This window comes from Nelumbo lutea, chromosome 1 (genome assembly GCF_056320005.1).
Source record: "Nelumbo lutea isolate HS-2025 chromosome 1, American lotus-T2T, whole genome shotgun sequence".
NCBI classification, from domain to species: domain Eukaryota; kingdom Viridiplantae; phylum Streptophyta; class Magnoliopsida; order Proteales; family Nelumbonaceae; genus Nelumbo; species Nelumbo lutea.
This window is the reverse complement of record NC_142684.1, coordinates 126,337,836-126,406,812: the sequence shown is the minus strand read 5'-3', so window position 1 is coordinate 126,406,812 and position 68,977 is coordinate 126,337,836. Positions and strand designations below refer to the sequence as shown.

Below are 68,977 nucleotides of genomic sequence, written 5' to 3'. Positions count from 1 at the left end.
CGATTGTAATCGTGGGAAAGGGCAATGATACCTACGATGTTACGGATGGAGTTCGGATGTAGCTAGTCTATGGCAATGTCAAAAAACTTAATGACTTTGATTATGAAAGGATGGAGTGGAAGGCATAGCCCGACAACGAGCTGCTCCTCGAAGACCACGATCTCATTATGACCGTGATCCCAAAGAAAGTTGCCTAAGGAAATACTATATACAAAATTATTGGGAAGTCTGCATCGAGTTACTAGAGATCGGAGCCTGTCCGCTGTCATGGTAGATGGACTGAAGTTGTCCGATAGGCGACCTCAGTGTGAGGTGGAGGCTGACTTCCCAGAAGCTTTTTGCTCTCGTCGAGGTGAGTCCGCCTCAGATGGATTGGGATCCACATCTTGTGCCGAAGTGCCCACCTCGGCAGGATGAGGCTCTGCAGTTTGTGCCGAGGTCCCCACCTCTGCCCCAGGGGACTCACCACTACCATCTAGAAGCCTATCTAAGCTAATACTAGACATTCTAATGGAAAGGACAATGGAATCAAAAGCAAGGGGAGACAAACTCACCAAAAGAAGATCGAATAAAGTAGGATGACCTCAGACCCAAGAATAGCTAACACTGAGCTGGGATACTTAAACGTGGCCTCAAGGACTCTAGATTCACGGTTTTGTGGCAAAGAAAATGGGCCCTTCAGCCCCAATTTATAACCAATATATCCAAGAATCAATGGCTGAGATCTGTATGATCCAACGGTTCCTAGGAAAATCGACTACATTAACTGATATATTACTCCCCGACTAAAGCGGAAACGGATCTCATCTACTCAGACCAAAGATCCCTATACCGTTTCGTGAGACCCACGACAACTCAACTATATAAGGGTGTCAACCCCTCTGGGTCCCAGGTACATGTGGTTGCTTACATTCAAGCTCTCTAGCACTCAAATTTCAGCTCGCAACCACAACAAAAATACTGACTTAAGCATCGGAGCAACCTCATTGGATCATCCACCCCAGTCTCTCTAATCCTTGTTTTGCAGTTTCATCCAGCTCGCCACGTGAGCACGCCCAGGCAACCTTCCAGCTAGGAGCTCCCAGATCGCGCATCATCAGAGGCAATACAAACCTCCTTTGGATCTAGATCTACTATTGCAATCTATGTTGGAGACACCACGATGAAGACCCCTTCATAGCCACATGGGTGCAAGATGGTATCACCAGTGAAAACCCCTTCACAACCACACCACGTCGAAAACCCCTTTAGAGTGCAACGCCTACTATTATTTCTCCTCTGCTCTCGTTGGAAGGGGATTCTTCTCAAGATGTTGTCACTTTGTTCTTCTAGATCTACAACTCCCAAATCTCCTCATCCTCAATAAAAGGATGAGGAGAGAGAAGGGTGAGAGAGGAGAGAGAGAGACTACAAGAAGACATTGAGGTTTTTTGTTTTTATTAAGGGTTTCCATCCTTGCAAGTGATTAGAGCTCACCTAGTGTTGATTCCTCTACATTGCTCACTAGACAAGGTTTTTCATTTTTATTGGACTCTCCTCCAGGAGCCGCAATCTACCAAGGCTCAACTAATTCCAGCACCAACGTTGTGGAGAGATAGTGAAAATGAGTAGGAGATACTAGGCTACTCATTCAATTGTGGAGTGAGTGGAAATCCAAAGACAACTGCTGGCTTGAAGGAGCCCACCTCCATTGAAAACTGTCAACTCAAAATGCAAATAGGAAAGTATGAAACACGAATATGTCATATTCATGTTTCATTGAAGTCACTAATGTGTTCTTCATTCATGGACATCGCAAGAGTCAGAGAAAACCCATCTTCATTTACCTCTGTTTTGACCTCGCTCTTCTTCCTCTCTCCAACCTCCCCCTTCATACATAGTCCCTTGGCTTGTTTTGCACAACATCTAAGGGAGCAAGAAAGAAAACAAAGATGCCACTCATGAGTTGTGAGAAGAATGCTGGTTGAAAATTTGTGGGGAGGGGGGAAGGATCGTCGGTGGTGAATCTTTTGAGATAAAGATTTCAAAGGGTGTTTTTGGAATTTTTGAAAAAAAATTGTCACATGATGTCATATGTGATCGAGTGTGATGGAAAATTAACAATAAGGGAGGATTTAGTCAATTGTCATAAATAGTTGAGTGCTTTAAGACAATATTGAAATGGTAGGGGTAGTGTTAGTCAATTTCCTAAACCTTAGGGGTAGTTTAAGAAATTTGGCCATAAATAAATAAAGGGTATATGTTAATTTAGCCACTCGTACTAAGGATTTGGTGACATTTAGGCCCCTAAACTTTGTTTTTATCCTGAACTTATGGATTTGATACTTTGTCCCTGTGAGCATTATATGATTAATTTCACGTAATATTTCTTTAAATATTCCTAAAAGCCAAGCTACCTATATTTTATGAGATGTTTGCCTTTTAATTTAGTTTTTTTTTATCATAATTATTGCATATTTCTCTCAAACTTTATTTCAACAAAGTTCATCTTGAGAATGATTGGAACATTGACACTTTGAGAAAGATTTGTGCTTGAAAATGCCTTTTTAACAAGTTCAAAAAATCAAGAGCATGAATAGGCATATTTGGTGTTTTGGATACTTAATAACTATTCAATTTTATTAGCTTGGTACTTAATAAATGTTTTTAGTTTTTTTTTTTTCAAAATTGCTTCAAGGGGTCGATTTTAGGCATGCATATCCCCCCTAAAAAGTGCTCAAGTATGAAACATCCCATTATTTGGGGTATTGAAGAGCTCCTAATATTTAGGGCATATCATATTGAAAATTTGAACCATACTTGAGAATGATCAATCCATCAACACCTTGAGAAAAATTTTAATTTAGGTTTTTTTTTTAAATCCTAATTCTTGCATACTTCTCTCAACTTTCTTTTAACAAAGTTTATCTTGAGAATGCATTGAAAATGATCAGTTCATCACCACCTTGAAACGGATTTGTGCTTTAGAATGGTTATATTCATCCATATGATAATTGTTGTTGTTAGCTCATTGAATCTTGAATGAATAATAATTTAATTTTCATCATCTATCGTTTTACGAGTCAATGGAAAAAGAGAAAAGTGTTGGAATCTAGAAGTTTGGAATAAACGGGTAAGACAGAAAGAAAAATGTTTAAGGGCTAACTAATACCACTCCTTAATTATAAGTGGTATGTTTATTTAGAAAGGGGCCTTTTAAGAAATTAAGAGGTATCCTCTTTTAGACCAAAAAAACTTGGTAACACAATTAGATTTACTTGAGACTTTCTAGAGCCAAAATTCCTTATTTTAACATAATCCACAGGACTAAAACATTGAAATCAACATCAACATCCAATCAAATATGGTCCATAGATTTAGGAAAGTATAACTTAGTTTATCACACCAACTTCCTTTCTAACAGACCCAATATATATGATATTCAAACTCCGACACCCCAAGATCAAAACCAAGACATCCATCACTTCAATAATATTATGACACAATCAATTAGCAAATCACACCAAACCAAGATTAACCAATTCTTTCTTAAATCAGAACCATCCACTTGATTCCTCACCATAATCTGTATCTACCCACCAAATTTTAGTTCAAAAATCCCTCATTTTCCCACCATCAAGCCTAGATCATGTTTCAACAAATCTCATTGATTAGAGCTTATCATCCATCATCCCAATTTCATTTGACCAATTTGACCTCACCATTGTGTTCAGAGACCAAAAAAACCTTGGCACATCAAATTTCATGATTAATTCTTTCATTTGACTGTTAAAAATGTGAAATTCCATTTCGATCCTTCTCGTTAACTAATAAACAATTGGCTAAAACCTAGACTCAAACTAAATCTATAAATCTACACCTCTGATCAAAGATCTATCACTTCCATCACATTCAAGACGTTCAAAAGTATTTGCCCACCAAATTTTGTTCCAAAATTCCCCTATTTGACCCTTCATTAAGCAAAGATTATATTTCAGTAAATCTCATTGATCCGAACTTTTCAATCATAGATGTCCATTATATAGACCCTATTTGACCAATCAAACCTCACCATTATGTCCAGAGACCCCAAAAAAAGAACCAATATATCAAATTTCATGACCTAATTCATCCATTTAACCATAGAATTAGAAATATACCTTTTTGATGCGCCAAATTAAATCGCCACATCATCTTTCCAACCTAAATCATCAAAGGGGTAATTGATGTTAGACCCATTCTTGATCTATTCAATCATTTAGACCAATGAAATTGAGCCTAATAGACCCAAAAATCCCAAGACCCAAAGATACCCCCCATTTAAAACTAAGAAAAGGCAAAATAGCATTTGTAAGTGGGTCAAATTTACATTTTATTCTATTGGTGGCCCCAAATACGAGAATGCCATGATAGAAGGACAACCCTTTCATCAACAAGGAAAGGTTGACCAACACCTTTTCTCTATAGAAAATCTATGCCATTTTCTTGTAAAAGCTCTCTTGAAGCCTAAGCTCTTTGATTGGACGAATTTCAGACCTCTTCCCCTCTTTTTTCTCTATAAACATGGCAGAAATCAAGCTCTAAAAATAGAACCTAGTGATGGATCTAAAAAGGGGAAAAATAGAGAAGAGACCTTAGAGGCATTTCCCAACCTCTGTAGAACTCTCTAAGCCTGGGAAAAGTATAAATACAAATATGTACAATACAATACAAAATACAAGGTTTTGCACTCTACATATCTTCATTTGTACTCCTTTCAAGTTGAGCCTAGGAAGAATACAAATAAGGGTAGAAGATCGAATTTGAATTGAATAAGGCAATATCTGAATTTGAATTCAACTAGAAGACTTTATATCCAAATTCGATTCGATATTTGGTGGATATTGAAAGTTAATATTCAAATTCAAATATTCATCTCGATTCATTTTGAATTTGAATGATTAACTATTTTAGGTAATTAATAAATATATAAAGTAACTATTTTATTTATATAAAGTATAGAAATATATAAATTATTTGTATAATTTAATTATTACATGTAAATTATATAAAAATATTTAAATGTTTTATATGTTATATATAAGTGTAATTACATGTAGTTTACCACCACTAGGATTACAATGAGGACGTCAAGGTAAAACCATATGGAGGAATCCCGACTGGGATGCCCTTGCAACGATACAAAACACTCTATCAAAATGATGAAAAGCTCATATACTTGCACACAAAAGCATTGCTCGAGACCCACGATGAGCATGAAATGTCATCCAAGATCCGCGATGAGCATGAAACGCCGTCCAAAACCTATGATGAATATAAAACACCTTTCCAGACCTGTGATAAGCAATCAACATTGCTTGAGACTTTTGATGGACACAAAAATGATATCGCAAGTCCGAGACATGCCCAGTGCACTATCAACACCTTGCGATGATCATGAAATGGCAACTCCTGTTGTAATGAACAGAGGATAGACCCCGAGGCCAGCAACACCCGTTTACGGGAGATTGGCATTCCTTTTGATGGTGCGCAATCTCGTCACTCCTAGCTGGCAGGGGGCCACACTCCAAACTGTCGACGGACGATACCTAGGAAGAAGAGGATGAAGGATTTGCTTGACAGGAACACTCTGATGCTTAAGTTTAAACTCTGAAAGAGCAAATTGCAGAGAAATGAAGAAAGCTAGAGTGCAGATAGTGTGAATGCAATTACCTCCGTCCCTTGGGGATCAGGGCCTTTTTATACTGATGCCCTGTCAATTCTGGCATAATCGCCACTGACTCTCTGTTGTAGCCGTTACTGCCAAACCTGAGGTAGTGGGTGCAGGTAACCGTTGCAGGGTATGACTCTGCCAAATAGGGGACGCTTGTCAGAGCCTGGCAGGCACGACGCTTGGAAGGCATGACGCCACCTGGCCAGAGACGTGGGTGTAGTCTCCAGATCTGGCAGGTATGGTTATTTGGCAATACATCGAGTTACCTAGTATTGAGCTATTGCTGACATATCGAGGTGCTTCTACCCGAAGTAAGTCTTTGAGGCAGTTACTTAGGTTTGGGCAGAAGCCTACTGGCGAGCTTACCTGGAGTGCCTTCACTTCGGGATGTTCCTTACCCAGGGATCTCAGATCGGGGTGCTTCCTTCATAAGGAGGAGCTCGGGGGATCCTCACTAAGGGGGAGCTCGAGGGCTCCTTACTTGGGAGGAGCTCGGGGCTCCTCATTGAGGGGGAGCTCGGGGGCTCCTTACTTGGGAGGAGCTCGGGGGCTCCTCACTGAGGGAAAGCTCGGAGGCTCCTTACTTGGGAGGAGCTCGGGGCTTCTCACTTGGAGGGACCTCGGGGCCCTCCCCTTTTGGTAGAGAGTTTGGGGTAACCTAAATACTACCTTGTAGCGAGTTGCTGCCCACACCGAGCTGTCAGGCTAGGCTCTTGCGAGCTCATCACGTTGAGTTGCGGCCGGGCTGTTATGCCGAGTTGTCACTTATGTCGAGTCATGTCCACGTGTCCCCCTATTATGGGGTCGGGCCAAATCACCCTCCATCAATTTTTCCCCACTCCCCGTGCTAGGGGTCTTGACCTAGCACGGGGAGTTCACGGTACGATGGGTGGATTTGGTTCGAAGTTCAGGCGTCCAGCTAGGCAGCTCGTTAGTTAGACTAGTTCGCTGCTCGGCTCAATCAAGGGTGACCCGGGACATATAGTACACGCGCGGATGTCACACGATTTATAGACTCCATGGACGTCAAAAAATGCGCTAAACCAATTTTTCACCTCGGGGGTTGCGTAGCCAGTTTTCTTAAGAGCCGTCAGATAATCTGGATCTTGATCGTTGATGCCCGAGCATAGTGACTAAAAATAGTGGGGGTCCTAGGTCATTTTTCCCTGCCATAAGTTCTTAGCATTTGCCTTGAGGTTGTGCAAAAAGTCCTTAGCTCGGGTTCTTCAGCTCGTCTAACTTTCCCAGTCCGGTTGCGTTTCCTTTGGTGAGTCTCCCTAGCACCTTCTTTCAGTTCGTTTCCAGTTTTTCAATTTTGTAGTTAGCTTCCTTTAGCCCCTTTCTCAGTCCGTAGCTATGTTTGACCATAGCTTCGACAGTCTCTTAGACGAACCTGAGGTGGGTGCCTTGGCTCCAATTGATGGTTTCTTAGATGAACCAAAGGTGAATACTCAGATCAAGTAGGTGCCTCCGAGGCACATTCCACTTATGAGGTGCAGAGGACCTCGGGTAACCCGACATCCACCTCTAATCGAGGTCGGGTACCAGACAAGTCTGGTCCTTCTACCATGACGGTAGATAGGCTTAGGGGCCTGATAGCTTGGTACAACCTTCTTAGGGAGTAAATTTACCACCTTCCTGTGGGTGACTTCCCTTGGGAACACGGTCATGATGAGATTGTGATTTTCGGGGAATAGCTTGCGGCTAGGCTCCGCCTTCCATTGCACCCTCTCATTGTTGAAGTGTTGAATCACTTTGATGTAACCATAGATCAGCTCCACCCGAACTCTGTCTGGAACGTGGTTGGTACAATTTCCATCTACTTCAACTACGCTCTTCCTCTTGACCTTGAGATTTTTTCTTCCATCTTGTCAATAAAGAAGAATGCATCTAGCATTCTCCCCGAGCACAGGCGGACCTACTACCTGTCCCCTCGCTCGGGCTTCAAGTTGTTACATAAGCTTCCTAGTAAAGTCTGGGCTTGGAAACAGGACTACTTTGTAGTTTGTAACACTGCAGGGTGGCCCTTCCCTACTCACTGGAGGGTGGCCATTCAAGACTCCAACATTAGGCTGGACAAGAAAACAAGTGAAGTATTTCAATCTTGGGTGGAGCTCGGCTTCGACTACAAGGACTACCTTGTCGAGAACAAGCTTATTGAGGCTGGTCTGAGTCCCGATAGGTTGCCTTGTCAAGAGTTAGTATTTTTTTTCCTTCGGTAGCCAGTTTTTACTTATTGGTAGTACTATTGACGTTGAACTCTATTGCAGGCCGCATGGAGAAATTCAGCGTAGAGAAACTCTTCGGCAAGATGAAGGGGAGAAAGAAGCGAGCTGTAAAGAGAGCTCATATTGAATCTCCACGAGCTTCTACTCCTGAGCCCGAGCGACTTGCTAATGCTCCTCCAGTGATTAACTTGGAGGAATCGGAGAACCCCTTACCTCGGGAGCCCGAGGAGATTGCGGTGCCCATTCCTGAGACAACTCCGGAGCCCGCTCCTGAGACCGCTGCCACTACTTCGGGAAGTGGGGGATCAGCCTGAGGACCAGCCCGGAGTATTCTGAACCCACAGTACAGCCTCTGGAAGAGCAAAGGGGTTGTGTGTGTCGAGGAGGTCTCTAGCTGGGCCGAGCTAACACTCGCTCAGCTTAGAGCTCGAGCGGCTACCCATTGCATGGTGGTAAGTCTTGTTGCACTTCGACTTTAATTTCTACAATTGTTGCTTTATTGGCAATCACTGGCACTCTTGGCAGGTGAACAATGCCGTGCATGCCCTGTCCTACCAATCTGAGAAGGATTTAAAGCGAGCTCTGGCTGCCGAAGACTCAACCCACGCAGCCCACTCCACTTTGAAACTAGCTCGCGGCCAAATCCATCGTCTGGAGGGCAAAGTGCTGGCTCAAAAAGAGCTAGTTACGTCGTTGATGTCAGAGAAGGAGGGGTGGCAGCGCGAGAAGGAGGAATGCTAGCGCGAGAAGGATGAGTTGCTGCGCAAGGTGGAGGGCCTTGAGACAGATAAGGCAGTTCTGAGGCACCAAGTACAGAACCTCGAAGTAGATGTCAAGGAGCGAATTCACATCCTTCTTGGCGCTATGGAGGAAGCCAAGGCTAAGGTTGTCCAAGACTATGTCAAGTCGGAGGAGTTAGTGATGGTGGATGCCTATCGCAAGGGCTTCAAGCTCAGTAGGTGGCTGATAAAGCGCGAGTTCCCACAGCTAGATGTAAGCGCTATCATTACCTCGCTGGTCACAGGAGAGGTAGCCCGCTTAGCCATCAAGGACCCGGACCCTGAGGAGGAGGAGGAATCTCGCTGGTCACAGGAGAGGTAGCCCGCTTAGCCATCAAGGACCCGGACCCTGAGGAGGAGGAGGAATTCACTAACATCGAGGAGGTTGTCGACCAAGTTGGCACTCCTGCGGAAACTTCTGCCAGAGATGACAAGTAGTTTCAGCCTTTGTATTTTGAGCCCATGAGCTCAGTTTTTCTTTTCTTTTTTTGTACCGAACTCATTGTAATGAAACTCTAGTAATGAAATATGTTTTTTCTAAGTGTTGTGCATTTGACCTTCTTGTGCAATTATTCTTTTTGATCGGAATAATGGGTGTAAGGGTTTCCCCGAACTATAAAGCTATCGAACTAAGTACCCGAAGCGGGGATTTCTCAACTGTTGTTACCCCGAACTGTCTCCCAGTACTTAGTAGGGGTAACTTCTGGATGTACACCGGGGTGAGCAACATAGTAGGGTATATACCCGAATTGTCTGCACCCGGGCTACTTAAGTTGACATCAATTGTCCCTAACGGGTTCAACCTGTTGTATGCCGGGGTGGGCTATGCATCATAGGGTTCACACCCTAGCTGCCCGTGCCTTGGCATTACGCGTACTTATCCCATGCCAATGAGGCGACTAGATCTTATGTGGTGCCGAGGTCTTTTGTTAGCTCGGCGCTTTAGCCCTTAGGTTGGGGGAGTGACTTATAGTCCGCTCTCCTAGAGTTCGCCCATGCCGAAGAGGCAACTGGGCGTCGAGGTTCTTAGCTCAGTGTTTTAGCCCTTAGGCTGGGGGTTGACTTAATTGTCCACTTAGCTCAGTAATTATAGGTAATATTGTCTTAAGTTGACAATATTCCATGCCTAAGGTATTTGTTTCCCTTCTAGGGTTTTGAGCTCGTACGTTCCTTCCTCGAGCACCCGCTTTACTCGGTAGGGTCCTTCCCAATTCAGCCTGAGTTTACCAACATTGGGCTCAGGTACCAAGACTTTATGAAGAATCATGTCTCTAACGTGGAGGTTCCACTTTTTGAGCCTAGTGTTATAGTACCAAACTACTCTCTGCTAGTAGGCTGTGGTTCTAATGTATTCGAGGTCCCGTACCTTGTCAAGTAGGTTGAGGTTGGCGCATAGCTCATCTTCATTTGCTTTGTCATCGTACACTCTAGACACAGCGTGGGAACCTCGATCTCAGTTGGGATGACTGCTTTGGTGCATACATGAAGTTGACGGGGGTCTCACCTATTGCGGTCTTCATTGTGGTCCGATAAGCCCATAGTACACTAGGTAGCTCGTCTACCCATAGCCCCTTAGCTCGATCAAGGCGTGCCTTCAGTCCGTGGAGAATGGCTCTGTTCGTGACCTCCGCTTGGCCGTTTGCTTGAGGATGTGCCACTGAGGTGAAATTTTGTTGAATTCCTATATCTTTGCACCAATTTTGGAATTTAATATCCTCAAACTGCTTACCATTATCAGAGATCAGTGCTCGCGGTAGTCCAAAATGACACACTATTCTTCCAGAAGAAGTTCTGCACATTCAAAGCTGTGATCGTTGTGAGAGGTTCAGCTTCTACCCACTTGGTAAAATAATCAATTGCCACCACTAAGAACCTCCTCTGCCCTATCGCTGGCGGAAATGGTCTGAGTATATCAATCCCCCACTATGCGAAAGGCCACGGGCTGGTGAGATACTTCAGGTCGGTGGTAGGCTGGTGGTGATTGTTGGCATGCTTCTGGCACTTGTCACATCTTCTAATGAGCTCGATTTGCTTCTACCTTCATCGTTGGCCAGTAGTATCCCTGTCGTAGCATTTTCTGGGCGAGAGCCCTGCCCCCCAAGTGTCTGCTGCACAGAACCTCATGAGTGTCGTGGAGCACGAGCTTGGCCTATGAAGTTTGCAAGTAGCGCAGATAAGGGAGCATGTAAGATCTTCGGTACAACCATTCGTCTATTATGACGTATTTAGCCGCTTGACGCTCTACCCTTCTAGCGGCATTGCGATCTGTAGGGAGGGTCTCGTGTAGCAGGAAGCTCGTGAGCGGATCAATCCAGCTCGACTCTGCTTGAACGATAGGAGCGACCTCCTCTGCGCCCCCCCCTCGAGAATGGTAGGTCGAGGCAAGTTCTCTATATACACGGTTCTCATGGTATTATCACTAGTGCGGGCTAACTGGGACAGGGTTGGCTAAGTAGGCGATCATGGTTGGCTCGCGAGCTTCATATTCACCTGTAACTTGATTGACCATGAGCTAAGAATCACTGCAGATGACGATGTGCTTGACTTTCACTTCGTTTGCTAGAGCCAGCCCAGCTATTAATGCCTTGTACTCCTTTTCATTGTTGGATGCTGTGAACTCAAAGCGTAACTCATTTTACCCCACTTGGCCCATATAGAACGATTCTAGCTTTGCTGCCCTATTGGTTGGACGAGCCATCCGCATGAAGGATGCAGGGTTCCTCATCCCAGGTCAAGTTCGATCTAACTAGGAGAGAAACCGCACTGGTTGCTACCTCACGGTGCTCAAGCTCAAATGGTTTGGGAACCTCGGGTTCATCCGACCTGGGGTCCTCGGGCTTGACCGGCCTAGGGACTTCGGTGCTGAAAGTGCATTTTGCAACAAAGTCAGTTAAGGCTTGGGTCTTGATAGCAGTTCATGGCTTGTACTGGAGGTCAAATTCGCTGAGCTCGATGTCCCACTTCGTCAACCTACCAGAGACCTCGGGCTTGATCAAGATTTGCCTCAAAGGCTTGTTGGTGAGGACAACGACAGTATGAGCTTGGAAGTATGGACGGAGCTTCCGAGCTGCAATGACTAGTGCATACGCCAACTTTTCGATCTCTGGATACCTCATCTCTACACCCTGCAACACTTTTCTAACATAGTAGATATATCGTTGGACCCGATCTACTTCTCTTATCAGTACCGAGCTGACCACCTTGTCACTTGCAGAGAGGTACAACTCCAAAACATCACCCTCCTCGGGTCAGGTTAAGACTGGGATACTGGCAAGGTACCTTTTGAGCTCGTCAAACGTGAGCTGGCATTCTTTGGTCCATTCAAAGCCTTTGCTTTTAATTGCCTTAAAGAAAGACTGGCAGTGATCTGCCAATTTGGACATGAAGCGGCTCAGAACGGCTATGCGGCCATTCTACTTTCTTGCTGATCAACGGCTCGAACAACTTATTTACATGTCTTTGGAAGGTAACCTCGCCATTTTTCAGTCCGAAGGGCATGACCTTGTAACAGTACAGGCCTAGCTCGGTTATAAAAGCTATTTTTTCTTCGTCGGTTGGGTCCATTCTTATCTAGTTATAGCCCGAGTAGGCGTCCAAGAAACTCAACAACTCATGACCTAAGCTCGCATCCACCAGGTGGTCAATCTTGGGGAGTGGGAAGCAATCCTTCGGACAAGCTCAGTTCAGGTCGGTATAATCGATGCACATGTGCCATTTACCGTTGGCCTTCTTTACCAGGAATGGGTTGGCTACCCATCTTGGGTAATGGATCTCTCTAATGATGTCGGCTACAAGGAGCTTCCCGACCTCCTCGTCAACTGCTCTCTAGCGTTCCGGGGCTAAGTTGCATTTCTTCTATCTAACGGGCCTAACTACAGGATCAATATTTAGCCTGTGAGTTATGATGCTAGGGTCTATGCCGGGCATTTCTGCCACAAATCATGCAAAAACATCTAAATTTTGAAGTAAGAAACTTACCAGTTGAGATCGCAGGGGCTCCTGGACTGAAGCGCCGATCTGGAGTGTCCGAGCTGGGTCCTCCGCCGAAGTGGGCACAGGAACAACCTCTTCTATAGGTGCAGTTCACTCTTCGCATTGCTCCGTAGGTCGCTCCAGCTTGAGGTCATCGGCCACTCTGGCTTTCCCTTTGAGGGTGGCGACGTAGCACTTGCAAGACTCAAGCTGATCACCTCACTCTACCCCACTGAAGTCTATGGGGAACTTCATCGCCAGATAATAGGTGGAGACCACTGCACGTAGAGTATGGGTGATGGGCCGACCTATTATGGCATTGTACGGGGAGGGAGTTGCGACCACTAGAAAGTTGTGGTTGAGTTTCACTAGGCTAGGCCATGTGCTGACCTCCGTAGGCACAGTGATTCTCCACAAGGGCCTGACTTCCTCTCCGCTGAAGCCTACCAAGGGAGTACTTGCGGGCTTGAGATCGCTCTCTTGGAGCTGAAGCTTGTTGAATGTTGCCTTGAAAAGAATGTATGCCGAGCTTCCGGAGTCGACGAGGACACGCTTGACTTTGAAGTCATTAATCCTTATCTTTACGATGAGCGTGTCATTGTGGGGGTAGTGGACCCCGCGCATGTCGTCCTTGGTGAAGAAGATCGGGTTTTCTATCCTTGGCCGCTTCGGGGGGTTCTGCTCTTCCCTTCTGACATTGCGAGCTGATGCCCGAGCCACAGCCGAGGTGCAGCCCGCAACGATCGAACCTTCGATGATCACGTGTATGGTGCCCCGAACTGGTCTCTTTTCGGGGGGCTGCCTCTGTGGCTGCTCGGCTTGCCAATTGTTGGATTCGGGAGCATCTCTAACTTGCTCCCCCTACCAACCTACTTTATTATTATTATTATTTTGTACAAAATTTCTTAAGTATCCGCAACAGATGAGCTCTTCTATCTTGTCATGGAGGTTCTTACAATTCTCGGTACTATGACCGTGATCTTTATGAAAACTAAAATACAGATTCTTATTTCTTACATTGGGGTCCCCTTTCAGCCGGGGTGGCCACTTCACATATGGGGCGTCTTTGATCGCCATAAGGATCTTGGCCCGCTTCGCGTTCGGGGGTGTGTAGTCAGTCCTTTCTGCTGGAGGAGCTCAGAAAGGCTGTCTTGGCCTTGCCCCTGAGTTGGGTCTTTTTTCTTCTTGTTGTTCCCTTGGATCGAGGACTCACCTTCCCTTTTCTTCTTCTTGGGCTCACTTTCATTTTTTTGGTTGATTTCCTCCTCTGTCCCTATGAATTGGTCTACGAGCTTGAGGAACTTGGTTACAGTCTTGGGTCGACTGACCACCACGTGCCACTTGAACTCTTTGTGCGTGATGCCTCTCTTGGCTACTATAAGCCACACTACGGGGTCTAAGTCGGGTATTTGCAAACAAGCATCATTGAACCGCTTGATGTAACTCCGGATGGACTCTCCTTCCCTCTAGACTATGCCGAGAAGGCTCTCCTGGGTTCTCGGGCACCGCTTGTTGGTGACAAAATGAGAGGTGAAGACTTGCACGAATTGCACCTAGCTTTTTATTGACCTGTGCGGGCTACCCCTTTGAAAGTGGTGGAGAAGGCCACACACATGCAGGACTCACTGGCCCTAGCCAAATGCATTTGCGACTGGAAGGCGTCAACATGGTCATTTGGATCGAATGATCCATCGTACTTGTCCAAGGGAGGAAGTTTGAAGTCCTTCGACATAGGGATGGCTAGAAGTTCTGGAGACAGGGGGGACGGAACTGGGAGGAGTGGAGTGGCTTTTACTTCGTCTGAGCTCACCTCTTCCTTACCCTTTAGCTTGGGCAGGTTGTGGGTGGCAGTTCGGCGAGCTCGGCGGTGTCTCTGCTGCTTTGTTGGCTCGACATTAGTACTGCTTGCTTCTGTGTTGCCGAGCTTGATGGGCCCAAGAAGGGGCTCGGATTGCTGCTGAAGATTGTGAACTGAAGGGCCTTGTCTACAGTCCGTGGCCAGGACCTCGAACTGGTTCTCAGCGAGTGGGTGCTTGAACTGTGAAGGCTGAGGCAACGCGGGTCTGACTGGATGAGAGGCCGCCGACCTGACTGTAGGCTGCGAGGTGGGTGGAGTAACTTGTATTTCCCTCCTGCCGTGGGAAGAGACCTGACTCCTGAGAGGGTTCTGAGTTCGGGAGGTCTCTCCTCGGTGGGGGAGACGCTCGCTGTGACAGCGGGGATGAGCCTTCTACACAGCGGGGTGTCGTGGTGGGACTTGCTGTTGATGCTGAGGCAGTGGTGGAAACTGCTGCTGGTACTGTTGTTGGTAGACGTGGTGGTGCATTTGCTGCTGGTACAACTGAAACTGATGGACCTGTTGCATTTGAGCTTGCATAGCTCGCATGCAGTGTACCAGATTTTCCAGTTGGTTCTGTCCGGCCATCGGGAGAACTGATGGTTTTGCAAAGGTCATCTCTACCGACGAGGGGAATGGAGCACTTATCAGCGCCATGACCTGAGGCGCGCTCAGGTTAGAGACTCCGTCCGTGGAGAGGGGGAGAGTGAACTGGCCAATGCAGATGGTAGGGAGATGAAGTCGTTCCCCAAAGGTATTTTGGTCGGCACTTCGTCCGACGTTGCTGGAGGATGCCATTGAAGTCTTACTGAAAGTTGCAGTGTTTGGTGTAGGAAGGCCTTTTGAAGTGGTTCCCACAAATGGCGGAAAATGATGGTGCGCAATCTGGTCACTCCTAGCTGGTAGGGGGCCGCACTCCAAGTTGGCGACGGACGGTACCTGAGAAGAAGGGGATGAAGGATTTTCAGGGAACTCGCCCGGAGGGAACACTCCGATGCTTAAGTTAGAACTTTGAGAGAGAAAATTGCAGAGAAGATGAAGAAAGCTAGAGTGCATATAGCGTGAATGCAATTACCTTCGTCCCTTGGGGACTGGGGCCTTTTTATATTGATGCCATGTCAATTCTAGCGTAATCGCCACTGACTCTCTGTTGTAGCCATTAATTGCTAGGGCTGAGGTGGTGGGCGCAGGTAACCGTTGTAGGGTATGTTCTTGCCAGACAGGGCACACTTGTTAGAGCCTGGCAGGCACGGCGCTGCCTGGCCAGAGACGTGGGTGCAGTCTCCAGATTTGGCAGGTACAGTTGTCAGGTGATACACCGAGTTACCTGGTACCGAGCTACTGCTGACATGCGAGAATCCTCAGAGGCGATTGAGAAAAACACCTGGGCACACCAGTTAGATACATGCCTCACCCTTGACACATGTCCACAAGGAAACCCGTAAGGGGACGTAATCTACATGCACCATGCGAGAATCCTTAGAAGAAAGGAAACTTTGTCCTTAAAGGACCTCATTGAACACATGTAGAAATCCCAGTGGTACTCCCTTAATAACCAACATAAAGATAAATATCCCATTTCCTAATAGGAAAGATCATCTTTTAGATCCTTCTCCTTATAGCCTTGGGTCCTCTTTATATTGAATGAGAACATATTCGAATTCGATTTGATTATATCGAATCTTGAATTTAAAATCAAATATTCAAATGCTATTGACACCCCTAAGTACACATACAAATATGCATAGTGTACATACTAGTTTAGAAATACAAAGTACAAGGCTTTGTAGTATACATATTTGTATTTGCAATCTTTTCAAATTTAGCCTAAAAAACAAACCAGGCATAATTCATGGAAGAGAAAATTAAACTCATATGAAGTAATTTTTGTAGAAATTTATGTGAACACCCCCGTTGGTTTGGGGCTCACTTCATGAGTGAAATTAAATGGATCCGCCACCCATTTACTGAAAAAAATGGGAGTGATGTACCTCCGGTGCACAAAAACACTAAGACCATCTTTGAGAGTGCTTAAAAATAAGTATTTATTTAGGTCGAGACCACACCATTAAGCACTTATTGGTGTTTAAGAAATAAGCCTGAAATAAGTGCTTATCTTAAAAATAATGACTTATTTTTTAAGCTTGAATTTCCAACTTTTTTTTTGTGCTTTAACACAAAGCACTTAATCCATTTTATTCTAAGAACACTGTCCTCATCATTCCAAGTTGGGAGGTTTGGGTTCCATTTCTTTCAGAAGCTCTATTTAACTGGCGCCCCTGCATCTAACCGGCATCTTTGTTGAACTCTGTTGCATCCAACCATCCCTGCATCCATCCAGCGTCCCTGTTGAACTTCGTTGCGTCCAACCGGCAGCAGAGAGAAGGGGATGCGTCTGAGTATCCCACCAGCATAAACAACGACCAACAAGAGTGTTGGGATGACTGCAGCTAGAAACTGGGTTAAAGTCTGAGTGTCCCACCGTTCTTACCATTGGATTGGAATGACTGCAGCCAAAAAGAGTGTTTAAACAACGAATCAAATAAACTCAATGACCACTGTTTTTGTTTCTGATAAAAAAGAGTGTTGGAACGATGGCCAAAAACGTCTGAGTATCGCGCCGTTTTTGCCGTTGGGTTGGAATGATTGCGGCCAAAAAGTTGCAGAGCTTGATTAGAGCCTCCATGGTGAGAGAAAACAATAGATAAGGAAAGAGAGATGACCTGTTTCAATATTTGAGGAGACAATTGGATCAGAGGGTCTAGCACCCACAGGGTATATTTTGAAAAATTGAAAAAAAAAAATGAAGGACAAAATAGTCAAATGCCCAAAAATTTGTGTATAATGCCAATCCCGTCAATAACTTAAGAAATCAAAAAATTATTCCACCTATTTCAAAAAAAAAACATATGAGAACTTTATCATTATGAGTGGCAATTCATTGGAAATTAGCCTTCTTAGTTCTTTTAGAATTTTCACTTAGAGCAAAGTGAGGTAGGGATCTTCCCTTCCTCTCTCTCTCTCTCTCTTTTTTTTATCCATGTGAGCCTTTTACAAGTAACACTTCTTTCGAAATTCCTAGTGGGAAGCAAAGTAATTAAGACATCTCTTCCCAATCCTTTTTTGTTCCCTTCTAGACTTCCTGCTCATATCTCTAGAGGACTGATTTCCAATCCTCATGCTTCATTAAAGAGCTCCCAACATGCATCGATTTGAATAGAAAAAAAGGCATTAACAGGCAAGGGGAAATAAGAAGACCATAGGTAGAAAACCTAGGGAATGAGCAAAGATGAGAGAAAATTACTATATCACAAAAGAGAATTATTCAAAATCAAAAGATAGAGAGATTAACTTAAACTAACTAAAATGAATGATATGCACATGAACGGGAATTATAGTGCTCAATGCCATAAAGAGAAATTATTTTCTATCATCCTATAGAAATTATTTAGCAAATTAAACTAGAATAACGGAAGAAGGTTAATCAGCCACCCGAGAAGAAAATATTTACTACCAATGCAAGAAGAGAATCAATTCCGCAATTAAAATGACATCAACTTAACCATTAACCAATTTCCACTATGTTTTTACCCATTAAGCATTGGAATTAATTAAATCCACACCTCTTAAAAATGTAGCAAGACAATCCAAGGAAACTCATCACATAAAAAATAATAAAAAAAATACATGTGATGTAAGTGGTTCGGCTGTATAAAACAAACAATCCCAATTAATCCACCGAATATGAATTTAAATGAAAGAAACTAACAGATTTCTAAAACAGTGAACTATGATGTTAATTTGTCTTTAATTACGGTAAAAAAGACAAGGCATAGAGAAAAAAAGGATATAAATAAAGATAAACAAACTGTTAGTAAGCTAACCAACGCACGTAAATGTTAGTTGAGTGTATAGATTAATAGAAAATAATGCAAAAGTAATGGAAACGCGATCTGCTACTCACACATGGGCGCCTCACAGTTACATTCACCGTGCATTGGAAACATCTCTCGTGCATTGAATAATAACTTATAAGTACCGGAGGTGTTCCAAATGCATGTAAGATGTGCGTGTGAGGCGCCCTATGTGAGGAGCAGATCCAGTCTCTCCACAGAATGGGATCTGTTCCTCACACATGGGCGCCTCACAGGCACATCTATTGTGCATTGGGAAATCTCCCGTGAATAATAGCTTCCTGTGTGAGGTGTTCCGAATGCATGATAGGATGTGTGTGAGGCGCGTTCTGTGTGAGGAGCAGATCCGGTCTCCAGTTCCACCTCCTACCTCCTGGTTCATTTGGCCGGGAGATTCAAAAGGAGAGGAAGGAGAGAGGGCAGCGGTATAATGGGATTACAAAATATATAAGAAGTTTCTGAAATTAATCTATGGTACATTTAAAGGTGTGTAGAAATAGTTTTTTTTGTAAAATTTACAAATCTCCCTTGAAGTTTCTGACAATCATAAAAACCTCTCTTATACTATCACTTTAGAAAAAACCTCCCCTCTATATTTAAAAAAAATAGATAAATACCTCCCTTCCATCAATGATTAAGACAGAAAACGTTAAACCCATGATCATTTTTTCAAAATAACCTATTTTACTCCTTTTATGAATTAATGTGCATCTATTGATGATCGTTTTTCTGTGTGAAAAGGAGCAACTCAAGAGGAATGAACCTAAGAAGACAAAACCAAGAGGGACGATGTTATGGGTCCGCGCGTAGGATCTCATCACGGGTCGGTCCACTGGGAGAGACTCCTGTCTTCCCTCGCCCTTGCCCTTGCGTACATACCCTATTGTGGCAATCGCGTGGGTGATTTGTCCAAGAGATCACCTGAGCTCTCCTAATTGGTGATTTGTCCAAGAGACCACTCGAACTCTCCTCACTCTCTTTCTTGATTGCAAAAACTGAATACTTTATTTCAACTCATAGCTCCTTAAATAGGAGATTACAGAAGGGAATTCCTTGTTGGATTCGACTAAGCTAGGGTAATCCAACTCAAACTAAAACTCCTAATTACCTACTCAACTAAAACTCATAACTCTTACTTAATAAGATAAGGATAAGATAAGATAAGGGATAAGGGATAAGGTAAGCTGGCGGTGAGTTGGTGGGCAGAGCTGATGTGGTAAGATAAGTGTGGGCTCAGCCTGATGAGCTATCATGTGGGCCCCACCCCTACTACTGCTGCCAGATGGTGCATGCTTCTCGCAGTGCTGTTACCGTGCGGTGCGTGCTGTCGTGCGGCGCTACCGGGCAGTGTGACCATAACATTACACCCCTCCTGGACAACGAGCTTGTCCTCAAGCTCGAATTCCGGATACGGGTCTTGGAACTCTGCCAATGGATCAAACGGCTGCATACTATCTCTTAGTTCCCCGACAACATGAACAACAGGGACTGCCCCGTAGCTCAGTGCATAAAGCTGGATTATTTGATGCAGACCCCAACCCCCTTCTTTAGTTTCCAGCTCCCAGGCGTAACCATGGCTTACAGTGACTACATGATTTGCTGCACTCAGGCCAGCCGCAAGGACATTGAAGTGTTCCCCACCTCTTGGGTCATATAGTTTGAAGTAGTTTTGTGGAAGATCCACATAACAAAAATCGCGTACTGGACCACGACCCCGGTGTGCTATGTTGTGGATCACAGGAACGCGCCGGGTATACTTACAGAAGAGAACCTCAAGAGCAGCCTTACAAAAGCGAACCATGCATTTTAAAATATCCCCTTGGCCTCCCCCATATATATTTTTCTCAATATTGTGGAACATAGGGCTGTCTATGAACACAAAATCCATGCCATCAGTATAAGCTTGAGAGAAAGTTACCTCCATATCCTGCCCATCCACCTTACATCTCTTGCATGCTCCTGTTTCTTGGATTTCTGCATAGTTACCATATTGTGGTGCCGCAACCATAACTCTATGTCCACGCCGAGCCAAGGCCTTCGGTAAAGCCTCGGCAACATTGCCAATCCCACCTGTCTTCGACAAAGGAGGGCATTCTGCAGGTACCAATATAATGCTCGTGACATTGTCCCCGGCCAAAGGAGGAGACTTAACAATTTCATCCTCCGTGCGCTGATCCTTGGGAATAACTGCAGCTATAGGGGCAGCGATCTGTTGTTCGCTGGATGCCTCTGCCCAGTCCGGACGATGACTGTTTGTGTTGGCGATTCCCTCATAACTCCCATCTTTGTTGGAGAGGAATGCTTCCAACAGGCGTCGCATCTCCCGGACATCTTCCTTGGCTTCACGAACCTCCATGCTGGTTTCTATTAGCCTGTGTTCCAATTCGTTGACCTTGAATGATAGCTGCTCCATATCGCCCATGATGTTTGGCTCTGATGCCAAATGTTATGTGTCCGCGCATAGGATCTCATCACGGGTAGGTCCACCGGGAGAGACTCTTGTCTTCCCTTGCCCTTGCCCTTGTGTACAGACCCTATTGTGGCAATCGCATGGGTGATTTGTCCAAGAGATCACCCGAACTCTCCTAATGGGTGATTTGTCCAAGAGACCACCCGAACTCTCCTCACTCTCTTTTTTTACTGCGAAAACTGAATACTTTATTTCAATTCATAGCTCCTTAAAACAGAATACTTTATTCCAAAATTGGTTTTCTCAATAATATCGCTAGAAAATGGATAGAATATTCTGGGAAGTGGAATATTCTGAGTAATATCGCCTCTACAACTGTTAGGGTTTGTGTTGTTCTATCAAGAGAATAGAGATTGTAAATTGCTTGATTAAGGGCAAATACGATATTTTGCAAATTGATTAGATGACGTCTAAGGGTCAAAATGCAATTATACACGTTTTCGGTCTTGGTCATTGATGGAAGGAAGGTATTTATTGATTTTTTTTTTTAAATAGAGGGAGCTTTTTGCTAAAGTGAAATTATAGGGGAGGTTTTTATAATTGTCAGAAACTTCAGGGTAGGTTTTTTGTATTTTACCTTTTTTTTCATAGATGTGCGTTGAAACAATTGAGAGAGTGATATTGTGGCTCGATGGACCCAAAGTGATTGTAATTGGTTCTCCACTTATCCTTTCCTCTTTGTCAAGTTCCAGAATGCAGTGAGGCCAACGACAATCCCCAAACTTGAGCGAAGGTTACTGATAATTATTTTTGGCCAATTATCAATATAAATATATTAAGCTGAAATGTGTACATAAGAAGGCTTGAGAATGAGGGAAATGGAATCTAACAGTATTTTTTGCATTTATTTCATAAAAATTACAAGAATGCCACTCTCTACCAACTCTCTCTTTTGCTTTTTTTTCTTTCAAATTACAAGAATGCCACTCTCTCCTACCAACTCTCTCTCTCTCTCTCTCCTTATAAATTACAAGAATGCCATTCTCTCTCCAACTGAGGGAGACCTCAACTCGACATCTCGATTGCTAGGGGACCTACAATAAAGGTAGTCGAGTTTGAGCTGAGCCGAGCTCGAACTTTTGAGCTTAAGCTCAAGTCTCTAATTCGAGTTGAGCTTGAGCTAGACGACACCTCGATCATTGAGGGAGACCTCGGCTCGACACCTTGATTACTGAGGGAGATCTCGGCTCAGCATCTCGACAACGAGGGAGACCTTAGCTCGGCACCTTGTTAACTAAGGGAGACCTTAGCTTGACACCTTGACTGTTAGGGAAACCTCAGCTCGACACTTCAATAGCTAAGGGAGACCTCGGTTTGGCACCTCGGCAATTGAGGGAGACCTCAGCTCTGCATCTCGACCGCTTGAGAGACCTGCAATCTGAGCTTTTGACTCAAGTCAAGCTCAAGTATCTAATTTGAATCGAGCTCGAGCTTGATAGTTTATGAGCGAAAGTCTCTATTTCAAACAGGGGATGGTATTTGTCCACCCCATCTCAACCGTGACCCCGAATCCGCCTAACTATATTATAAAACATTATATATCTATATCAATATAAATATATTAAGCTGAAATGTGTACATAAGAAGGCTCGAGGATGAGGGAAATGGAATCTAATAGTATTTTTGCCTTTTTTTATAAAAATTACAAGAATGCCACTCTCTACCAGCTCTCTCTCTCTTTTGCTTTTTTTTTTCTTTCAAATTACAAGAATGCCACTCTCTCTCTCTCTCTCTCTCTTTTTCTTACAAATTACAAGAATGCTATCTCTCTCTCTCTCTCTCTTTTATAAATTACAAGAATGCCACTCTCTCTCTCCAACTGAGGGAGACCTTAGCTCAGCATCTCAGCTACTAGGGGACTTGTAATCAAAAGTAGTCGAGTTCAAGCTGAGCCAAGCTCAAATTTCTAAGTTCAAGCTCAAGTCTCTAATTTGAATCGAGCTTAAGCTAGACAACACCTCGACCATTGAGGGAGACCTCAGCTCAGCACCTTGGTCACTGAGGGAGATCTCAGCTCAGCACCTCGACAATTGAGGGAAACCTCAACTCGACACCTTGTCAACTAAGGGAGACCTTAGCTCGACACCTTGCCTGCTAGGGAAACCTCAGCTCGACACTTCAGCAGCTGAAGGAGACCTCGATTTGGCACCTAGGCAATTGAGGGAGACCTCGGCTTGGCACCTCAACTACTTGAGAGACCTGTAAATATATTAAGCTGAAATGTGTATGTAAGGTATGAGGATGAGGAAAATGGAATCTAACAATATTTTTTGCCTTTTCTCATAGAAATTACAAGAATGCCACTCTCTACCAACTCTCTCTCTTTTGCTTTTTTTTCTTTTAAATTACAAGAATGCCACTCTCTACTACCAACTCTCTCTCTTGCTTTTTTTCTTTCAAATTACAAGAACGCTATTCTCTTTCCTATGAACTCTCTCTCTTTTTCTTGTAAATTACAAGAATACCATTTCTTTCTCTCTTGCCATCTCTCTCTCTCTCTCTTTATAAATTACAAGAATGCTACTCTCACTCCAACTAAGGGAGACCTTAGCTCGGCATCTCGGCTACTAAGGGACCTACAATCAAAGTAGTCGAGTTCAAACCGAGCCGAGCTCTAATATCTAAGCTCAAGCTCAAGTCTCTAATTCGAATAGAGCTCAAGCTAGACAACACCTTGACCACTGAGGGAGACCTCAGCTCCGCACCTCAGTCACTAAGGGAGATCCCAGATCAGCACCTCGACAATTAAGGGAGACCTCAGCTCGACACCTTGTCAACTAAGGGAGACCTTAGCTTGACATCTCGCCTGATAGGGAATCCTCAGCTTGACACTTCAGCAGCTGAGGGGGACCTCGATTTGGCACCTTGGCAATTGAGGGAGACATTGACTCAGCACCTCGGTTGCTTGACTACAATCAAAGGTAGCCGAGCTCGAACTTCTGAGCTTTTGACTCGAGCCGAGCTCAAGCTTAAGATCAAGTTTGTAATTCGAATCGAGCTTGAGCCTAATAGTTTATGAGCGAGCCCATGCAACGTAGGGCCCCCTCTGTTAGTAAATCTATTAAGCTGAAATGTGTACATAAGAATGCCACTCTCTACCAACTCCCTCTTTTGCTTTTTTTTTTCTTTCAAATTATAAGAATGCCACTCTCTTTTCTATCAACTCTCTCTTTTTCTTATAAATTATAAGAATGCCATCTCTCTCTCTCTCTCTCTCCTTATAAATTATAAGAATTCCACTCTCTCTCCATCTAAGGGAGACCTCAGCTTGCCATCTCGGCAGCTAGGGGACCTACAATCTTAGGTAGTCAAGTTCGAAACGAGCCGAGCTCAAACTTCTGAGCTCAAGCTCAAGTCTCTAATTTGAAGCGAGCTCTAGCTAGACAACACCTCGACCACTGAGGGAGACCTCAGCTCAGCACCTCAGTCACTGAGGGAGATCTCAGCTCAACACCTCGACAATTGAGGGAGACCTCAACTCGGGACCTTGTCAACTAAGGGAGACCATAGCTCAACACCTCGCCTACTAGGGAAACCTTGGCTCGACACTTAAGCAGTTAAGAGGGACCTCGATTTGGCACCTTGGCAATTAAGGGAGACCTTGACTTAGCACCTCAACTACTTGAAAGACCTACAATTAAAGGTAGCCGAGCTAAAGCTGAGCTCGAGCTTGAGCTTAAGTCTCTAATTCAAATTGAGCTCGAGCCTAATTGTTTATGAGCGAGCCCCTGCAACGCAGGGCCCCATCCGCTAGTAAATCTATTAAGCTGAAATGTGTACGTAAGAAGACATGAGGATGAGGGAAATGGAATCTAACAGTACTATTTTGCCTTTTTCCATCAAATTTACAAGAATGCCACTCTCTACCAACTCTCTCTCTTTTGTTTTTTTTTTCTTTAAATTACAAGAATGCCACTCTCTCCTACCAACTCTCTCTCTCTCTCTCTCTCTCGCTTTTTTCTTCTTTCAAATTACAAGAATGCTACTCTAGACACTCTCTCTCCTACCAACCCTCCCTCTCTCTCTTTCTTACAAATTACAAGAGTGCCATCTCTCTCTCTCCTTATAAATTACAAGAATGCCACTCTCTCTCCAACTAAGGGAGACCTCATCTTGGCATCTCGGCTGCTAGGGGACCTGCAATCAAAGGTAGTTGAGTTTAAGCCGAGCCGAGCTGAGCTCAAACTTCTGAGCTCAAGGTTAAGTCTCTAATTCGAATTGAGCTCGAGCTAGAAGACTCCTCAACCACTGAGGAAGACCTTGGCTCGACACCTCAGCCACTGAGGGAGATCTCCGTTCATCACCTCGACAACTAAGCGAGACCGCAGCTCGACACCTTGTCAACTAAGGGAGACCTTAGCTCGACACCTCGCCTGCTAGGAAAATCTCAACTCGACACTTCAGTAGCTGAGGGAGACCTTGATTTTCCACCTTGGAATTTGAGGAAGACCTCGGCTTAGAACCTCGACTACTTGAGAGACTTGCAATCAAAGGTAGTCGAGCTCAAACTTTCAAGCTTTTGACTAGAGCCGAGCTTGAGCTCGAGCTCAAGTCTCTAATTTGAATCGAACTTGAGCCTGATAGTTTATGAGTGAGCCCCTGCAATGCAGGGCCTCCTTTGCTAATTATTGATGTTAAGACAAAATCTTTGGCTCATCATCGTTGGTTCGAAGACAACATTGACAAGATCCAATATTTTGTTTTTGGTCATAAACAAAGCTATTCACTTGTAGGAGGTGTAAGGTTGGGGTAAAGAGCTCTCTTTGAAAGACAGAGGAAGGCCTATAAGAAAGAAAGAACAAGGTCCTTAGGTTGGGGTTTGCACGATAGGAGGGTTAGAGCATACTTGGGAATATTGGGTGAAAAATGCCTAGGATCGGATGAGTTCTAATGTGAGGAGGTCCCGAGATCCTAAAAGGTAGGAGATCAAGATATTCGCTCCGTATCGGGGAAGGGAATATTTGATTTTGTCAATTATTGGATGTGCTATTGGGGTATCGCCATGTGTCTCATAAGGATCTTCTCAAGGATTGTCTTTCCTTATCCTTGAGATCCCTCATTACTTGTGTTTGCTACTACATTTTTGTGTGTTATGACTATTCCTATGCGACAATAGTGATGTCACCGTTCGGCAGTCGGTACTTCGTCAATTCCACGTGGCGGTTTGCAAAGTCTTTTGCTGTCATGGATTCGTGTGTGTCTGGGCACACGTAGGCCTCGCTGTGGGCTCGACCTACTGTCCTTTCTAAATCGTCATCCAGAGTGGGCTCGTAGGTTGTGAGTTCATCGCACATCATAGCGGGTGTGGCTTCATTGCACACTTAGGTGTGCTTAGGTCTTCTTGGACAAGTCTTTCTGGGGTTTGTATAGGTTTGGGCGTTGACTGGGCTTGGTGGGCCGCAGGTTTATCGTGGTTTTGCTTAATGTGTTGTGGGTTCATCGCAAAGGTGGCGATGTACCGCAAGTTCATTGCAGTGTGGGGTTTGATTGTAAGCTACTCATAAGTGCTTCTGTGGTGGTACTCCTAGTGTCTGAGTGTTCTTTGAGGGTATGAGTGAGCTGTACATACCTACATCACTATCTCACTAGATCCAATTGAAGCTAAAAAAATAGTAGACCAAGCAAACTACCTGCTGCTCTTCATTTGCTCCTTGTAGACTTGTACACCCACTCGTTTGTCTAGAATAGATTTTGAGAGAGAGATGATTGGGCGAGAGATGGTTGTCTGTGGCAGAAAGAGAGGGCATTTTGACGTAGGCATTGCTTAGGTTCTTGCCTCATCTATGGAAATGGGGGTATAGATAAGCAACACCCGCACCCGCATCTGGAAACCTTTCTCCACTCATGATCAGGGTCTTGTCAGGTAAGCTGTTTAATCTTCAACTTGATTGGGAATTTTACTAGAGTCCGGAGATGGTTGTCTATGGCAGAAAGAGAGGGTCTGTTAACGTAGGTATTGCTTGGGTTCTTGGCTCGTCTTTGGAAATGGGGGCATAGATTAGCAACACCCGCACCCTCATCTGGAAACGTTGCTCAGCTCATGATTAGGGTCTTGTCAGGTAAGCCGTTTAACCTTCAGCTTGATTTCTTTTGTTTGTGGCATAGATATTTGGTAGTATGGATTGCTAATGTGAGGTATCCCACAGTCCCATGTTGGTAATATGGGATGCTAATGTGAGATATCCCATATAGGTATGCTGTTGTGGGGTATATATATGTTTGGGTTCTCTCCCTCTCTAACAGCTAGCTTTTAGGTGTGAGTTGTCCCAAGGCACATAACAAATGGTATTAGAGCCTGCACAATGCCTCTCAGTTGCAATTGCGCACGTGGTGACATTGGTATTGCAGTGTTCGACCGGGACTAGGTGGACTAATGCAAAGCCAGCTTGTGTGAATGCTGAGATTACAGAGCATGGTGGAGTATTACGATCCATTTGTCCTATGTTGATAGTATGGGATTCTAATGTGAGGTATCTCATATCGGTAGAATGTGATGCTGTTATGGGGTGTATATGTGTTTGGGTTCCCTCCCTCTAAGAGTTAGCTTTTAGGATTGAGTTCTCCTAAGTCACATAGCAAAATGGTTCATGTTCTTATTTCAGTTGATACTGTTCTAACTTCTCGTTTACCTTTGATTGTGGCAATACCTCTTTTGGTGAAATATGATAGGGGTATTAGCTGTGAAGGTCATTGATCTTTTGTTGTTGAACCTTGATTTGGGTTTATGCTGTTTTGGTTTTATTTGTAGTTCTTGGGTTTTAATTTAGTTTTAATTAAATTTATATTATTATCATTATTAATTGTGATTCAGAGGTAGGTTTATGATATCACATTTAGAAGCTAGCCTCATTTCGTTCATCCTTTTAATACGGCAAAGAGCAATATTCGTCGTTCAAGTGTTAAAAAGCAAAATAATCAGTCGGGGTTAGATATTCTGGAAACTTGATTGTTAAGATAGTCGGGTCCCTGAATCAGTTTGGAGGATCTTCTGTGGGTTTTCTTTTCTTTCCAGGCGAAAGAATTCGATGAAAGACAGGGTCCTGTTCTAGTATACAACATATTACCATGGTAAGCGTCTATAGATTTTTGAGTCTGGACGTTTGTTTACAGGCATAAAATAAGCTAAAAGGATTTATAATCAAGTTTGTATTGGATTTCATTGCTGTGCATTTTCATCTCTCTCTCTCTCTCATATTACTGGTTTCGTTATTATTATTATTATTATTATTATTATTATTATTATTTTTGTGAAGACAGGGTAATTGGTACATAAAATATACTTCTGTTCAAATTATATTGGATCAACATGGGTCATATTTTCTTAACTGCAGCATTATCTTGGAGGTAAAAGGTGAGAAAAATGAGGACGAGGAACAAACTAAGGAGACCGCCCACTTTGCATTTCAATGCAGGAAGCAGATGCTCATTATCTTTTGTAGTGTAGGGGAGATCCAGGTGTGACTGAATCCTCATCCACTAAGTCGAGAGTTGGAACAGGTGGAATAGGACAATAAACCCAAGAATTTCTTGACGGTTCTTCTCAATTCAGACACTTGTTCTTCCTTGACTAGAGAACTGCAATAAACCCAAGAAAGGAAATGGAGGACAGTCAGTATTTCTGTCCTGGGAGGATATGTCTGGACACAGATGGGAATCCAATTCAAGCCCATGGAGGAGGGATTTTGTATGTTGAGAGTTCAGGGGCATACTACTGGTATGGAGAGCACAAAGGCGGTCCCACTTACAATCCTCATGAAAATGGAGATGCATGGGTAAATTTTAAATTTGAATATATTTCATTTTTTGCAATCCAAAATTCACATTCTGTGTTAGGTACTGTTTAGCTTCAATTATATCACATGTTTTCCAGCTTTGAACTGACGGCCAAACTGTTTTCTTTTAACATGATATTGGGATTAAGGGGTTCATGACAATAGTACTGTATTGAATATTATGATTTATCCCCCTCCTTCCCTGCAAAAACAGACAACTAAGCATATAATGGCACTAGGAATATTTTCAGTTGTCATTATTACCAGTAATGAATTCCTCATAATCGACTCCAATGGTGTTGACTCTTAGAGAAACCTAGTGGTGTTGGCTCCATTAGGATCAATCCTTAGTTAATAACAAGTATTTTATTTATTGGTTGAATATTAGCCTACTGGATCACTTTGTTATTTTAAGATTTGTTATTCTTATTGCTTTATTTTTCTTCATTACTAAATCATTCCTTTAACCAGTGTTGCATGACTCTGCTAAATGCTTCAGAGTCCTGGATTCTTGAGAATACTTTTATGTAACATTTCCTTCTTACCTCCTAGCTTACTTCACATAAGTTAATAGCTAGTGTACAGTATGAATGTTCATTTTCATATCAAACATTGCTTAGTAACAAAGACAACATTTTATACCCCTTTCGATCAGTATATAATGTTAAAAAAGGCCATTACCCAATGTTGGTCCTAGACATCTGGGCTTGAGAGGGGTGGACTGGATACGGACCCAATCACCCAACCTTTGTCATTCTTTTTTTCACAAAGTGGTTGCTTTTAGACTTGAACCAACATTCTCACCCTTGTCAGCCCAAGATTTTACCATTACACCAAGCAATAGCCCCCAGGTATATAACATAAGAATTTGACAGAAAAAAGAAGAGGAACTATTTTTTGTAGTATATACTTTTCCATAGATGTGTCTGTGAGTCCATGTTTTACCATCTTGTTGAGTCAGACTCTTCTACATGCTTCAGATTCCAACTCCCATGTCCATGTCCATGCAACACCACCAGCAATAGGAATGATCTAGTTGTTGATTGCTTCGATTCCAGACAAGGTTCGATGTTGGTGGAAATGTCGGTCATCCAAATATAAGAAACATGTTGGAAATGTCCAAAATATCGTACGGAAATATTGTAAAAATTATAGATATGGGGGAAACATTGTAAAATGTGAAAAATATAGAATGTTATTTTATGAAATGATAAAAGAAGCATAGGCATACCTTTTTAAATTATTATCTTATTCTAAATCATTAAACAAAGCTAAGAGACTAAGTTTATAGATAAAATAATATATTCTAAAGTTGCCCTATAAACCTTAAGATTCGGAGCTTCATGATAGAATGTGTTAAAGCAAAATTTGAACTCATAGAAAATGTAAATGGTTGTAATAGATTAACCAAATAATCTATTACACAAACAAAAGCTAATATTTAACTTTATATTTGAAATGAATATTGAGTTAGCTCAAAGTGGTAATTATATAAGTTAGGTGGACAATAACTTGCTACTTCACATACCTACAATATTGTTACCAAATTATCTCTTGTACTCCACGTGGTATTGGTAGTGTTCAATGGGGAATATGTCAATTCCAGTAAAATTTCATGTTGTTACCCATGGAAGTGGAAATGGAAGTATGTCGTGGAAACTATCTCTTGCACTCCACATGGTGTTGGTAGTGTTCATTGGGGAAATGCCGATTCCAGTAAAATTTCATGTCGCTATCCATGGAAATGGAAATATGCCGTGGAAATATTAGGGAAACTAGGGACATTTTAAACCACGATTCCAGAATGGACAGGTACTTCAGAATAGTAGAATGAAGAAAAACCTGAACAATTGGGAGGTTGGAACCATGCAGAAAAGCTGATGAACTTCAACAAGGAGAAATCTTGTATAAATCAGAGTGATAGCAGGGTCTGGGTCTGGGGCAGCTTAGTATCCTTTTTCAGGAGATTTTATAATTCAAACAACTTTCTTAGCTCAAAAGTGACATCACATTTCCTAAATGGAGATAGCTTTGGTGTTTTGGTGTGGACAATAGTACTAGGAATGCCTAACAAGTGACACACTAAGCGTGAGAAGGATGGAGCTGGATTCTACACAGTGTCATTTTAGCAACAACAACAGAAATAGCAGATTACCTGTTTATTGACTGCACATTGGCTAGTATATTTTTGGTCAATCTCACTGTATCTTTGGAGTAAGGGATGCTTCTATCTGTGCTTGAGGCCCTCCTCCAAAGCTGGTATCTGAAAGGGTTGAGTAGAAAAGGGAAAGTTATAGGGATACTTCTTTATGTTTCTTCTGGGCGCCATCCTTTTTATTTGTGTGTGGCATGCTCCTTGGATTTATGAATTCACAGGGGGCTTCAAGCCCTACTTAGTGGTTGACAGATTCTTTTTCTTCTCTTTTGGTGATGGTGTTTCACTCTCAAGTTTCATTCACTTTTCCCTCAAGTTTCATTCACTTTTCAGTTGGTAGAGGAATGTTTTTAGATGGGTTTAACAAAATTGCTTATTAATGTTATTTTTCAAAATTTTCTGTTGAGCAATTTTTTTTTTAGTTTTAGTGTTTTACTAATACTTCTCGTCTTGAATATAGCATATTAAGTTTTTGGCTTCATATTACAGCATATATTTCTATTCTTCATTCTTTCTTCTTCTATCCACTGTCTACCTTATTTGCTGAAATCTTAAATTTCTGTTAACATGTTACTCTAGCTTATGGTTCTTGCTGTTATAGCTCACTTTTAGTCTTTTTAACCCTAATACCTCCTGTAGCAGATGTTTCCTCCTTTAGTACCAATCTACCTGCCTCTGGTTTCATATTACAGTCCCTATACAGTTATACCATACAACCCTGTCTCTGATTCATAAACATTATAGAACCTACATAGTCAACCTGTTTTTTTCCCTTAGTAGACAGTCCTTATTTTCCCTGATAATCACACCTTAGTAAAGTGAGGTATCACCCTTCTCTTTTGGAACATGCTACATCACCCCTCTGAAAGTGAGGTGCCATCCTTAGAGGAGTGAAGTAATACCCTTCTATTTCTGGGATATATGATGTACCCGCCCTTTCCCCTTCAAAGTTGCTTTCCTTTCCAGCTGTCTTTCACAAACAACACTTTTGTGGTTAATAATGGAAAAGCTACGTCTTACATTTTTATGTCTAAAATGATGAAGTTGGATAGTGATGCATATGATCATCTCCTTTCTACTGCTAATTCTCTACTAAGACTTAGTATTGCTTCTTACCTTTGTGGTATTGATTGGTGAGTAGATGACTTTCATACCAAGAAAGTATTACTGAATTATGGAGGAGTACTCTTTGCACCATTAATTGGAGCATTTTGAAAGAGTGGAGTAATCATATATTTGAGGGAAAAATTTATCCTTTGCGTTGCTAATAGAAATAAATTTTCTGCCCACCTAGTTGGGATGTCAAATTTTGTGGTAACAAGGCAGAATTTTGGTTTTCTTTATCTTTTCTTTAGATACTAAATGAATACCTGTTCCTGTACCCATATATGTGATAATGATGTCATATTTGGGTATCATAGGTAAGGAGTGGAGTTTTAAAAGGTCTAATTAGCACAAAATCTATTTGCAAACAAGGATGTGCATAATCACACGAACTATACCTGATATGCAGTTTAGTTTTACATGGTTATACTCTTTTCTTTTGGCTACAAAAATGGGCTATATGGTTCTGCAATTAAATAACCTTTTAGGATGTGTTTGGTTTGAAAGAAAAGTTAGGGAAAAGGAAGGGATATGTACGGAAACCTATACAAATATAGGACTGAAATAAGATGCAAAATGATACAACTACTTAACCAAATACTGCCTGGGGGAATGAGGTAGCCTTGGAAAGAGCTACTTAACCACTTATATAGGACTGAAATAAGATGCAAAATAAGACAACTACAACATAGGATCTATGCTACTGTGGTTCAAGAAAAAGTGCCAGTCTTGATGCTTGTATAAATTGTCAAATTTGGTCAACAGCAGAACATTTATATAAAAAGTGCCAGTCTTGATGCCTGTATAAATTGTCAAATTTGGTCAACAGAAGAACATTTATATAATATGAAATAAGGGATATTTTTATTTTCATACAACAAATACACATAAGCATAAATCCACAGTGTTGAACCAAAATTGGTAGGGTGCCAAAATCCAAATGTGTCCACTGTTCTTTCATCTAATAAAAGGCCATGGGATGTAATGTTGGATCCATTTCAAGAATCAAAGCTGACATATTGAGAGCATAATATCAACTCGTAATGTGAAGGTTCAAAATCTCTTCTTAGATTATGGAGTTTAAAGGTGTTATCATTTTTCTCTCCACAGCCTGCTCTTTCTGCATGCCTTTTTTATACCTTTCTCAAATACATACATATCATCAGTGGAAAAAGGAAAATGGAGAATATTCTAATACTATTTGGTTGTTACCATTTATCATAATATGTGAAGCTAATTTATTTCTCTACTAAGCATAATTTTGAAGTGTTAAATACTTTCCCACTTTGGCTAATAGGTTGACATGATTGGAGTGAGTTGCTACTCTTCCAAGGACCTTTGGACATGGAAAAATGCGGGTATTGTACTGACAGGAGAAGAAACAAATGAAACACATCATCTTTACAAATCAAATGTGCTTGAGAGGCCAAAGGTGATTTACAATGAAAAGACAGGAAAGTATGTAATGTGGATGCATGTAGATGATGCCAACTACACCAAAGCATCTGTGGTTGTTGCTGTCAGTAGCTCTCCTATTGGCCCTTCTGAGTACCTCTTCAGCAAGCAGCCCCGTGGTTATGACAGCAGGGACATGACTATCTTCAAAGATGATGATGATGCGGCCTATCTGATCTACTCATCAGAGGACAGTAGTGAACTTCACATTGGGATTGGGCGCCTCAGTGATGATTATCTTAATATCACCCATATGATGAGAAAGATCCTGGTGGGGAAGCACAGAGAAGCTCCTGCTATATTCAAACACCAAGGTGCTTACTACATGATTACATTGGGTTGCACAGGTTGGGCCCCAAACAGTGCACTTTCCCATGCAGCCAAGTCAATCTTGGGCGCCCCTGAGAGACATTAGGAAATCCTTGTGTAGGTGGGAATGAGGTATCAAGACACACAATTTTTTTTTGAACAAAGCACTTTTGTGTTGCCACTACCGGGGCTTCCAGTCTCATTTATTTTCATGGCTTATCGGTGGAACTCTGCTGAGTTAGGTGATTCAAGGTATGTATGGTTACCTCTGGCAGTTGGTGGAGGAGCTGACCAGCCATTGGAGAACAATTTTGGGTTTCCATTGTGGTCAAGAGTATCAATTTACTGGCACAAAAGATGGAGACTTCCAGATGGGTGGAAGGGCATGTAAAAGTTAACATTTTCTTTCTTATTTCTTTTTCCTAATGGTCCTGTATCAAAATTTAGGCCTCTATTTATTCTTTCACTGCTTCCTGATTTTGTCTCTGTTATCTATGCTTCTTCAAATATCACAATCCAGTAACTGCTATTCATTGTAGATTTTAGCCTTTAGGCATGGGTTCTGTCGATGATGTTATCATGTTTATAAGCTTTCAGAGAGGAGACTTGAGAGATCTAAAATCATTTAATAGAAACAACAGTGATTGAAGCAATATGGTACTCAAGCAATTGACCCATTTTCTGATGATTTTACTTCGAGGATCGACATTCTCACATTCAAAGTGACGAGGATGGTACAATTGATCAAAAGAAATTCCTTAATGCTACTTCTCTGCCCTTGATCGCCAAAAAAACAAGAAGAAAAAAGACAATGATCTTTGTCACCTTGGGCTCAGTTTGGAAGGAGTACAAATGCAAATATGTACAGTGTAAATACATACAAAATAATACAAAATATAAGATTTTGCACTCTATATATTTGCATTTGTACTCCTTCCAAACTCAGCCTTAGGCTTGGCAAAGTTAGTTATGACATAATATCCAAAATCATTACAAATAGGGTTGTAACATTGTTAAAAAAGACTATTTTCCCTTCTCATGGTGCTTTATTTTCATTAATATGAGCTTCGTGAAGTATAAATAAGGGGAAGAGATTCTTTTTTGTTAAAAATGAAAAATGTCGTTCAGGACTGGGTACTTAGCAGTGGTCTCATCTGTTTGGAAACCTCATTAACTTATGCATAGCTATAACTTCCATTTCAATCGTTACCAGCTAATGAATTGTAGTCTATTAAAGCTTGATGTAGGGTATCAAGCACTTGCATTATTTTAGCTTGCAGAGATGTATTATGCAAATCAGTTTGTAGGCTGTTGGGAATGGTAAAGAAATTTAAGAGGGATGTTCATCAGTACTAATGATTCTATTTTTAAAACAAATATATAATATTTTTGGGTTTTTGAATCTAAAAGAAGCATTAGAGTTTGGATGCATCTGTGGGTTCTTAGCTCACAAAGCTATAAACCCATTACAGATTACTCAAGTACTACTCAAATCTCAAAACTCATCATCTTGTTACAGAATTCATCATCTACCACCTTATGGCTTGGAATGAAACCAAAGCGTGAGGATGTTTGGACTCAATGGCAGATTTAGTCATTTTGCAAATTCACTTACAGATCTTTTCATCTCCATTGGAGGATTTGTTTTTAATTAGCACATATTCTTACTCCTGGGTCCTGGTCCAAGGCAACTTACTACCAAGTCTATTCCTAGATAAATCTTATTGCGGATGCAGGACTGTTAATGGAAGGATGTAACATTAATGGTCCTGTTGACAAGAAAATATGGGCTGTAAAATCCTTACATCCTATAATAGCATGTTCCTATGGCCTATGGAGATTAGGAGTGTAAATGGAACGAATTCGAATCAGATTAGGCAATATTCGAATTCGAATTCGATTAGAAAATTCGGTATCTGAATTCGATTCAATATCCGACGGATATTGAAAATTAATATCCAAATTCGAATCCGATTAAATATTCTAATATTCGATTCGATTCGAATTCAATTAATTAATTATTTTAGATAATTAATAAATATTTTATTGATATAAAGTATATAAATATATAAGTTATTTATATAACTTAATTATTATATATATTATATATAAGAATTAAATAATCGATCGAATTCGGATATTTATCGAATCAAATCAGGTTATATCCGAATTCAATTTGAGTATATTGAATATCGAATTCAAAATCGGATTTTCGAATACCATTAAAACCCCTAATGGAGATGCTTATCAGGTGCAATCTCAGTTCGGAGGAATCCGTATGTGCTCCTCAGAGTACAGCTCACAGCTCCATCCCACCATGTATTGGGAACATCTTCCCATGTATGGCTAGAACGCATTGTGAGGAGCAGATCCAGATTCAGTTAAGAGTATTCTAGCAAACAATTTCAGGAAAGTTGGACAAGGTGCCCGTTTGGGAGGGCCAAAGTGTAGAGGTGGCTTTCTAAGGTGGCCCCACAAGAACAACTAAATGATGTTTGATGAAAAATCCAGAGTCCAGAATCAGCTGTCCGTGGGTCATTTGAAGGGCTCTCTGCTTCAGCCTTCTTTGAATAGCTTATTGGAGCATTTGAAAGCAGCTGAACCAGCTTTGCTGAATCTTCAACTCTTCCTCCCAAACGGGTCCAAAGTCTGTCTCTTGTTTAACCTTGACAAGTTAGAAAATCTTACGTTTCAGTGTAGTGTGAGTTAGGTCCGGCTTCACTATATGAATCAAAGATCACCCCAACCTATAGAATTATGGCTTCGTCTTGGATCTCCATGTTCTATCTTAGGTTCTTAACTCTGCTTATAATTATAATTGATCAATCCTGATTCAATTAACTTGCTTCTTTCTAACCAACCAAACCCATCCTCATTGGAGAAGTCCTGATCCAGGTATTTTAGAATTAATGTCGATGGCTCTACTACTGATTCTATTTGAGTATATGTGGGATTTCCAAATGTTTGCTCTTGAAGCCGAAGCTCTAGCTTTCTAATAATGTCTCTCCATGGAATCACTAATATCATCATTGAAAGACAGTGGCTGAAGATTATTCAACTTCTGTTTGTGGAAAATCCTGATCCACCTTGATGTTTCTTTAACCCATCATTGGCGACTGTAAAAATCTCCGTTTCAAATTTTATAAGATGTCAGATATTCAAAAAGGCGTTTCAACAAGAAAAATAAATAAATAAATAACATAGGATACCACCACTACTCCACATAAATTCTTTCTGGCTTTTGGTAAGTGTGGAATGTGGTGGTCATTTCAGTTGTACTTAATATGTACAACATGAGGCTTTAAATCTCAGGATTCAGGAATCACTAGTTTCCGTATCAGCATTCAGCTGCAGAAGTGTATTCTTGACCAGCACACTTGTTGCAAGCAGGGTAATGTGAGATCGAGAAGATAGGTAAAAAATTGGTCGGCCACTCTGTAGATTCGAGACTGGATAAGGATTTTCTGGGACAATGAGAACTATCCTTATGCCACATATCCACTAATGTGAGAAAATATGCACTGGAGAATTGGGACGGTATGCTTAAAAGTTAAAAGCCTCCGTCAAGTACAAGACTGCAGGCAGCCCAACTCGAGCAGGAAAAGACGAATAGGGCCAACCTGAGCCTGGGATTTTACATCATGGATGGACTAGAACTAGAAGCACTTCCCAGACTTGGGTTGGTTCGTCAGAACCGGCTTCCAATTCTTTCCCTGCCAGATGCTATGTTTATTTCATCGTTTTTAATTAGAAGCTATTAGCAAGTTCATTATACTGTCCACCAGTGTGAGTTTGATGATTTGCACCAGTGCTCTACCACTGGTCTCAAGACCGGATAGTCTGGATGAAAGAAGTAGGGTGCATTAGGTTGCCATTCATCACTAAAACTTTTATCAAATTCTCATGGATCCTGATTTTTCTCTTCGTAAATTGAATGGAATAGTGAAACATTGACTCATGCATCTGATCCTATATATAATTGGGATAAGGCTTTAATTGGTAATGTCATAGATGTCAAGGCGACTGGGCGAGGCTAGGCGACACTTAGGCGATGGAATCTATTACATTTTCTCAACTATCACATTACACTAAGCATCATCAATAAAATCCTTCATGTAATTTTCTTATGAAAACATAAAATTTAAACATTTAAACTAATATCTCAATTATCAATAGAGGAAATAAGTAATAAAACAAGTGAGCAACTAGATAATATCATAATATGAATATTAGCCAAATCTAACTAACAGTAACAAGTCTAACATGACAAATACACTAAAAAAACTAATAATTTAGTTTTATAAAATCATACATTTTTAATGATTGAGTGTTGACCTTGAGTGTATTCTTATTTTTGCAACTTTGCTTTAACAAGAAAATAAATTAAAAGAATCATTAAGAATTCAACTTTGCCCTTAAGAAATGGAAGAAACACTATACCAATAAATAAAAAAATTTCATAAGAATTCAATATCAGTCCTTTAAGGATTCAAACACATATCTTGGTTGATGCTTGATAGTTTATGTAGGAAGTAGCCAATTATGAATCAATAAGATGAAAGTCATGAAACCATTACAAAAATAAGTTATAAAAATGGCAATACCAAATTATCAGCAACTAATATATTTGTCTAAATTAAAAAATAAAAAGCATAATACGATATAATGAAAAAGTATAAATATAAATCATCATCCATCTTAGTCCACAAAAAAATAAATATGAAATTTAAATGTATCATAAACAACCTTTAAGAAAACTCATTTTTCTCTAATTAATTGGAGTGTCTAAAAAATAATAACCACTAACACCTCCGCTGAATGCACAAACATCATTAACACTACAATCAACAACTTCATCCTTGTTATCGTCATTGTCATCTTCAACATCAATATCTACTACTTCATCTTCATTATCTTCCACATCTTTGTCCCACATTGAGTCTTCCTCTTCTTCTTGAGCAACATTTTTGTCTTTATCTTATCTACCAGAACCACCTCTCCCACGACTTCCTATACTTCCACCTCTATCTCTATTTCTATTTGTACCAATGTTTTCAACCCGCCATTGACCCGGCCAGTCGAACCGTTCGAACCATCACCAGGCCAAGATTTCAGGTTCTGTTCAATCAAGACCCGTCAAATGGTAAAAAACCATTGACTTGGTCAGAACTGTTTGACCCAGCTAGTTCAACTGTTGACCCATTCGACCCGGTCACCGGGTTGTGGGTTGCACACTCAATGTATGCAAACTTTCAGAGGCCATAACTTTACACTATGATGTTCGGTTGGGGTGATTTTTTTTTGGGTAACATTTTGAGGTCTATGCGTTCCAAGGAGTCGTAGGTGCTTTGCCCCGTTATTTTCACAAAAAACCCCTTTTTTGGCCTTAAATTATAATTTTTAATATTTTTTTATAAATAAAAAATTAAAAACTAAGTTAAAAAAATATAAGTTAAATATAAAAGTACATATAACATATCTAAAACATATTATACATTACTTATTGATAATATATATATATATATATATATATATATATATATTTATACATATCTAAAACATATTTATACATTATTTATTGATAAAATATAGTTAATACATATATATGATGATGTGGAATGGTATGAATATTTTGACCCGACTAGTTGAACCGATGACCCACGACCCATAGGCAAAAACGGTTCGACCTCCAAGTCGGTTTTTAAAACATTGATTTGTACCCCCACTTGCATTTCCACATCCATGCCCACTTCTCCTTGGCCTATTTCACCCTTTAAGGATTTCGGATGCTCCTAATGCTTTACCAACTTGAGTCCATGTAAGATTACATCCTTCATAAAGCAAGTCATTTGAGGGGTCTTTCTTAGTCAACCTTTCACTAATTGCATCTACATCATCAAAGCAAATAGGGTCAAATTGCTTTGGATTTGTGCGCCTTGTCATAAATCTCTCTTAGAGATGTTGATTGTATTGAACAAATGCAAGATCATTGAGTCTCCTTTGGTCAAGCCTATGTCTCTTTTTTTTTGTATGAATATGCATTCACAACAAAATAAGAAAAATTATAAAAATAAGTATTTTAATTTTAATAATTAATTTTAGCACAAAATCACCAATTACTTAGAACTTACATGCTTTAAAGTGTTCTAGTTGCGCTCACAAGCGGAAGAAGTGCATGTAAGACTTAATATGCGTAATGCAATATGCCTAAGGCCCATAGCTATGCCACCAATCGTTTTAGAAGACGAAACTGAAACTAGAGGTGACTTTGTTAACAAAAGACAAGGGTAATATTGGGTTTTAAAAGAATTTATACATCACAGTGTCACATGTAAATGGTTTGTGACGGAATACTAACGGTGGGGGAGAACTTAGTCTATTGTTAGAAAACTTAGGGGTACTTTTAGACAATATGTAAACAGTAGATGTAGAGTTAGTCAATTTCCTAAAGCTTAGGGGTACTTCAAGAAATTTGCCCTATATAAAATCTATGGTGTTTGGGCAAGGCAACCTTTGGAAACCGCTTTGTGACTGTTGCCTTGACAACTTAATGACGAGCACTGAGGTTGGGATCGAATCTTGCTTGCACCAAGGTTGAGGATGAGGAGGGTTTTGGGATGGACTACCCCATTGTGTAGCCTCATGGAGAAAAAAATCCCAATAAATTCAATCACATGCCTCTGCGAGATTCACAATACTAAACGCCCTCTAATTTTAAAATTTAGAAAAAATCATAAAAAAAACTTTGATTTGACAATCTCCTAAATACTTGGATTTGGATGTTAAAACTTGCATTCATCCATATAGTAATTGAATCGGATGTAGATCTGACTCCACTAGATCTGATAAAAATCTGAACCCAATTATAATTAATACAATCTTGCAAATATATGGAAATAACATATAATATTTTCTCGCTATATATGTATTTCACAATAATCTGATTATACTTATATTTCTTTATTTGAATGACAATAAGGTAGTAGAATTGGATTCCAATCCGAAATTCGAAATATCAAACTCAGATTGGATTTGGATATAGTAAAATCTAGTCTGAATGCCCCACTTGTGTTTTGACATTAATAAAAGTCTCCCTTATAGTTTTTTTTTCGCTTCATGCCTCCCTTATATATAATTTTGAACAAGGTGCAAACACCACTATTTGTTTTTTTGAAAGATTAAAGTAATTATATTATAACTCCAACATAGTCAAGACATCAGGAATCTCCTAGGGTTAATCCGATAAGTAAAGGTAATCCTGGGCAAGGATTTGGCCCTTTGACCTATCATATGGGCCAGAATATTGTACTTTGTATTTACATGAATTATAGAAAAAAGAGTTGAAACTTTTCAGTAAACCCTTTGTCTTCTGCAAAAAGCCAAAGACAAGACTAAGGGAGAGAAGATGCCGATTGGATCCCTTTCACCGTGGGCGACGAATCCGAACATAAGTAGATTGCTTGGAAAGTGCCTGTGTTAGGAGATACTGTGCCTCCATCCACAAAAATAATCAAATCCGTATTCGATTTCAGCACTAAAGAAAATTTGCTTTGATAATTTATCATGGGTTGAAGGGAAGTGTGAGAGATGTCTTCTCCCTGAGATTGTATGAACTGAAACATGTTCGTTTTAGTAATAACTATCTCTATTGGTATTTGTTTGTCTCTGAAACACTTCTCATCCCTTGCCCACAAGATATAATACAAAGCAATGACATACCAGTTACGAACTAGATGAAGCATCATACGATCAGGCAACAAATTCATGAGAGCAAGCATGCAATTAAACCAAGACCCTTGATACAAGTTTTGCAAGTTTATGTTCCACGGGGCAGTGAGCAGGATGGCTTGAGAAAATTGACATTCCAAAAAAGGATAGTTGATTGTTTCAGGGGCTTCATTGCAAAGCTGAGAAGTCTGGTCTTGATCATTAGAGAAGATATGCTGCTTAACTACGATGAACCCATTAACAATTCTCCAAAAAATCAATTGGAATCTTGGGACAAGGAGTTTCCAAAGTCACTTAAAACATTTTTTTCTTGTTAGCAAAGATGGGGATTACTCAAGTATCAATAGATTTGGGTATAAGCATGCTTCGTTGAGAATTCCCCGAGCGATGGGGTGTCCAAATCTGGGAGATGGAGGTATCTTCCGGAAATATAGGGGTGTCGTTGAAGTGATGCTAGATCAACCTCTGGTTCCAACTGTTATTCTACTATATCATATTTGCTATTGGGCTGTGTCTAAGGGCAGGAGGTCTAGGTTGGGCTGGTACCCTAAAAGAGTTGTTTGACTTGATCCAGGGGACCAAGTTTATGTTCTCAGAGGAGTTAGCCTTTACTGGAAAACCTATTTCCTGAGACAAATCTCTCAGAAGAGGGGCAGTTGATTTCCAGAATAAGGAATCCCTACAATACTAATGTGATGTATTAATTTTTTTAAAATACTAGATTTACCCTTGATCATTTTCATCCAGATGTACATTACAAAAATACCTCAAAAAGAACAAATTCATTTCTCTTTATTTCATTTCAGCCTTTTTATCTTATTTGTTCAAAGAAGAATGGAGAGAATTACTAGAAAAGTTGAAAGTCAAATAGTAAAGGCTAAAATTGGAATTTTAATTTGTGTGCATTAATGACTTAATGGTAATGTGGGCATGCATTTGATAACTCCAACATCTCAATTATTGAAAATCTAATAGAAGTTTTTTTTTCATAATTTTATGTACAGTGCAAATACATATAAAATAATATAAAATATAAGGTTTTACACTTTATATATTTGTAATTGTACTTTTCAAAACTAAACCCAAAAAGAGCACAAAAACGGTGTGGTCATATCAAATTAAATTATTCCTAATGTGCCTGATTCATTTATATTTTAAAAGTCAAATCATTTTTATGACATTTTTCATGGAATTATATCATCATAATGGAAAGTAAAATCAATGGGCAAAATAAAATTAAAATTATTTACTATCACAATTAATAATAATAATAATCATTATTATCATACCATCCTGTATATGGTCTGGTAGATTACTTATTCAATTTATGGTAGACCATTAGAGTGAGAGGTAGGACAGTAAAAATTTTGTTTATTATGGTCAGTATGCAAGATTGTTTGTGTTCTCTTACTCAAACTTTAGAATTTAGAAAATTATTTTGCTTTTGGTTTCAATCTCAACAAGCCTCTCACACTTCTTATTCAACCCTTATTTGGTAGAACTATTAATGTAATACTTTTTAGGGAAGACTTCGATAATAAATTGTCAATAAAGTAATAACTTGGATAAAATTTTTCTAGATTACTAGTTTGATAGAAAGCATGGATGTAATAAAGCTTCTCTTTGATTTGTGAGTGCCCAAGATTTTCACATATATAATAAATTTCGTTTCATGAACACCCGATACCATTATTGCCGTTGTAACAGTTGGATTTTATAGCATTTAAAAGAATAAAATAAAAAAAAAACAGTGAAAAGAATTATATTTAAACAAAACTTGTTTTTAATATATATAGACATAGATTTGAGATTTAATGGTACAAAGGAAGATGTTAACATTGGGGAGGGAGAGAAAAAGAATAATCTTTTATTAGAAAGTAAACTGATTTCTAATCTGTTCATTTACCAAAAAAGTTGCTCAGAGCTGATTTTGAGGCTTGGAGCTATATTTTTGTGTGGGCCTCCCCGAATCCACTGGACGATCTGCATGTATCAGATCCCACTGACCTAGGAGAAGGCCTGAGAGATATTTTGAAGGTGGCATCCGTCCATTATGTGTGCTTCTTAAGGCTGGTTGTATTGCCAAATATGCAACGGCTCAATCGTTGATCAACTTATGTGTCCTCTCTACATGCTTTGAGCTTTCAAATCATCACGTGGTGAACTTGGACTGGACCAGGCCTAAGTTGGTCCAAGTCCAACTGCTATTAATATGACCCTGTAAAGGGTTTGTTCGTTCCATGTCCAAGTACCACCCATCTCAAGTCTCAATTCATGAGAAGCTTTCAATCGGTGGGTTATGTCAACTACTCAACAAAGACCACAACCACGTCCCTGATGTAGTCCAGTCAAAAAGACTTGTCAAAAAATTAAATAAAAAAAAACAAACCACATTGAAAATGATTAAGGCTGCATTTGGGAATAACCGGAGTTTTGTGCTTTTCATATTGATCGAGAAAGCTAAAAGCAGGTTATTGTTTGGTGAAAAAAGTTCATTTGAAAAAGCAGAGGAACTAAAAAAAAAAGACTCCATATATATTTGCAAGAAGCTATTTTGAACCATAAAAAGCCAATGGCTCTTCAAACACACACAGTCACACACTAATTAAGGTGCTTTATCAAAAAGCCCATTTAAAAAGTCCATTTGCAAAAGCTTGTTTAGACCAAAATGCACTCCCAAATGCAGCCTAAGGATTCTGGTTCTGGAAATGGCTAAGCATGAAGCCATGAACCAATCAAAGAAACACTTACTAGTTACTATAAAAGAAATAGAAAAATAAATTAAAAAAAATAAAAAAAAAACTTTGGGAAGACTTATTATTATGTGTTAAGCTTTTAACGGGTGTTGTTTAATAGTTTAATCTTGTATTTTAAATCAAGGAACCAAGTACTTAAAAGAACAGCCAATCCCAGTTATTGTGGAGTTTCAACAAAGAAACTTGATGGAACTTCCTTTTTGACTTGGGTATCAAAGTTCTTTCATCTCTATATCATTTTAGTCGAGCTTGTGAAAGTTGTTTGTTGATTTTCACTATACTATTCCTTTTGCTTCCTTTTTCCCTTTTGCTCTATTTTGTGCAGGCTTTAGACTTTGGAGTATTGGTACAACCCGTACCGCAGCCATCAGAAAGCTGTTATATTATTTGAATGTACTTACAACTATTACAGCCCTTAATTTAATTCTCGCATAATAATCATCACTACATAACAATGAAACAAAAACCTAATCAATTTGGCTTGGCCCCTTTGATAAAACGTTTCTGGTGTACTCTGCTGAGAGCAGAAAATAGTTGTTTTTCTGTTCCAAAAGTACCAGAAATGCTCCAAAGCTGCCGAAACACCCCCTAAGGCTGTGTTTGGTTGGAAGGAATAGGTAGGGAAAGTATAGGTTTCCCCATCTTTTCCTTCCTTTCCCTACCTTTTCCTTCAAAACAAACACAGCCTTAAGTGTTTAATGAAGCAAAATACATACTAATTGCTCCTATCCTATGTCCTATCTTATATTAGTCCATTATATTAGAGATCCATGGCCCTTCCTAGAATGAAATAGGAGAACAGGAGTCATGTATCTGACCTTACATAGTTGTGAATTAGCTATCGAATTTCTGCCGTATCAACAGATGGTCATAGCAGAGAAGAAAAACGAACTCAATGAAGTTGAATGGTAGATAGTAAAAACTAAAAACAGTGCCATTTGAAGTTATTGAGTGGGTCATTTTATCTGGACCATTACACAATTAATGTAGGCCCAGGTAATTATCCGGGTCTTGGGTCAGGTATAATGGATATGAACTTAACTATCCGGACAATTTATAGATAGGAGATCCTCAAAATTGGGCATTTTGTTCGCCTCCAAAGCCACATTGAAAGAAGGATATTACTATTGAAATTTAAATACCTCCTCAAGAATGGATCGATTTGCAGGCTTTCATTCTGAAATCCGCCCATGACCAATAGATTGTCAATAGAAGAGTATTTATAATTATAATGATCCCTCAATTACATGCCATGTGAAAGATTCCCGGGTCATTTATGGGACTTCTACCCAAATCTTCTTGTTTAGTAGATTTGAAGCCTGGAAATCCCTTAGTTGTGTTTGGTTTGAAGGAAAAGGTAGGAAAGGGAATTCAAAACAAACACAGCCTTAACTTGAGATCCTCTATGATCGCCACAAAGGGCTAGGTTCCTGCCCTATCAACATTGATCCACAAGATGAAAAGGTTTCTAGTCCAACCATTTTAGCCTAAGAAACAGCTTGAAAATGTCGACTTAAGAGAGAGAGAGAGGGGGATGTGCAGATAATAGATAAGATAGACAGGTACACGCATGACATGGACAACATCAGGTAAGCCGTGAAGGAACAAATCCTCTCATAGGCCAAAGCTAGTAGAGAAGAGATAGGGGAACGAGTAGTCTCATCAAAAGGAGTTCCCACTACGTTCACGTGTGGGGCTAAACTAATTGCCTAAAGAGCCATCTCTCAAGGTTGGAATGAGAGAGAGAGAGAGGCAATTGAATTGAATTGGTGGAGGTACCTAAAAAGGCAATAAGGACTCTTCCCCTTTGGAGAATGGGATTAGATTGACAAAAAGGCAAAACCCACCCACATCAACAAAAGCGTGCACCCCACTAATGACTAACCCTTTTTTGTTAGATTCCCAAAACATAACCCAGGCCCAGCTCGTGGCCGTCCCAAGATTCGATGGCTCCCCACTCCCCACTATATACTGACCCCTTTTTTTAGACGTTCAAAGTTGTTGATCTTTAAAAATATTCATGTACTCTCCTACTTTTAGTTTATGTTTCTGTTTCACCCTTAATTCTTTTTTTTTTTTTTGTTAATCAGCAATAACTTTCCCCCTTTTTCCAAAGTGCTGGTTGTGGGATTTGATTCCCCTTAAAACTGGGATAACTCAACTAGCACACCAATGAATCAGCCCTCAATTGATTTGTTTCACCCTTAATTCACACTTAACGAGTAACGCCTAAGGTAACTTTGGCTGTTGGGTGCCAACAACTTATGTTGTTGAAAGCAATTTTTGGATTATACACGTTCACCTATTCACACCCATATTTTTCCTTTTTTTTATCAAAATAAAATAAGAGGTAATTATTAATTTATCCACTTTCATGATAACGTGGCATTCCTGCTGGCCCCCAACAGCCAAAGTGCCACCCCCTTGGAGGGGACGATGCTAATGTGGGGTCCATGATTATGCAGCTGACGTGGTGTATTATAATTGACTTGATATTATGGGTAAAACTGTAAATGATTGCAAGACCACAATCAAAAGTGATTAGTGTTTCAAATGGATCGATTGCATATACCTTGAATATTTGGATTTGAACCAAATCTTATCTAACTATTCATTTTAAACTGAATTTGGATATTGAATACACAATTAAATAAAAATATGTAAATATTATATACTATTAATAAAATAGTTTAGGGAGTGTTCGGCAACATTGTCAACAAAAACATGTTGTGGAACACTCCATTAAATTTTATTTATGTATTTAGGGGGCGTTCTATTTTTGGATTTTGAGAAGGGGGAAAATTGGTTAATGGGATTTTGATTTTCATTGGCCAAGAAATCCATATTGTTGGTTAATGGGTAGTTAAACAACTTTTCCACTTAGGAGAAAGTTACTAACATTTGAATGAGATAAATATGCCTCTTTTAATAATAAATTTTTATGGCTAAAATGGTCATTGCCTTTACCTGGGATATAAAAGAAGATGGGTAAATACACTTATCCGAATAAGTGTGTAGGAAATACTTAATACCTGGATAAATGCATTTACGTGAATAAATAACTTATCGAAAAGTGAACAAGGCCTTATATGATGATATTTGGTATTGTAGCGTTGTACGCCCATTGCAATGCAACAATTGTTTATTCCATGCATAAGCACGCGCTACATACACAAAATGGTATAATACCACCATATGAAACACCCTACGTAAGTGATAAAACGGATACTTATCCAAATGCCATGCATCATGTATGGTTAAATAAAATAAATTCAAGATATATAACTCATATTAGACTTCAACGTATATATATTTTGAATACCAGAAAAACGTATATGTTTAAATATTTTCAAATAGGATCATATAAAACTGGATAGGACTGGATCCATGTTATGTTAGATACAGTATAAACAAATGGAATCTGAATCATCCATAAACTGAACCGAGTTAGAAGAGTATAGCCTTTGCAGCATCATAAGTGGTTGAGACTCATTTTCAACCATTTGAGGTATGCACTTGCACTTGGACTCCCGTCCCCTCTCCATACCCATCACCACTACATGAGTACCCTATCTCCCAAACCTCATCCAACCCTACCCACCCCACCCTGACTAAGTAGCGTTTGGATCTAAGGTCTCTACTACCACTAACAATAAACTCTTCCATTTGAACAAGCTGAAAGCTTCCATCTGATTAAATATAAGACATGGATTGGAAAATGGAAATGGTTCAGGGTAAGTTAGGAGTGGCCACCCTGAATTAGGTTATAGTGGGATTTTCCAACTTTTGGCACCGACGTGCGGTGAATGATCAGGGCATACCCACAACTCTCTCTCTGAAAACTAGGTTGAGCTGTCGAGTCCACCCTCTGCTCGGACAAAACTAGAGCTTAGACTGGGATTTCGCTAGACAAAACAGACCCAGAATTGGCCTGGTTGACAGTTACAGTGAAGAATAATTGTCATAATGTTTTTGTGGCTCGTAGACTTAATTTGATCGTGATTTGAAGCATTCCCAATAAACTATCTAAAGAGGCTGAAGCAGATGCCGCTAAAAATGATTCTTTAGATTTTTCACTAAAGATAGCTTAAAGGCCGTTTACTAAGAACCCACCTCGGAAAGCCAGAAAGTGGTATTTAGGCTGATCAGGCAATGAACAAAGTGTTGTGAGTAGTATTGTGTTTGGCATTGGCATTGTTACCTAAAACATTTAAATGAAGTGTTTATAATCAATGTGATATCACCCTACTATACTGACTCTCCAACAATGGTTCAAGAAGCATAGAACCAAGAAAAATAGCCTTCACTTTCACTTTGGAGATAGAGTTCATGAGTATTTGATGGTAACTATCCATCTTGATTCACTAAAATATATCTACATTACCACATATATAAAAGGCCAAACCATACATCACCATAGCTTATGTGGTCGTGTGATTTACAACTTTAGCTGAACCACCTGAATGGCTTGGCTGCAAGAGACATTGTATAAGCTCTAAACTCTGATATTTCTGCTGGTATTAATTAATGAATTGTTAGTTTAGATTTCAAAAAAAAAAAAAAAAGAATTTCAAATACCGGGAGAATAAAATAGACACTTTTTTCCCCTAGAAGTCTCCATTATTCTTCATTACAAAACTTAAAATACCGAAATTAATTGTGACCGTCACGCTAGCTAAGTAGCTAAGCCAAGTCAGAGGAGAAAACTTCGGATGGAGAAATGACCCTTTTGCCACGTGGCATAGAAAAAACTTGGCAAAGTACAAATAACAATACCACAATTAAGACATGAACCCATAATGGCTGCCAACTCAGCTGCCACGTTTCGCATCTTTGCATAAGTACATTTAAAACCACTGTGCATTCCCTAGGACTAGCAAGAAGCGCAGAGCCTTCTGCACATTCTCGTCTTTTTTTCTCTTTCTTTTTTCCTCTCAAGGCAAACTGCACCACATAAATCTGAGCTCTCCAAATATGATAATTAATAGCAATCACAAAATAATAATAATAATAAAAGCGTAAATGGTTCTTTTCTACCCAACCGAAAACCAGTTCCAATCCAACTCCACACTCTCCCATTCTTCCAGTTTTAACTTTATCAAAACAGTTCCATTCCATTTCCATGCACGTGTGAACTCAGCATCATCCATGCACGCGCGTCGTGTGGACGTCGCTGTTATCCTGTTAAGGCTTCCAAGCAGAAGCCCATACGACCGGCTGCTCTTTCCATGCCAAGAAAATTCCGGCATCGGATCCAGGTATCATCGACCAACCTTCTCTATACCTCCTTAGAAGCGCACGCACATCATCAGACACGTCATCACTAAACGCGAAAGGGCTGAATCCAGCCGCGTGCAGACGCTGTGACCAGCGAGCTGCTGACTCGCGTCGCTCGCTTGACTCGGCAGGGGAACAGGCCAAGAGATCGACCAGTGAACGCCCGGCTGCACGTTCGAGCATCAAACACTCGTTGCTGGTGCGCGGGAAGCTCTCGTCTAGAGACTCAAAGTACACCCTGAACCATCTCAAGCTCTCCTGAAACCCTTTGACAAAGTCAAATCCGTCGGCACCGACGTCAAGATCGGCTTCATCCTCCACGACGGTAACAATCTTCGGCCGCAGCCTCCGAAACGTGGATATGATGATGTCACGGCGGTTATCAACTGTGGTTACTGAATGTAATGTGCCGATACAGTTGACAGCCAGTGCTTCATCGTCTCTAATGTCCAATTCAGCTAAGTTCAGATCGGATAAGTCGCCTACGTGGTGCACTACATTGAATTTGAAAGGCACACCCATGAGCCGGGCGAACTTCTCCATTCGATTTCCAATCTCTTTCATTACTTTTTTCCCAGCCGCTATGCCACCGGAGCTTGAGGAGGGTCTGTTGGCCATCACGGTGGTGAGACGTAGGTGCGGCGTCTCGTCGGTGCGCGTGGCTAAGGCTTCCAGCAGAGTAGGCCACTGGGTGCAGTACGTGTTGCTTATGTCCACTATGTGTAATTTGCTTTCCCCATCAAAGGCCTCCAAGATTGCACCGTTGCTAGCTACATGTCCAAAAGTAGCCCATGGGCTTACCTCTTGGAACTTCAGTACCATTTTCCTGGTGGAATCGAAGGAACACGTCTTCTCCGACGCTGATGCTAAGGTCCGGTAGCATCGCTCGCCGGAGTCGGTCATCCGGCTGAACAAGGCCTGGAGGAAGTATGAAGCAAGCTTCTGATCGGTGTCACCATACGGGGAGCTGAGTTCGTTGAGCATCCACATTAGCTGTTGGGTCCGGGAACTGTTGTTATCCGCGATTGCTCTAGCAGTCTCGAGAAGGAGGTTTGATGCCCATTTACCGGACGTCGTAGAGGCGAATTCGAAGTTGAGGTCAGGACAAGGGGAGCTGAAAGCAAACTCATGAGAGGGTTCAAATCCATGAGTGGTGGTAGTACTGGTGTTAGTAGTGGTGGTAGGGGTTGAGGTCGTGGCGGTGGATGGATAGTGGTACTGTTGGTAAGGGAAAAATTGTTTTGAGGAAGAAGAGAAATCGTCTTCATCCATGAAAAAGTTGCCGCATTCTTCTTCTTGTTGGTGGTACGGATGGTTTTGTCTAGAGGATCTGGAGCTGCTAGAGGTTCTACTGGAATTGATAGACTGATCAGATTGAAGACTTACTAGCCTAAACAAGGTATCCATTTAACCAGAGACCCACATCAATAAACTCTCTATAGAATCCTTGTATGGCTCTTTTCGCTCTGTACAGGGAGAGGAGGAGAAACGGGTGTTTTGTGTTTTAAAGAAGGAAGAAATAGGAGACGGAGCGTTCAAACTTCAAAGGAGGAGCTTGATGCTTGAGGCTGGGTATCAATCGGACTTTTTACTCTTGTAGCACACATGTACATACATACATATACGCAGCACAGACCAGAGAGAGAGATAGACAGAGAGAGAGAGAGAAAGAGGAGTCGGGAATCTGAAGAATTTATTGTTATTTTTATTTTTGGTGTAATCGATGAGGAATAAGTGGCGTTTCTTTTCTAGTAATTCTTTCGGAGTTCTTTTTATATTTATGAGGGATTGACTGATGTGGGTCTTTCTGTTAAAACCATGGAGTACTGGTTTTAGAAGTGTATCTGACAAGGAGTGAGGAAAGTTAACAAGGTCGAGGTCAAGAAAATGGGTTAGTGGGTTAGCTTTACATTGATTGAGAGAGAGAGAGAGAGAACAGGCGTGCCTACCAGAGGTTGGGAGGAGGAGGGAGGGGGAGGGGGAGGAGGAGAGAGAGTGCGTCAGAAAAGCTGCCGGCGTGCATCATCATCATCAAACCCACCACCACCCTGGCACAAACCTTCACATTCCTTGCCTCCTAATCCCTCTCCAAACTCTGCCAAAATTCGCCACTTTTTTACTTTATATACTACATGAGCCATACATATGTATACATATAATAATGTTTATAACTTTTGAATACAAATACCTAAGCGTACTTTGTACCATTTTCCAAAATCAAGGGCATGCTCTACTCTATAAATATAAACAAATTCTACTAATCAATCCAACACAATCAATCACTACAAAGCTAGGGTATTCCTCTAGGATCTAGGCTCTTCTCCACGATCAACACCCCCCTCCCTCTCCCCTAAGGTCCACAAGGATTGAGCTTTGAGCATGAATCTCACCTCTATTTGATGGTTCCCAGATTCCTTTCTGCAACAAGAGCTGCATGCTTAATTGCTTTTTGTTTAAGTGTTGATGCTCCCCAGTTAGCTTAGATAATTGATTTGGCGGTTTATTTTGATGTGGATAATTATTATTGGAAATTTAGAATATCAGAATAGTACTTAAGCTTAGCTACAGTATGAAATAGTATATGTATCATGGGGAGGAAGAGGCATCGGGTTTTTCTTATTGTTGGTTTCTTCTTCAATCATTAGTGTTTCATATTCCGATTCATTGTCTCTTGGTCTGAATCTTCTGATAATTGGGTACTGGGTATTGATCCTTGAATGCCATCATATATGTTTGTCAGGTGAAGGGTTTTGCCCCTTCCTGCAATTCAATTCAAAGTAGACCCCACAATGATCCCCTTCGTTTGAGACATTTTGGTCAGTGAAACTCTGAAACAACATTGTGAATACTGCCCTCTGCTTCTTTGGCTTGTCCCGTCTCTCTTTTGTTATACTTTGGATATGCAAAAAAACCGTGCATCTAGGGTTTTCAACAAATGATGCTTTTCTTCTGTAAGTTTGATAATTTATAACCAAATAAATTATTATTATTATTATTATTTATTCATAGGACTACACAATGGGGCATAGCCCATTTTTCATGAATTCGGATTTGTTCCTCACAGAACAGGCCTCCACTGACTTCACAGCATGCTACAGTCGTGCATCTGGAATATCTCCCCTTGAATAAACATTTACAATTAGAAAGATGTTCTAAAAGCACAGCTGAAACATGTAGTGATGTTGGTGTGAAACACGCTTTGTGAGGAAGAAATCAAAATTCAATTTCCCATACTCATAAGTCATAACCCCAAACTCTGATTAATTGCAACAATCCCAAGTGTCTACTACAATTAGCTAGAGAACTTATCAGCCGAACTGCCAACAGTTGCTAGGATGGGCAATAATGTTTGAACCTATTAAAAATCCCTAATTCACCGTATTTAGTGTTTTGATGAACCTGAAAATCGAGACATATTATATGTATCAATACTTTGAACCATACATCAGTCTCTTCCAACTCCATGCTTCCATCACCATCTCTCCTTAGGGGTGGACATTTGGTTAAAATTCGAACAGGATAAAGTCAAAATTTTTTAACCAAAATTAAAAGATTGAACCGAAACCGAAATAACTGAAATTGGCAACTTTTTTAAAACCGAATTTCATTCATATTAAACACATCTATACAATATAATAATATTATATATAATAAAATTAGGTTAATTCGAAGTTTTTTATCGTCATCTTATAATACTCACCCCTATGACCCTACCCTCCTCTACCAGAGAATTAAGAATTATGTGGGGAGATATTCCCTAATATGACCAAACCCACTGACATTAATTATTCATATTCTGTTTCTTTTTATTTCAATAAGCAATGTCTCGGACACTCGGCGAACAACTACAACTAAGTCTAAAACATTTCAGCGCTTAAATTAGGGGATGCTAGGAGGATTTGTGGGGGCAAGCCTTCACTTTATTACGTAAATGATTATGGAGTCATAATTAGCCTGTAGATGAGACAAAAGGAAAATAAGGAATTATGTTTTGGATTAGGACAACTAATTATAATTTTCAAAGCTGATAGAGTTTATGGAAGTAAGTTACCTTGGATTAACTCGAGAAAAGAAATGTGGTATGTTATGTAAATGTAATGATGGTTTTGGAATGCATAGACAAATGTGCTCCCCCATGGAATAATTTTTCTTTTTTTATTCCCTTGATGCCCTGTTGGAACAAGGCATTTGATTTGAGGTCTCCATCGGTTATTACTTTCCCTACCCCATGCCTGATTTGAATATTATATTCATATTCCTCTCCTCTCCTTTTATAAGTACAAAGGATAAAGGATTATATTTTTAAAATTCAAGGTGATAGTGTTTACAAAATGACCTATTAGTGGGGGTTGTTAACCTGAATAATTTGCAATCTAATGAGGTAGTGAGGTTAGAGAGGTCCTTTTGCACCAAATCTGGCCGGGCACGTCCCACAAGTACAATGGCAAGTAAAGACTCTGGACCTACAGTTCCAAGTAATGGGCCCGGCCTTATTCCCTACCCAGGCTGCAGCCCATCAACGAGGTGGGCCCGGTACATGCCGGATGGAGGCACATCTTTTGTGTGCTGTAAAGCTTCCTCATCCTTAGGCCTTTAGCTGGGGCCTGGGGGGGGTTGATGAGGAATCCGCACTTTTCGGGATGTAAAAGTTGAACCAAGAAAGCAGCGACGGATGCATCATTTTAGAAAAGAAAGGATAGAAAAAAAATAAATAAAAAAGAGAAAGGCTGAAACCAGCTTGCTACCAAACAAGATTGTCGAGATCCCGAAAAAGAAAATCGAATCCAATTACCCAGAAACAAAACCATGGCTGATCCGCCGGATTATGGGGGCCACAATGACCGTACCGTACGGTTGAATTCCAACAAACACGACAATGTACAGTGGATGCCCGATGCCTGCCTTTTATAAAGTTGAGGAAAATTAAAATTCTTGTAATTCTTTTTACTAACTTTTCCTTATTTTTTCTGTTTTTCCCTTATTTTACCAAAAGAACAGCCTTGCAACGAGAACATCTGACCTGAGAATTATGCATCCGTTCAATAAATCCCTCATTAGGAGTACAATTTGGGCGGCCCAGGTTGGGCTTTTGTTAAAATTTGGATGGACCCCGTCCAAAGTCCTAAAGTCTTAACACTAAAACAGTGTAAAATGATTACTCGGGTCGATACCTTTTCTTTCTTTTTTTTTAGGCTGTGTTTGGAAATGATGTAAATGTAAATTTATAGATGTAAATTCACATTATACCGATCTCAAGTTTGATTTCCTCTCTTCTCGTTTGGCAATAATAATAGTGAATAAAACGACCAGTTCACTTTTGCCCACATTTGGAAACTTATAATGATGCAAAAAAAAAAAAAAAGGATGGAATGATTCCCCAAAACTATTTTTCAATAAAATAACACTATTTTTTAGGCTGTGTTTGGAAATGATGTAAATGGAAATTTGAGCTAATCAAATTATTTAAAATTAAATTAAATAACACTAATTTTCAATAAAATGACCTGACCTTCAGATTAAGCATCATGAGAAATAACAGAAGGAACATTTAACATATTACAGTTTTGAATCAAACTTGGGATCCAACTTCATAAATTGATATAAGAATCCCACCTGATAACAAGGCCATAACAAGTTAAAAGTTGTTATAATACTCCGTAAACTCATAAGTCAATATATAAAAAAGAGACAGCTTTGTGTCTTCATTTTGGTTGATGTCAAACTTTTACATGTTCACAAACACAATATCCCTATTATTCATACAATCCTCAATTATATCCTAATCCACTATTTCTTCTCTCTCCTCTAAGCGACTTTTTACACATGCATCAGCAAGCATGTGCGAGTCTATTAAAGGCTTTGTGCTTGTCTTATTCTATATAGAGTCATGCATTCTGATCGCTGCAATTCTTAAAGCCTACAGTTATACAGTTCATGGATCCTAACATAACAAATCTACTGTTGAGTTGAACCCTAGATTTAATCCCTGCTCCCCTCAGATTTTATCAACTAGCAAATTAGTTCTCTCGGTTAATTAATATTTTGTTGTTTTCCACAGTCTCATTACTTTGAGGGGAAATCAGCTTCTCCTAAGCTAAAACCATGAAATCACAGCCTTGGATGCATTATTATGGCCCCACCCATTTCATCCAATTCAAGGTAGAGCCACATCAATACCCGATAAGGTTGTGACCTACATAACCCGCCATGCAACCACCATGCAATCCGATAATCCTAAGGATTAGCCTCTAGGCTCTTATCTCTTATCTTCCTCTAATTCCTATCCAGATGATTTGTATCCCTAATCTATTCGCTCAAGTATATATACCAGCTCGTACATCAATGAAATATATTAATTTCCTATTATTCAAATTATCTTTATTCACCCAGGTCAATCTGGTTTTTCATTCTCTTCTAACAAATGTAAGGTCCTTTAGTCCTTAGTCTTTCAATTTTTTATTTTTTTTTTAAACGGGGTTACCCTTTCTCCCCACATGAAAGACGTTTAGTGCTCTTAGGCTGCATTTGACATTCCTTATTTTAGGGATTTATCTCCTTTTTTGTAGTTAAAAATCCATTGTTTATGGGGACACTTTTACTTCAAAAAAGGAGATAAATCCTTAAAATAAGGAATGCCAAATGCAGCCTTAGTCTTTTCTTCGGTAACAACCGTTCATTGCATTAATGAGCAACACGGTTAAGGTCTCTGTTTACATACAACCTACAACCAAAAACCAAATCAAACCAAAACTGGAAACTTCAACCAAAATGTCTTCGATTAACAATAAAACTCTCCATCAGATCTGCCGATGCAGCACTATTCAATGAACAATCAAATAGGAAAAGTATAGGAGCTCCACACTGAGATCCAAATTCAAGCTTCACAGCCATTCCTTGGAATGATAGAATTTCAATATCATCCATTCATCTTTTTGGCTATCAAATAGGCAGTTTTGACGGTGAGCACTCCATTTTTACCTATGGACCAGCCCATCCTATCTACACTCCCTATTAGGAATGTAAATCTTTGTAATTTCTTTAATAACCCAAGAGGGAAATAAACATCTACTTGTATTTAAGTTCTATCTCCTAGTTTGGTCATCAGTTAAGTCTAAGACTCTAGACACAACGCAACCATTGAACTTATTCATAGGAATTTTTAATCCTGGGATCGTCGAAATCTAAATGTTAGACCAAATATACATGGATCCACCATTCCCCAATCTCCAAATACCTACTTTCAAGAGAATTTCCTTCCTTGTACAAACATTGTGCAAACCCCAAGAGCAACCATTTTTAAATTGTGCTTTTAATAAGCTTGAGTAATTGATGAAATACCTTGTCTTAATACACCTTAGACAACAAAGATTCAGGGTTTCTCATGATTCTCCACACTTGCTTCACTAACAAAGCTCTGTTTAAGATTAAAGGGTCTCTATAAACCCAAGCCCACCCGCACGGCTGCACCCTTTTTTGACACAAAGCAATTCACTTGAACCAATGGGTCCTTCCATCAACCTCACAAAAAAGCATGTTGTCATTTGGAGATAGTGTCAAGTCATTTAGTAAACAAGTAAACCTCCTTACCTGCTTGAGTAAGAAATTGCATGTTCCATGCTTGGATACTTTTAGAAACTTCCTTAATAGCAAACTTGAAAGTTTTTTTCTTGCCTTTATGGATTTCTAATGGGAGGCCTAAATAGATACTTGGACTGTTTGTCCTCCTCATGCCTAGGGTCCGAGTTATCGATCTTTGAAATCCATCGTGAGAATTTTTACTAAACTAAACTTCAGAATAACAAAGACTGACCTTTTGGCCAGAAGCATTTTCAACCTCTAAAACCTATCGTGAGAATTTTAACTACAGCCATACAAGTGCTCTTAATCTTTTTTGTACATGGAAAAAGGGTTTGGCAAAATCAATTACGGCATCATTTTTTGCTGACATGGCAGTTGGTTGTCCAACACCCCTAATAAATATGGAAATAATAAAGAAGGAAACTAAACAAAAAAATCACAAAAATACAAACTGAATGTACCGCTGCTCTTTGAAAACAAGGTATATTTGCAGCCCAAAATAGGGGAAGAAGAATGATAATAGGACTTCATTCCATTCATGTAACGCAGCAATTCACGTCTGATAGAAACAAAGCCACCTTTCCATTCATTTAACATAACAAATCACATTAGTAAAATATGCTAAATCACCTAATTGATCTGGGCTGAAGAGGAGAGAGAGAAAGAGAGATCCATGTCTCCCTTAATGCATGGATTCAAGGAAAGAAAGAAGAGGTGCAATATGTGGTACAGTGGTAGAGGTGGAGATGCAATATATTCTAAATTGTTTGTTATGTGCCTTAGGAGAATTCACCCCTAAAAGCTAGCTGTTAGAGGGAGGGAATTCAAGCACATATATACTCCACAACACCATCCCATATTACCGATGTGGGATATCTCACATTAGCATCCCATACTACCAACATGGGATAAATGGATCATAACATTCCATTACCCCTGCAGTCCCCACTCTCACACAGGTTGGCCTTGTCCTCCCCCTTGAAATTGACCTTGTCCTCAAGGTCAAAACTTCCTAGAAATATTATCGTTTTCATCTCTTCCTTCATTGACAAAGTTAGATCTAAAGAGGCCATCCTATGATATCTAATATATATAATTAAAGAAATGATTTCAAGCTAAAACCCCCTACAATCAGACATGTGGCTCATTTACATTCAGACACATGTCATTCCAAAGATTTAAACAAAATGAACACGTGTAGAATTCTGATTAGTGGTACTTCAAGTAAAGAACCCACTAACATGGAGAGTGGAGCCTACCACCTTGTAGAGTTGTGGGAGGTGGGAAGCTCCCACTTTCAATCCTTTCCTAAATTAAAAAAGGGAAATTGTGTTACTAATTAACGTTAACTACTAAACTAATTCATTAATTTCAGCTATTGATTACAAATATTAATTACTGTTAACTACTTCTAATTAATTAATTATAACTATTAATTACTAATAATAATTATTGTTAATTACGAATTAATTACTTTTAACTATTTCAAATTAATTAATTCCAGGTATTAATTATAAATAATAATTATTCACTGATAATAATTAATTACTGAAAATTATTTCTTATAATAATTATAGCTAATACTTAATTAATGATAATTTATTACTCATAATATTTCTCATTAAAAATTCGAAATGATGATTAATTAATGATAATAAATAAATATTTTCATAACGGTAATTAATAATTAGAAAATAATCATTTTATATTTATTTTAACTCATATTAATTATTTTGAAAATAAATATTTACTTTTAATTATTTATATTATAATTATTATCAGAAATTATAATTCATACATTTATATGAAATAATTAATTATACTATTATAAGTAATTAGAATTAATAATATTATATTAGTTAATATAATTATATTATTATTATCATCAATAATTATAATTGATTATTACTAATACTAATGATGATAATTATTACTTGAGAATGTTAATTAATTAATGATAATTAATAAGTATTTTAGTAATGTTAATTATTAGTTGGGATATAATCATTTATATTAATATTAATTCATATTAATTATTTTATAAATATATAATTAGTGTTACTTATTAAAATTATTATTATTACAAGTAATTATAATTAATACTATTATTATAATTAATTCTATTATTATTCACCATTAAATACTTAATTTAGTGAAGGTTAAATTATAAAACTTTCTATTATTCAATATTGTTAAACTTAAAGAATTATAAAAGCAAATATTATTTTATGAATTAACAAAAATCGTATTTATAAAAAATTAATTACTTAATAAAAATAAAAATAAAATAATAATAACAATAATAGTAGTAATAATAATAATACTTTACTATTACTGATTTCAAAATCAATACACACATAATAAGAATAAATTATTAGTTAATAATAATATACATATTATTATTATTATTACTGAATTCATACTTATTAATATATTATTAATCTATCAATAATCATGATTATTATTAAAAAATGTTAATAGAAAATTTTAATTACTTAAAATTATTTGCTGAAATTACCCACTTTAACTCGGATAGATAATTAATTAATAATTTTAATTTCTTAAAATTATTATTTACTAAATAATTTTAAATACTCTTTGATTAACGACCTTATTTTTTGAATAATTAGATTTTTCATGTTCAATATTTTATTTTTGCAAAAATCCAAATAATTTTTCATTTGCAATTCTAGCCATTTTATTTTTCTCTTATTCAGTTTTTTCAAAAGATAAAAAAATAAATTAATGATATTTACCTATTTTTATCAAATTATGTATTTATCAAGTTGTTGTCATTGATGATGACGATGATGATGAGTCAACTTTTTGAAAGAGAGGAGTACTAATAATAATTAATGACTTCTAATTAATTAATTTATGCTATTAATTACTAATAATAATAACTCACTGATAATAATTAATTACTGATAATAATTTCTTATAATAATTATTGCTAATACTTAATTACTGACATAAAATAATTACTGATAATATTTCTCATTATTATTTGGAATGATAATTAATAACGATTTTCATAATGGTAATTAATAATTCGAAAATAATCATTTTATATTTATATTAACTCGTATTAATTATTTTGAAATAAATATTTAATTTTAATTAGTTATATTAGAATTATTATCAAAAATTATAATTCATACATTTATATGAAATAATTAATTATTTTATTATTATTATCAGTAATTATAATTAAGACTTATATTAATTAATATAATTATATATTTATATTATTATTATCAATAATTATAATTAATTATTACTAATTATAATGATTTCTAATAAAATTTACTTACTGATTATAATTACTTACTGATAGCTAATTCCTTAATTATAGCAATGATAATTATTACTTTGGAATGTTAATTAATTAATGACAATTAATAAGTATTTTAATAAATGTTAATTATTAATCAGGATAAATTCATTTTATATTTATATTAATTCATATTAATTATTTTGTAAATATATAATTAGTGTTACTTATTTACATTATTATTATTATTATTATTATTATTATTATTATTATTATTATTATTATCATTATTATAATTAATTATAATTAATACTATTATTGTTCTCCAATAAATCTTTCATTTGGTTAAAGTTAAATTATAAACTTTCAATTATCCATTATTTTTAAACTAAAAGAAATATAAAAGCAATTATTATTTCAGCAATTAACTAAAAATCATAATTATAACAAATCAATTATTTTATAATAATAATAATTATATTAATAATGATAATAATAATAATAATAATAATAATAATAATAATAATAATAATAAGAAGAAGAAGAAGAAGAAGAAGAAGAAGAAGAAGAAGAAGAATATACTTATTATTATTACTGATTTCATAATTATTAATATATTATTAATCTATATTACTTAAAAAAGACATGGAATAAAAAAATATTCAAATTGCTACCAAATGAATGAACTAAAAGTCTATGCGTATTCTAATTGACATGAATTTGACACATCAACATGCCCAAAATTGTAATTTCAACCTACATTTCCTATTTCTATCTCTCAATTCTCATAATTCAAACATACCATTATGTTATGTACATGTTTCCCTACGTTTTTCCTAAAAGTCTGTTGCTGTAGGGAAAGGACCAAGGATGTCAATTACCCACTATGCGAAGGGCCATGGGCTAGTGAGGTATTTCAAATCAGCAGAAGGTTGATGGTGAATGTTAGCATGCCTCTGACACCTGTCACATTTTTTGACGAGCTTGAGTGCATCCGCCCTCATCGTGGGCCAATAATAGCCTTGCCTTAACACTTTCTATGCGAGAGCTCTGCCCCCCAAGTGTCCACTGCACAATCCTTCATGGGTGTCGTGAATACATACTCTTCTAAGGGTCGCAAGCAATGCAGGTAAGGGAGTGTGAAAGTTGTCCGTCTATGAGGACGTATTTAGCTGACTAGTGCTCTACCCTTCAGATCGCATTACATTTTGCAAGTAGGGTCCCGTGAAGCAGATAACTCACGAGTAGGTCGATCCAACTCGATTCAGCTCGATTCTGTGACAGTTTGCATGGTGTTGCTGCTCGTGCTAGCTAGTCGCGACAAGGCGTCAGACCCAGCGTTCTCAGACCTCGGAATTTGTCTGATGAAGTAGAAGACGAAGTTGCACATGATCTCTCTGACTTTGGCCAAGTAAGCTGTCATAGTGGGGTCATGGGCTTCGTACTCACCAGTGACTTGGTTAACCACTAGTTGTGAGTCGCTGCATACAATGAGGTGCTTTGCTTTCATTTCCCTTGCTAAGGTTAACCCGACGATCGATGCTTCATATTCTGCCTCGTTGTTTGATGCCTCGAATCCGAACTGGAGAGCATATTCCAGCTTCACCTCGCTTGGGCCGCATAGTATCAGTCCTACACCACTTCCCTAATGGTTGGATGAGCCGTCAACGTGGAGGATCTAGGGATCCTCATCCCAGGTCGGTTCCACTCTGACCGGGACTGGCACCACACTAGTTGAAGCTCCCATCGTGTGATCAAACTCGGTCAGCTCGGGGGTCACTGTGCTAAACGTTCATTCTGCTACAAAATCGGCCAAGACTTGAGCTTTGACTACTGGCCGAGCCTCATACTGGATATCGTATTTGCTCAATTCGATGGACCACTTCGTTAATCCCCAGACACCTTAGGTTTGAGCAGAATCTGCCTCAGGGGTTTGTTGGTGAGAATGATGATAATGTGGGCCTAGAAGTACAGGCGAAGCTTTCGAGCTACTATGATTAGTGCGTATGCTAATTTCTCGATCTTCGGATACCTGGTTTCTACATCCTGCAAAATTTTGCTAACATAGTAGATGGGTCGTTGGACCCGATCTACTTCTTTGATCAGTATCGAACTAACCACTTCGTCACTCATAGAGAGGTATAGATTTAACACATCCTCTTCTTCGGGTCGAGTTAAAACTAGGGTGGTACCTACGTATCTTTTTACCTCGTCAAAGGCGAGCTGATATTCTTCAGTCCATTCGAAGTCCTTACTCTTTTTTATGGCTTTAAAAAAGGGTAGGCACCGGTCTACCAACTTGGACATGAAGCAGCTCAGGGTGGCTATCCGACCAGTCAGCCTCTGAACCTCTTTTATTTTCCAAGGTGGTCTCATATCTATAATGGCTTTTATTTTATCTGAGTTGGCCTTGATAACACGTCAGTTGACTATATAGCCTAGAAATTTACCTGAAGTGCCTCTGAAGACGCACTTATTTGGATTTAACTTCATGTTATATCTTCATAAAATTTGAAAACTATTTTTTGAATCGTTCGACAAAGAATCTGAAAACTGGGCCTTCACGACCATGTCATTAACATAACATTCTACTATTTTATCGATTAATGGCTCAAAAATCATATTTACAAGGAGTTGGAAGGTTGCCCCAGCATTTTTTAATCCGAAGGACATGACCTTGTAACAATTTAATCTGAGCTCACTTATGAAGATGGTCTTCTCTTTGCTAGCAGGATCCATCCTAATTTGTAACCGGAATAGGCATCTAGGAAGCTTAGCAACTCATGCCCTGAGGTCGCGTCCACTAGGCAGTCGTTTTTGGGTAGTGGGAAGCAATCTTTCGGGTAGGCTATGCTTAGGTCGATGTAATTGACGCACATGCACCACTTGCCATTGGTTTTTTTCACCAAAACCGAGTTAGTCACCCAGCTCGGGTAATGGACTTCCCCGATGAAGTCTATCGCAATGAGTTTCCCAACCACTTCATCGGGTACCTTCCAACGTTCTGGGGTGAGGTTGCGCTTCTTCTGCCTTACTAGCCTGACTAAAGGGTCGGTATTCAGTTTGTGAGTTATAATTTTTTAATCAATTCCGGTTATTTCTGCCGCAGACCAAGCAAAAGCATATAAGTTTTCAAGTAAGAAACTTACTAGCTAGGAGCGAAGTGGTTGGTTGGTCGAGGCACCGATCTAGAGAGTCTTGGTCGGTTCGTCAATAGAGACCGGTATGTGGACTGTCTCCTCTTTGGGGGCAGGTCGCTCGTCGGTATACTTCGTTGGTCGCTCAAGCTTAACATCATCTGCTAGTTTTGCTTTTCCTTTTAGAGAAGCCACGTAGCACTTGTGTGATTCAAGCTGGTCACCTCGCATGACTCCCACTCTGTAATCAGTTGGAAACTTCATCGCCAAATAGTCAGTGGATACTATCGCATGTAGAACATGCATGATGGACTGACCTACTATGGCATTGTAGAGAGAGGGGGTCGCGATTACTAGGAACGTGTGATCAAATCGCACAATGTTTGCCCACGTGCCGGCTTTCACGAGTACTGTGATTCGACCAAGAGGTCTAACCTCCTTGCCGCTGAACCCTACCAAAGGAGCATTTGCTGGTCTCGGGTCGTTTTGCATTAAATGCAATTTGTCGAAGGTCTCCTTGAAGAGTATATCTATCGAGCTGCCTGAGTATACCAAGATGCGCTTTACCACGAAGTCATTAATTCGTAGCTTCACCACTAGGGCATCGTCATGAGGGTACTGGATCCCGCGTGCATCATCCTCAATGAAGTATATCGGCTCTTTAAGCCGAGATCGTTTTGGTGGGTTTTCCTCTTCATTCTCTAACTTGTGGATTTAGGTCTTCCCGGCTACTGATGTACATCCAGCGATGATGGACCCGCCGATAATCATGTTAATTACCTCGCAGATTGGTCTTTCCTCTAGCAACTATCACGGTGGTTGCTCATTCTGCCTACTGACATCGGGGTCATTCCTCCTCTGATCCCCCTGTCGATCTATCTACCGATCGGTTTGTCCCCTCTCTTCTCACAAGATGAAGTTCTTCAGGTATATGCATCGGATAAGTTCCTCGATCTCATCGCGGAGACTCCTGCAATTCTCTGTATTGTGTCCATGATCTCAGTGAAAATGGTAGTAAACATTTGGGTTTCTTGTTACTAGGTCTCCCCTTAGCCTGGGAGGCCATTTGATGAAGGAGGAGTCCTTAATGGCCATTAGGATCTCTCCTCTCTTAGCATTCAAAGGTGTGTAGCTCGTTCTCTCCACAGGTGGGGTCCTGGAGCGCCGACCTGATTTGCGAATTCGCAAGGGGGACTAGCTTGTTGAGTTGTTTCTTCCCCTGCTCAGGGACTTGCTTTTCTTCATTTTCTGTCCACCATTACTCGTTCCTTCATTCTCTCTCTTCCTCTTTTCCGGTGGTGGATTGTCGATCTTTTGATTGATCTTCTTCAGTACCAATGAACTGATTTGCTAACTTAAGGAATTCGGTGATGTCCTTTGGTTTGTTAGCTACCACATGCCGCTTAAACTCTTTGTGGGTGATTCATTTCTTTGCTATAGTGAGTTGTACCACCAGGTCGAGGTCCGGTATCTACAGGCAAGTGTCGTTTATGTGCTTGATATAGCTTCTAATCGATTCTACTTCCCTCTGAACCACCTTTAGAAGGCTTTCCTACGACTTTGGACACTTCTTGCTAGTAATGAAGTGCACAGTAAACAAGTCGGCGAACCGGGACCAACTTTTGATGGAGCCTGGCGTGAGATTTCAGTACTAAGTTCGGACTACCCCCTTAAATGTAGTAGAGAAGGCCACATACATACAGGACTCATCAACCCCAACTAGGTGCATCTGAGACTGGAAAGAGTCTACATGGTCATTGGGGTCAAACGACCCGTCATACTTGTCTAATGGGGGCATCTTAAAATCTTTTAGCATTCGAGTTGCTAAGAGCTTGGAAGACAGAGGGAATGACTGGCAAAGTAGTGGAGGCGTAGTCTTGGTAGCCACCAAACTCACTTCTTCCTTTCCTTTGGTTTGCTCTTTTCGCTGCCATGGCTTCGCTGGCGAGCTGTTCCTAACTAAGGGGTGGCGTGTTTTGTGATGTTGCCGCTACTGCTTCTTCACCGGCTCGGCGTTGGTGCTGCTAACTTCAGTCTGGTCTGGTATTTCGGCCTTGTCACGAGGTAAATCCTGGTTCCTTGTGAAATTCTATAGGTTGTGGGACTCGAACTGGCTATCACGAGGGATGGAGAGGCCTTGTCTCGAGTTTGCATCTCGAACCCCAAACTGGTTATCTGCTCGTGAACCGTCATTTTCTTGTTGTGAGTACCGAGGTGGATTGGGCTGACTATCCCCGATCCTATTTCTGAGATTTCCTTGTGAGACTAGAGGAGTGTGCTGGCCGTCTCTCCTCCCACGGGGTGAAACTTGACTCCTAAGAGGAATCGGTACTTGTGAGGTCTCTTCACCCCGATGGGGAGATCAGCTGATGTTTTGGTTAGTTCCATGCCGATTTGAGTTCTGGCCATGACGGGACCCTGGGTGCCGAGGCGGAACTGGCTGCTGGTTTGGCTGTAATGGAGGGAACTAGTGTTGATACTGTTGGTACTGCTGAAACTATTAGACTTGCTGCATCTAGATCTAAATAGCCCAGATGCACGAAACGAAGTCATGAAACTAAGAATGCTCAATTCTAGGGGGAGCCACGGATGGCTTAGAGAAAGTTGTGCATACCACTAGGGGAAGTGGGACGCTCACTTGCATGGTGCTCGGTGGTGCGGACAGTGATGGGACTCCGGATGTTGTGAGCGGAATAGTGAACAGGTCGATGCACACCGTAGGAGCTTGGGGGAAGGTTGATTGCTGGGCTTGCCCCCCGATGACATTCATCTCGACACTTTTTCTGATGTGGCTGGAAGACGCCATTGAGGTTGAGATTAAGTTTGAAACTATAAAGAGATAGGGATGACCTTTCGATCATTTCCCACAAACGGCGCCAATTGAAGGTGTGCGATCTAGCTACTCCTAGCTGGAGGGCAATCCAAACTCCAAATGGGTAGTGAGTGGAATCAATCTGCAAAACAGTGGATCAGAGAACCCGGGGTAGCTAACCTAGCGAGGTCGCTCCGATGCTTAAGTCAGTACTTATGATGTGAATGCAAGCAGAATGCTTTAGAGCTTGAGTGCTAGTGAGTAGAATAATCATGTTAGACAGTGTATGCCCTTAGCTCCAATCAGAATGATGTACATTATGACATTTAACGTAAATGAATAAAGTACATATTTGATTCAAGTTATTATGGTGTGCTTCTTTGTAATACCCTTAAATTAGACACATATGAAACTCATGTTAGTTTGGAATCTTCATAGTCATTGGATAGATCTAGGAAAATTATCCTGCCAAGGTTGACACTGATGTGCCACCAAGTTGGTTGGGGTGGTTTGTCTCAGCTGCCAGGGTGAGACCTGAGGTACATGCAATGTGGATTTTCTTAAAACCCTAAACTGAACCAGAATTTCAGTATTGCCCTAGACCTTGGAGATAAATGGACAAAACTGGAATGTTACACCTGACCCCTAGACTCGATTATGATATTGCACTAAGTATTGGATTGGGCTGTCTTTGATATGCCAATCAGTGAGATCCTTAGAGGGGGTCAAAACCTGGGTATGTTGGGACAGTTCGAGAATTCATCTGAGTGGGTGATCATAGTGACAGGATCATCCCCTTTGTCGGTTAAAGTGAATGATTATGGATACACTCTCTCTAATGGAAACCAAAGCTGTCGGCAACCGATTTCAACCATTGAAATTTATTTTACAAATATATATATATATATATATATATATATATTATGGTTTCAAAATGTTTGCAAAAGGTTTTAATTCTCGTGATCCATGTGAGTAGAGAGTGCAACACTGTTCCTTGCAGCCGAGGGAGAGGTCATTTCTTGTCGGGCAGTGTTTGATCATTATGGGCTGAGAGGTTAAGTGTAAGACCATTGAGGGTAATACCCGTTAGGCTAATCTTGCATCTACCCACAGTCCTTGGATTTTTATAAGGTGGCTTGACCCAAGGACCATTTAATGTAAATGTTGGGCCCATTAAGAGCCCATGATGATGGACTCAGGGATTCATTGTCTCCTACAGTGAATTCGGCCAGGCCTTGTAACAGAGACTGAGCTGAACTCATGTGGCTAATGTGTAGATCAATGGTTGGGTATCACGCCATACAAGGATATCCAACTGGGCAGTAGTTTGGAGGATAAGTGAGCACACAGACTTAATGAGCCTAAAGCCTAATTCGAACTGGCTTAATTAGATTAATTAAAGAGGGGCGGTTCTGGGATTTAGATCAGTAGATAGGATAAGGGATTGTTCCTATCCACTCAGAGAGTCCAGATCCAAATAAAGATTTGGATCAGGAAACTCCTAATTAGATTAGGAGTTTTGATCTTTATCTGCAGATAAGTTAAGGGATTATCCTTATCTCTTAAAGAGAGTCTAGATCCAAATACAAGATTTGGATTAGGAAACTCCTAATGGGATTAGGAGAACCTCTCTTTAAGGCTATAAATAGAGGAGGAGGGCGAATCCCCAATCGATCAATCAAATTACTGATACAAGAAAGAATACAGCATACAGTTAGACTGATGCCATCTTCTGCTCTTGCCTTCTCCTGCTATTGCCGCCATTACCTGTTCGATCTCCACCGGTAGGAGCGATCAAGAAGGGTTCTCGATATCACCTTTTGGCAAAAAAGGTGATCTGAAGTTGTGCTCACTCGCCCTTCATCAAATTCTTGGTGAAGAATCAGGTTCTTGCTGAAGAGCCATCCTACTGATTCTGCTCCACCCTACGCTGTGTCATCTTCAGTGGAAGCAGTCTTTGGTAATCTCCTTGGGTGTGAACACCTTCTTTGGGAGTTATTGTTACTCCGTATCTGGTATATCCCTCTTCTACCTTTTGGTTTCAGATTTGGTTCGGTTTAGGTTCAAGATTGATCATTGAAAATGCAGTTTTCTAAAATAGGGAATGTGATTCCCACATGGAAGAGATAAATTTTTGAAATTTCACCCAACCTACCTACAGGGTTCGGCCATCCATATGATGGATCTCTCATCCCTTCAAATCACTTATACCTTTGTCTTGAGGTTTCATGTCTTTATATACTGGAGTAGTCGTGGGCCTTATGAAAGGGCTCCGGGATCTCCGGGCTGTGGAGATAAGGTTTGTTTCGTTTTTTAAGGAGAGCAGTATGTTGATAAGGTTTATCGTTTACCTCCGATTCAGGCGGAGCCGAGACGAGTTCTCACCGTGATATTGAAAAATTCAGGATCTGTTGGCTCATCGTGATCTCAAGAGATTTGGGATCTGTTGGGGAGGCCTTTGGAGTCGGTTATGTGGCGTTTCGGCTCATTAGCTCCGAGCTGGATCTTCGATTCTTTATCTCAAACTGGATTAGGTATCGAGGTGCCTCTACACCGAGGTGGGTTTTGGGCCACGGTGGCTGAATAACCGAACTCCAAATGTTGCAAATTGGACTTGTCTGGCTGAGTTGTCATCCTTCAATCAAATCGCACCTATGTGTCCCCATCTTACTGGGCCGTGTCAAATCACCCTTCATCACCATTTATTAAAAAATAATTGTCAGGTTAA

General features: G+C 39.9%; 2 protein-coding genes across 3 annotated transcripts; one reads left to right on the top strand and one right to left on the bottom strand.

Annotated features, from left to right (window-relative positions):
* Positions 1-26,604: 26,604 nt before the first annotated feature.
* On the top strand, positions 26,605-34,225 carry LOC148877401 (uncharacterized). Of its 2 annotated transcripts, none has more exons than XM_088965164.1 (3): positions 26,605-26,951; positions 28,224-28,664; positions 33,221-34,225. In XM_088965164.1, the coding sequence occupies exons 2-3, from the start codon at positions 28,491-28,493 to the stop codon at positions 33,791-33,793; spliced, it is 747 nt and encodes a 248-aa protein (XP_088821290.1). In that variant the 5' UTR covers positions 26,605-26,951; positions 28,224-28,490; the 3' UTR covers positions 33,794-34,225. The 2 variants fall into 2 exon arrangements, with proteins under 2 accessions (XP_088821290.1, XP_088821289.1); XM_088965163.1 differs by lacking the exon at positions 26,605-26,951 and adding an exon at positions 27,784-27,960.
* A 14,659-nt stretch (positions 34,226-48,884) lies between these two features.
* SHR (GRAS family transcription factor) lies at positions 48,885-51,452 on the bottom strand. The gene has a single exon (XM_088944072.1). The coding sequence runs from the start codon at positions 50,853-50,855 to the stop codon at positions 49,356-49,358; it is 1,500 nt and encodes a 499-aa protein (XP_088800198.1). The 5' UTR covers positions 50,856-51,452; the 3' UTR covers positions 48,885-49,355.
* Positions 51,453-68,977: the final 17,525 nt, after the last annotated feature.

What these genes read in the sequence shown, in the direction of transcription:
- LOC148877401 (XM_088965164.1), top strand. Translation starts at nt 28,491, where the DNA reads ATGGAGGACAGTCAGTATTTCTGTCCTGGGAGGATATGTCTGGACACA. An exon ending in ATGAAAATGGAGATGCATGG is followed by an intron (nt 28,665 to 33,220) that starts GTAAATTTTAAA and finishes TTTGGCTAATAG; the next exon opens with GTTGACATGATTGGAGTGAG.
- SHR (XM_088944072.1), bottom strand. Translation starts at nt 50,855, where the DNA reads ATGGATACCTTGTTTAGGCTAGTAAGTCTTCAATCTGATCAGTCTATC.